Genomic DNA, 72,089 nt, shown 5'->3' with positions numbered 1-72,089 from the left:
AGCATTTCTGTATAATTTAACATTAATAAGATCGATTGTGTATTCTCTTATTTTTGGGGGCAATTATTGGTCCAATTAAAAAAATAATATAATGTGATTATTAATTCTACCAAAGGGGAGAGGATCATAATTTAACTTAATTCGATATTGAATGGGCAAATTATCGGGTGTTTACATCAATACAGATTTAATCAGGGTGAAAATGCATATTATATCATGCATTGTTAGAAGCATAAGCATAAACACATAACATGCATTTATTAATTTGATATAAACGTGAATACAATAAATAATTCATTGAACATGAAGCTACTTCTTGTTTTGGATTCCCTTGTTTTCCCGTTTAAAAGGAGAATCACTTTTTGTAATGATGGCAACATAAATTAAACACAGACAATAGGGATAATTTTGAAAGTGATACAAGAGGAAGAAAATAAAAGATTATAAAATCAAAAGGCTTTTTAATTGTTCAATTTTTATGGAGGAACATACCGAAGAGTATAGTATATGCCTGCTTTTTAACTAAAATTTATTATTGTTAAGGTGGAGTTTGAACATTTCTTTAACTAAAACAATAATTTAAATGAAACTTTTGTGATACTTTTTGGTAGGAAAATTGATTGAGAGAATTTTTGCACAACATTTTATTTTTACTATTTCCTTTATTTAATAAGATTAGTTATTTTTTTCAAATTACTTTTTTTTAAAATTATTTTATTTGATAAGAATTATTTTATTTATTTATTTATTCTTTTTGCAAGTGTGTGAGGTAGGTGGGAAAGCAAGCAAAGACCTTAGTGATAGGTGGTCCATAAATTTAACGAAATAAATCAAAAGAACAATAATTGCTACTTCACGTGATATATAATTAAAATAGTTCGACAAGAAGGACAATAATTGCTGTTCCACATAGTACTGTAACTACTTTATAGTAACAAAAAGTAGAAATAGATTCACATTTTCACGTGTGGTAAAACTAAAATTGACTTCTTGACAAATGAGTAATGAAATGGAATAAGAAGAAGGAAAATAGAAGGGAGTTTCACATTATACATTTCACATTTCACATCTCCGAAAACTATGAAAATGTTAGCTAGTGAGTTTAATGCGTTGACGAGAGTTATTTTTCTTGTTACTATTTCAATGTTTAGATGGATAAATATTATTAGGAGAATGCAGAATTGACCAGTTAAAGATGAAAGCTAAATTCCGGGAAGCTCTAAAAGTAAGTTCGAGTCGCAAATATTGTATTAAGAGTCATGAGATGAAGATCTTTTGTATGTAAATGCTTTATCCTCCTTAGTAAACTTATTTAACGTGAATTAAATTTTGTGACTGAATGAGTTCGAATATGAAATGATTAAAAAAACAGAAAGAAAAAAAAAAAAAAAAAGCGATCGTGTCTTGAACAAATTACATGTGGATGAATCTTTCTTTGACGGGTGAGATTCGAGTAATGTGAAAATAGAAATATTGTTAATTTTTAAAATAAAAGGTAAAAGGAATTTAAGATAAATTCCTGGCATATTTTGGTACGATTTATAATTTTTAGTAATGATGTTGCCTTTGAAGGCCGATGAAGTTAAAAGTTATTGGTTCGTTCGAACTCAATAATTATGATTCAAAGTTTCGAATTTTTATGTGTTTAAAGTACTACTTATTAAATAAGTATAAATAATAAAATTTGAACCAGTAAATCAAATGGGTTATTGACTAGAACCAATAAATCAAATGGGTTCTGGATCGGCTTTGATTATGGTCGAAATGACTTGGATAACCACTCTAAAGGATTGTTATTTAAAAATTAATCAGTGTATCATGAATTTCAGTTTTTCAGTTTAAATTTTTGGGACAAAATAAGTCCTGAATTATCATGAAGTTAAAATTTTTAATTTAAAATTTCATGACAAAATAAGTATTGATTAATCTCTAAATAACATCTCTCGAAATGGTTATACGTGCACTTGCCCCGTGAGGTAAAAACTACTTAACACTTCAATTATATGGTATGTACATATCTTTGACTAGATTTGAATCTTAAATATTATTATGACTTTCATATTAGTATATAAAAATAAGAAAATAATTTAAATAATGATTAATTTTGTGCGAAATTTAAACTTTTACGAATAGATATCACAAAAAATTACAAAATATAAATACCAAACGTTTTTTTTTCCTTTGAAAACGACAAAAACAGGTAAAAAGTGAGTTTGAGTGGAGAGAGAAGTACTCCCAACTTTTTGCTCATGTCAGTGTCTCTCTCATGATTGACCCAATAAATCACATGACTTAATCAAACAAAAAAGATTTAATATATCACAAATAAAGTAAAAGAAAATACTTCCTCCATTCATTTTTAGTTATTCATTTTTTACTTTACCTTCTCTTTAAAAAATAAAAAATAAAATATATATTTTATAATTTTACCCATAATAATAGTATTTCCAAAAATCTTGAAAAATTATTTGGGGAATAAATAATTAATGATAAGGTAAGACATGAAAACAAATTATCTTTTGTTGAAGGTGTCACGTGAGTGGAGTGACAACTCGATCCTTGTTGTTGAAGGATTAGTTAGAAGTAGTTATTAATTAACTAATTAGAAGTGGTTAGGTCGGTTATACAGTGTATAAATACATGTACAGAGTATTATTTCAACATAATACTGAAAGTTCATTTTCTCTCCGTTCTTCTCTGTTTCTTCTCAGTCGTGTGAAGCTTTCACAGAAGCATTCATGGCAGAAGACCAGCATGGTATCAGAGCTTAACACGACAGTCACGCTCATCTGATTTTCCTTTCGATTTCACATAAACGAAGCTTCGTCTCCTTCTTCTCATTCGTCTCCTTCCTTTGGAAATATCGAATCGACAATGGTGACGGAGAAAATCGATCACACTCATCCTTTGTTTGTGCATCCTTCAGATGCTCCAAGCTCCGTGTTAGTTTCAGTTCAACTCACAGGTTCTGAGAACTACGGGATGTGGCGGAGATCGATGAGAATTACAGTTCAGGCAAAACGGAAGCTAGGGTTCGTAACTGGTACCTGTAACAAGAATCAATTTAGGCCAGAATTGCATGAAGATTGGGAAACATGTAACGCAATTGTGCTCTTGTGGATCATGAACACAGTGTCACCAGATTTACTTAGTGGAATTGTGTATGCTTCTAATGCTCACTTAGTCTGGGAAGATCTAAAAGAGAGGTTTGATAAGGTGAATAGGATGAAGATTTTTCAGCTACATCGAGAAATTGCTACGATTTCTCAAGGAACAGATTCAGTATCCATGTATTTTACAAAATTGAAGGAACTCTGGGCTTAGTATGATGCGATGGTACCTTCAACAAACTCGAAGGAGTACGCAGATCACCTTCAGTGGTAGAGGTTGCTACAATTTTTAAGTGGATTAAATGATTCATATACTCAAGCTAGAAGACAGATCTTGATGAAATCAGTAGAACCTACCTTGAATTAGGCGTATGTTCTAGTTTTTGAGGATGAAAGTCAAAGGAATGAACATCACATATTAGATTGAACTCAATAACAGAAGGGAACGACATCATAACATTATGGAGTTCAGCTGCTAGAGGAGGCTCAATGCATAAGAACAAAAGGAACTTCAACATATATTGTGATTTTTACAAGATGAAGGGACATAGCAAGAAAAATTATTATCAACTCATCGGTTATCCAGCTGACTTCAAAGGTAGAAGGAAACCAATACAAGGAGCTACTGGTGGTCATCAACACCAAAGGGAAAATGTTGCACATCATGGAGGTTCCTCTCAGGTTGGAAGAAATTGTAATGCATGACAGACAAGTATGGTTGGAGCTATTTTTGGAACTTCTCTTGCAGGGATAGCAAGTGGAAGCAACAATCATATGCAGATGCAAAGGCAAAGTTCCCACAACTCTATGCAGATGTAAGAGGCACAACCTCAAGGATCCAAAGGGATCACTTTTACTCCTGAGCAGTATAATCAAATCCTACAGATGCTCAACAAAGAAAATGTACCAGAGATATTAGCTAACATAGCAGGTACTATTTGTTCATTCCTGACAAGTAAAACAGGTCACAGCTGGATAGTAGACATAGAAGCCACAAGACCATATGATATCGACTCCTGAAATGTTGTTTGATCTATATGATTACCCTAAGCAGGGTTCACTAGTACATTTGCCAGATGAAAAACAATTGCCAATTAGCCATGTCGGTAAATGTAGGTTAGCACAAGAAGATATTAGTGATGTGCTATGTGTGCCTGAGTTTAAATTTAACTTGTTATCAGTGGCTAAACTAACTAGAGAGCTATAGTGCTTCATGTCATTCTATCCTGATTTCTTCCTGATGCAGGACCTTCACACTGGGAAGGTGAAGGGGACTGGTAGAATGCATAATGACCTATACTACTGGAGAAACATCGTACCTAATAAAATGCCACACTCATTGGCTTCCAGGTTGACACTATTAGCAGGGCTATGGAATAGGAGACTAGGGCATGTCCCTCACAAAATACTACAACAAATGGATATATGTAAGGCTGTCAATATAGCTGACGATAGAACTTGCTCAATATGTCCATTAGCTAAGAAAACTAGATTACCCTTTCCTCAAAGTACTACTAGAGCTGGTAAAGTGTTTGAACTAGTTCATGGAGATGTTTGGGGTCCTTACAAGGTGTCTACTCATGATGGTCATAGATTCTTTCTTATACTAGTTGATGATTGTAGTAGAATGGTTTGGATTTTCCTGTTAAGGTTGAAGAGTGATGTCTCAGTTGTAATGAAAGACTTTATGAAGCTAATAAAGACCCAATTTAATGGTTCAATCAAAGTCTTTAGAAGTGATAATGGTACATAATTCTTTAATTCATATTGCAAAGATCTGTTTAGTAGTGCAGGCATTATACATCAAAGCTCTTGTGTCCATACTCCACAGCAGAATGGAGTTGTTGAAAGAAAGCATAGACAACTCCTTGAAGTGGCAAGGGCCATCAGATTTCAAGCTTCCATACCTTTGACATTCTGGGGAGTATGTGTTCAGAATGCAGCATACTTGATCAATAGGACTCCATCTACTGCTTTAGCAGGTAAATCTCCTTTTAAGGCATTCTATGAAAGAAGTCCCAACTTACAATACCTAAGGGTGTTGGGATGTTTATGCTATGCCACAAATATAGTTGCCAAGAGTGACAAATTTGCCAGTAGAGCAATCCCTGTAGTACATATAGGATATTCTAGTACTCAGAAAGGCTACAGGCTATATAACCTGGCTACAAAATTATTTTTTGTGAGCAGAGATGTGTATTTTAGGGAAGATGTTTTTCCTTTCAAGTCATCTCACTATCAATTGAGGACTCATGTTACTGTTGACTGATGGGATGGTTCCCATGATTCTTTTGAACTTGAAGCAGAGGTCGTCACATATTCATTAGAGCAACCATCTCCTACTGATACTGTCCATAATCATGCTGGCACTCATGCTCCTTTGTCTTTGGAAGGTACAACAGCCAATGACAGTGATGATACTACCACACACATTACCTTTTCCCTTAGATGATGAGATAATGGTGCCAGACACAACTCATGGTGCTGCTTCAGACCTTGTAGGTCTTAGTTTGCCCACAGGACCAAGAAAATCCTACAGAACTTCTAAGCCTCTTGGGTGGCTAAATGATTATATACAGACAGTGTCCAAGCCCACATCTCATGCAGCAGTGGGATCTCCTTACCCCCTGTCAGCTTATATGTCTTATGCTTCACTCTCCAATCCCTACTGTACAGTTTTATGCAACATGTCCACTATCAGAGAACCTGATACTTATGATGAGGCTTTACTCAATCCTCACTGGGTAGAAGTCATGAAACAAGAGTTGCAGGCTCTACAGGACAACTATACTTGGTTACTGGTTGAACTTCCTAGTGACAAAAGGCCAATTGGGTGTAAGTGGGTGTTCAAAGTCAAGTATAATTCCAAAGGAGAGGCAGACAGATTACCAGGAAACTTTTTTCCCAATGGTAAAGATGGTCACTGTGAGAACTGTCTTATCACTAGCTGCTATGTTTGGTTGGAGGTTGCACCAAATGGATGTCTTTAATGCATTCCTTCAGGGTAAACTTATAGAAGATGTTTATATGATTCCCCCATCTGGCCTTTTAGGACAAGGGGAGTGCAGCAAAGTTTGTAAACTTCAGAAATCTCTATATGGATTAAAACAGGCCTCTCGCCAGTAGAATCTCAAGCTTTGTGAAGCTCTTCTATCTTCAGGGTTCACTCAGAGTCATCATGATTATTCTCTTTTCACAAAAAAAATAGGTTCTCATTTGGTCGTTATCCTAGTCTATGTGGATGACCTTCTCATTACAGGTTCCTCGGCATGTATGATCCAAGAGGCCAAACTCATGCTTCATCATCATTTCAAGATCAAGGATCTGGGGGAGATGAGATACTTCCTTGGTCTTGAAATTGCCAGGAGTAAAGATGGAATTTTAGTTTGTCAAAGAAAGTTAGCCTTAGATCTCATTGCAGGTTTTGGACTGGCTGGTTCCAAGCCTGCTGCCACACCCATGGAACTCAATCAGAGACTTACCAGCATAGAATTTGATCAAGGCTGGGAGACTGAATGTACTACTGATGAATTGCTACATGATCCTGCTGGATATCAAAGGCTAGTGTAACGACCCGACCGGTCATTTTGAGCATTTACGCTCCTTTCAACTATTTGAGATCTTGCATAACTTCTTACGAGGTATTATGACTTGTGTGAATTGTCGGTTTTGATTTTAAGGTATTTCAGAGTTTCCTTGGAAAAATGAATTTGGAGTTCATAATAGACTAAAGTTCAAGTGAGTTAGCACAAGACCCAATTTCAATTAGGAATAAATCTCATGATACAAAGTTTTATATGGTGTATTACCTATCAAATGAAATATCTTTGAGTCTAGTTTCTAACGCTTCAAACCGTTCGTCATTTGGACATTCCTACAAGAAGTTATGACCAAATTATCAAAGACTGAAAAAATACAATTCTGCAACCAATTATGCGATCGCAAAATAGTTATGCGATCGCAAAACTGCTTCTGCGACCGCAAATTGGTCACATAATGGACCAGAAGAGCCCAATTATTGGGCACCGATTTTGCGATCAAATTTATGGCCCGCATACCCATTATGCGGTCCATTATGCGACCGCAGACCTGCTTTCGGAGGGTTAATTTTTCTATTTTCATAACCCTATCTCATTTTGATAAATGGGCTTTCGGACTCATTTTGGAGCAAAAATATGGCATTTTTAGAGAGAAGAGAGAGTGTTCTAGAGAGAGGAATAAGCTCAAGTGCTTTGTTCATCAAGATCTTGTTCAAGCTTTGAAATCCACGAGGAAATATCACAAGATCTTCACCCAAGAGGTAAGGTTCTAACCCCTAGTCTTCAATTTCGAGTTTGGATAAAGATGGATGATTAAGAGTATGATTCTTGGGTGTAATAGTATTATTTATACATATCAATAAGGTTTATGGAAAGATTGTTGAGTTCAAATGGGTAAAGATTGGGTTGAAAATGGTAGAAATCTTCAAAGACTTTAATTGAAGATTTGAGGGTCGAGTTGATGTCGGAATTTGGTGAAATTTGTATGGTTGGACTCGTGGTTGGATGGGCATTCATATTTTGTAACTTTTATCGGGTTCCGAAACGTGGACCCCACGGGCAATTTTTGAGTTTATTTCGGATTTTATTGAAAAATTAGTATCTCTTTATGGAATTAATTACAATAATTGATATTGACTGAACCGAATTAATTGTGGCTAGATACGAGGCTTTTGGAAACAAATTCTCATGGTAAGGGCATAGCGGAATAAAGAATTACACGGTTTGAGGTAAGTAACAGTTATAAATCTGGTCCTGAGGATATGAAACCCCGAATTTTGGTATCATGTGATTATTTTGGAGGTGACGCACATGCTAGGTGACGGGCGTGTGGGCGTGCACCGAGGGAATTATGACTTGGTCCATCACGAGAAACTGTAAAGCTGAATAATTTGTTGTTATCTATATGCTCTCTATGTGTTGATAAAATTTGACTGTAAATCATGTTAGAAATCATGCTTAGGCTATGTGATAGTATTGTTGGGACCCATAGAGGTCGCGTACTTGTTGAATTGCTTGCTAAATTCTATATGTACTCAGTCTCAGTTTTTACTTGCACTTTTTATCTCAGTCTCTGTTTTTATTATTGATACATCATATCATTATTGTTTGGGCTGATTTCATGATTATTGAGAGCCCGAGAGACTGGAGAGATTTATGACTGAGTAAGGCCGAGGGCCTGATTGTGAGATATTGATACTATAGCACTTGAGTTGTCCATGCAACACATGAGTTGGCCGTGCAGATCCTTATATTATACTATAGCACGTGAGTTGGCCGTGCAGCACGTGAGTTAGCCGTGCGGATCCTTTTATTATACTATAGCACGTGAGTTGGCCGTGCAGCACATGAGTTGGCCGTGCAACACGTGAGTTGGCCGTGCAGATCCAGATATTTATATTATGGCATGTGAGTTATCCATGTAGATTATAGCGCTTGGACTGTAGGAGCCCCTCCGGAGTCTGTACACCCCCAGTGAGCACGGATACCCATTGAGTGTGAGTGATGAGGGCTGGGAGCCCAACGAGTCATAAGGGCTGGGAGCCATATATGCGTATATAACGCTTTCTGGTCATGGATCAATGTACATGTATAAATGTATGAAATGCAATAGAAATACGTTAATAAGATTTCTCGAATATCATAAAATCAATATGCCTTTCGGATAAACTTTGTCAAATACGTATTTTTCTAAGACCCATGAACAGAGGATATAATAATAATTCACATGGGATCAAGAATATAGACACCTCTAGTATTTCTATGAATAGATTCATTTATGAACGTTGCGTATTTTGCTCGTTTCGTTTGTATCATTTGGATCATGCTAAACAGAAAAAAAAGGATAGCCTTAACATACCTCAAGTCATCAATGCAACTCAACAACAAGCTTATGACAACTAGAGCGCCAACCCTATAGCAAAGAAATACGTGCACAATTTAGATGGCGGTAGTATATTACGTATCTCAAACGATAACTCGATTCTAAAATAAAACGGGCAGCATTTTCCCTGATTTTACTGCTCCCTCAAGACTACTATAGGCGAGATATAAACATAATACAATCAGCAACTCAAAACCAACCTAATTACAATCCGGGACCTTCAATACAACAAAACCCCCAAATATACCATAATACACCCAATCAACAAATTATCAATTAGCCTGTAACTACAACGACGAGTGACCAACCTACTACCATACCACATGTGGCGTTTCTATACACCATTTTTATCCTTCCAAACTCCATAAATCAGCAACATAATAGATAGCCCAAAATCAACACAAAACAGCACACAAAACAGTCCACTACAAATCAAATAACTCGAACTTATGGCTTCCGATCACCGTCCCGTGAGGTCTAACTATTAGGAAACGAATTTATCAACTTTTCTTGATATTTTAAAGGTTAAATATAGAAATTAGGAATTTTAATTAACTATTAAATACATTCCAAAACTCAAACTATAAAGAAAAAGAGATGCGATATAGCGATACTTACGTCGTAGGGATCGTTTTAATGTTATCTGCTTCTTGATTTCGTATTCGAGATGATAGTCTTGTTTGAAGCAATATTAGAGAGCTCAAGGACCGTTTATGGTGTCCTCTGGTCATATGCTATGTAAAAATGGAGAGAGAGAGAGAGAGAGAGTCGAGTTAAAGAAAATATATTAACTTTTGAAAAGTCAAAAGGTGCTAGCTTGGCACCCTCTAATTCGCCCATCTTCCGATGCTTATATCTTTTTATCCGAATATCGTATGAACAAACGGTTAAGAGAGATGGAAACTACATTCCAAGACCTTCAATGTGGTATATAATATGTCCCCAAAATACCTCATATAACATACAAAATTTATTTCTCAAAAAACTCTGTTATAGGGCAAATTCTTAGTCGGTTTTTCCGCAACTTTAATCTGATTTTCCCCAATTTTATGTGTTTTGTCCAACCATCATATATAGTCATAGTATGACTTTAAACTAATTTAAATCATGATTAATAAGTCTTATATTCATTATACGTCACCTTCGGACGTACAGAGTGTAACAATCTTTCCTCGTTAGAAACATTCGTCCTCGACTGTTAAACTCCTAGAGATTTACAGAAATTTTGGTAGAGTCTCCTCTATAATGGTATCGCTACCAACCTGTCAGACAGAAAACCCAACAATACAAAGCCACACAAGTCCACAATCATCAATAACACCAATGGTCTCACACAACTAATGACAATAACTAACATAAGAATCAAGTACCATATACGTACCTAAGGCTGTGATGTCTCAGTCCGATCCTCCTTCGGAAGCGGAAACAAGTGAGGATACCTAGACTTCATGTCTTCTTCAGCTTCCCAAGTCATCTCCTCCACATTATTGTTCCTCCAAAGTACTTTAACCGAAGATACGTCTTTAGTTCTCAATCTCCGAACTTATCTATCTAGTATAGCAATGGAAGCTTCCTCATATGATAGACGTTCTGTGACCTGAATATCGTCAACTGGAACGACTCTAGAAATATCTCCAATACACTTGCAGAGCATAGACACGTGAAAAACTGGATGTACTGACTCTAAGTTGGAAGGCAAGTCTAACTCATATGCTACCTGGCCTACTCTGCGTATGATTTTATAAGGTCCAATGTACCGAGGGCTAAGCTTTCCTTTCTTACCGAATCTCATAACGCCTTTTATCGGTGATACCTTTAGGAATACCCAGTTATCTACCTGAAACTCCAAGTCTCGTCGTCCATTATCTGCATATGACTTCTGACGACTCTGAGCTGCTAATAGCCTTTTCCGTATAAGCTTAATCTTCTCAACTGCCTATTGTACCAACTCTGGTCCTACTAACTTAGTTTCCCCAACCTCGAACCATCCGATAGGTGACCTACATTTTCGTCTGTAAAGAGCTTTGTATGGAGCCATCTGAATGCTGGAATGATAACTATTATTATATGTGAACTCAATAAGTGGAAGATGATCATCCTAGTTACCCCTGAAGTCAATCACACAAGCCCGTAGCATATCCTCCAGTGTCTGAATAGTACGCTCAGCCTGATCGTCTGTTTGGGGATGAAATGTTGTACTAAGACTTATTTGAGTCCCCAATCCTTTTTGGAAGGACCTCCAGAAATTAGCTGTAAATTGAGCACCTCTATCTGAGATAATAGATATAGGGACACCATAAAGTCATACTATCTCCTTAATGTAAATCCTTGCATAATCCTCAGCTGAATAAGTAGTCCTGACAGGCAGAAAATGGGCTGATTTTGTAAGTCTATCAATAATAACCCATATAGAATCGAACTTACGCTGGGTACGAGGTAAGCCTATGATGAAATCCATGTTAATCACTTCCCATTTCTAAGTCGGAATCTCTATAGCATGCAATAATCCACCGGGTTTCTGATGCTCAATCTTAACCTGCTGACAATTTAGGCACTAAGCAACAAACTCTGCTATATCCTTCTTCATTCCTTCCCACCAGTATATTACCCTGATATCATGATACATCTTTGTCTCTCCTGGATGAATGGAATAACGAGAATAGTGAGCTTCTCCCATAACCTGCTGGCGCAACCCTGCTACATTAGGAATACATAATCGACCTCGATATCTGAGGACTCTATCTCCTGTAATCTCCAATGGTGTCTTCTCCTTTTGAGGGGTTGTATATCTGTAGTGAGCTAGCACAGGATCTTTATACTAGCGTTCTTTCACTTTAGTTACTAGAGAGGATGTTGCCGTGTCCTGAATAGTAACTCCGGTACCACCTGAATCTAATAATCGAACTCCAAGATTAGCTAGCTGATGAATCTCATAAGTTATCTCACTCTTCTCTGGCTGTAAATATGATAAGCTACCCATAGATCTACGGCTGAGGGCGTCGGCTACTACATTTGCCTTTCCTGGATGGTATAAAATATCAACATCATAGTCTTTTAGTAGCTCCAACCATCGCCTCTGACTTAAATTCAATTCCTTTTACTTGAATATATACTGAAGGCTCTTATAGTCCGTATAGTTATCAACATAAATGCCATACACATAGTGTCTCCACATCTTTAATGCATGAATCACCGCGGCTAACTCTAAATCGTGGGTGGGGTAATTCTTCTCGTGGTTTCTTAGTTGTCTATAAGTATAAGAGATAACCTTACCATGCTGCATCAATACACAACCCAATCCAACGTCCGAAGCGTCATAATAGATAGCATAACCAGCGGTCCCTTCTGGAAGTGTCAGAACCGGTGCTGAAGTCAATCTGTCCTTCAATGCTTGGAAACTCCGCTCACAAGCATCAATCCATTGAAACTTGGTTGCCTTCTGAGTCAACTTTGTCAATGGTGCTGAAAGGGAAGATAAACCCTCTACAAATCTCCTATAATAACCTGCCAAACTCAGGAAGCTACGAACCTCTGTCGGTGTCGTGGGTCTAGGCCAAGTCTTCACTGCCTCAAGCTTCTATGTATCGACCCGGATACCCTCACCCGAAATAATATGACGAAGGAAAGCTGCAGAATTCAACCCTTACCTTATGATACCCCGACCTCAAGTCTATCTTTGAGAAACACCTGATACCCTGCAACTGATCAAATAAATTATCAATCCTCGGGAGTGGGTACTTATTCTTGATTGTCGCCTTATGCAACTGTCTGTAATCAATACACATCTGCAAGGAACCATCTTTCTTTCTCACAAACAACACAGGTGCTCCCCACGATGATGTACTGGATCTGATAAAGCCTTTTTCAAGCAAATCCCTCAATTGTTCTTTCAACTCTCTCAGCTCTGCAGGTGCCATTTTATAAGGAGGAATAGATATCGGCTGAGTATCTGGTAATGTGTCAATAGCAAACTCAATATCCCGCTCTGGCGGAAGGCCTGGAAGCTCATCGGGAAAAATATCGGGAAACTCATTAACCACCGGAATATATTGAAGGGTCGGTGACTCTGCTTTCACATCTTATACCCGAACTAAGTGATAAATATAGCCCTTTCTTATCATCTTCCCTGCCTTGAGATAGGAATAAACCTACCTCTCAGCGATGCAGTATTACCTTTTCACTCTAGAACTGGCTCCCCTGGAAACTAGAACCGAACCATCTTTGATCTACAATCAACATTAGCATAACAAGAAGCCAACCAATCCATACCCATTATAACATCAAATTCTACCATATCTAGCTCAATCAGGCCCGCTACTGTAGAACGACTAAGAACTCCTACTATACAATCTCTATATACCCGTCTAGCTATCACTGGATCCCCAGCAGGTGTAGATACATCAAAAGGTTTAATCAAATCAAGTTCTATCCCAAACTTGCTAGCAACCAACGAAGTGACATACGATAAGGTGGAACCTGGATCAATCAATGCATATACATCATATGAAGAGACTGATAATATACCTGTAACAACATTAGGTGACGACTCCTGATCTTGTTGACCCGCTAATGCATAAATGCGGTTTTGAGGACTGCTCGAGCTAGATGCTCCACTTCTGCCTCTACCACGACCGACTGGTGCCTGTGATCCTTGCCCAGTGGGGCGTACTGATGATGAGGAACCAGCTATAGATCCCGGTAACTGAACTATACCTGCACCACCTCTCATCAGACAATCTCTCATAACGTGGCCTGGATAACCACAAGTATAACAAACACCCAACCCCACGAGACACTGCCCGACATGATGCTTACCACACTGAGCACATCGTGGCAAGGATGGCCTCATCTGACTTGACTTACCCCTATACTGAGAATGAGAGGCCCCGAAACTCTGACTAGGCCCTGAATATGTGGAACGATCAAATCTCCTACCGAAAAACTGAGGGGGTGCACTAGCTGATGGCTGAGTTGGATACCTCGGGTATTGCTATCTCTGACCACCTCGAAAAAAAAAGGACCTGAAGCTCTCGCTCTCTTACTCTGGCCCCTATCATGCTCAGGATCGGCCCTCTGCTTCTGCTTACGCTCCTCTACACCCTGAGCGTATGCCTGAATACGAGAAATATCAATGCCTGGATGAAGTAAGACCGACATACAGTCATTGAGCAGGTGCAACTCCAACCCCATCACGAACCGGTGAACCCGATCCTCTATCTTAGCTACAATAGTGGGAGCTACCTCGCCAAAGAATCAAACTGAAGGCTGTACTCCCGAACACTCATATTACCCTGTCAAAGGGTTAAGAACCTATCAACTCTGGCCCGTCTAAGCTCTGGTGGCAAGTAATGATGAAGAAAAGCCTCTGTAAAATCCTATCATACTGCTGGAAGGGCATCCTCACCTCTGGACAACTCCCAAGACTCGTACCAATTAATTGCAATATCCCGAAGTCTATAGGAAGCTAGCTCAATTGACTTAGTCGTAGTGGCCTTCATTACCCTCAAAGTCCTCTGCATCCTATTGATAAATACCTGAGGGCCCTCATTTGGATCTGCTACAGTGAATATCGGAGGGTCCAAATTAATGAAATCACAAACCCTCGCACTAATGGCCCTATCTGCATGACCAATACCAACCTCCTGACATCGAGCTTGTGCGGACACTAATCGAGTCAATAACTGAATAACATCTCTCATCTCCTGACCCGGTGCATCTAGATGAGGAGCTGGGGGTACTGGAGCAAGTGCTGGAGCTGGTGCCCCTCGGATCTCCTCTGGAAAGGGCAGGGTATGTGAAGTCTGAGATGGAGTCTCACTATGCAACTCTCTCCGAGACCTGGTAACTCGTGGTGTTCTACTTGTAGTCTCATCATCTACGGACTTGCCCTTCTGGGCGGCTGTAGCCTTCTTGGGCATCGCTGAAAACATAATATGTCGTTAGGAAAATGAATTCTAATATCGCACGATCTAAGATAAGAAAGAAGTGTAACCATCCTAAATATCTTGTAGCCTCATGTCTATAAGTGTGGTGCACAACACACCCATAAACAAGACTCTACTAGACACGGTCTGTAGACAACCCTAGGACAGAACTACTCCGTTACCACTTTTGTCATGACCCAAACCGATGGGCCGTGACGAGTGCCCGAGTTCTACCTATCGAACACCCCTAAGCATTCGTCTAAAATATAAACATGAAATAAGTGCAGGTCATGCATAAAGTCTAGAAATAATCTACTAATTCATATGAACAACCTACGTGAGAAAAATTCCCAAAAGACATATATATATATATATATATATATAGAATACGGTAGGGCTAGCCGACAAGGCCACATACTATCTAACTATACATGATTGTCTACAGACCTCTATTAGAGTGTATAACTGTATAAAGGACGATACTGGGCCCTGTCATATATATATATATATATATATATATATATATATATATATATATATGTAAACACATCATACCAAAACTCAAAGCAGCTCCGGATCAAATGAAGCACACCAACTCTCGCTGATCAAGGATCCTAAGAAGGGGGACCGTCAGCTTGTCTGCCTGCACCTGCGGGCATGAAAGGCAGCGTCCCCAGGAAAAAGGGACGTTAGTACGAATAATGTACTGAGCATGTAAAGCATGAAAATCAGTACATAAAAGACATAGATGAAACATGGGGTGAAGAGTTCTACCTGTGAGTCTAAATAATTTTGTGAATCCTAAAACATTTATAATATCATGCACGTGCGTGTAAATGTCGTATCATGCATAGGTATAGGTGCACATATCATCATCAAGCCTCTGAGGGCATCCCATTATATCATCTCGGCCACTGTGGACAAAATCATCAACATATACCAGCTGATCAGGTGGTGGTGCGTATATAACGCCTTAACTTTTTTTCATATCCCATATACATATAATATACGCGTATATAACGCCTTCTGGTCATGGGTCAATGTACATGTATAAATGCATGAAATGCAATAGAAATATGTTAATAAGATTTCTCGAATATCATAAAATCAATATGCCTTTCGGACGAACTTTATCAAATACATATTTTTCTGAGACCCATGAATGGAGGATATAATAATAATTTATATGGGATCAAGAATATAGACACCTCTAGTATTTCTATGAATAGAGTCATTTATGAACGTTGCGTATTTTGCTCGTTTCGTTTGTATCATTTGGATCATGCCAAAAGAAAAAAAAGGATAGCCATAACATACCTCAAGTCATCAATGCAACTCAACAACAAGCTTATGATAACTAGAGCGCCAACCCTATAGCAAAGAAATACGTGTACAATTTAGATGGCGGTAGTATATTACGTATCTCAAACGATAACTCGATTCTAAAATAAAACGGGCAGCATTTCCCCTGATTTTATTGCTCCCTCAAGACTACTATAGGCGAGATACAAACATAATACAATCAGCAACTCAAAACCAACCTAATTACAATCCGGGACCTTCAATACAACAAAACCCCCAAATATACCATAATACACCCAATCAACAAATTATCAATTAGCTTGCAACTACAACGACGAGCGACCAACCTACTACCATACCACATGTGGCATTCTACACACCATTTTTATCCTTCCAAATTCCATAAATCAGCAACACAATAGACAGCCCAAAATCAACACAAAACAGCCCACAAAACAGTCCACTACAAATTAAATAACTCGAACTTCTGGCTTTCGATCACCGTCTTGTGAGGTCTAACTATTAGGAAACGAATTTATCAACTTTTTTTGATATTTTAAAGGTTAAATACAGAAATTAGGAATTTTAATTAACTATTAAATACATTCCAAAACTCAAACTACAAAGAAAAAAGAGGCGATATAGCGATACTTACGTCGTAGGGATCGTTTTAATGTTATCTGCTTCTTGATTTCGTATCCAGATGATAGTCTTGTTTGAAGTAATATTAGAGAGCTCAAGGACCGTTTATGGTGTCCTCTGGTCATATGCTATGTAAAAATGAAGAGAGAGAGAGAGAGAGAGTTGAGTTAAAGAAAATGTATTAACTTTTGAAAAGTCAAAAGGTGCTAGCTTGGCACCCTCTGATTCGCCCATCTTCCGATACTTATATCATTTTATCCGGATATCGTATAAATAAATGGTTAAAAACATTGGAAACTAAATTCCAAGACCTTCAATTTGGTATATAATATGTCCTAAAAAGACCTCATATAGCATACGAAATTTATTTCTCAAAAAGCTCTATTATAGGGCAAATTCTTAGTCGGTTTTTTTGCAACTTTAATCCAATTTTTCCAAACTTTATGTATTTTGTCCAACCATCATATATAATCATATTATGATATTAAACGCATTTAAATTAAGATTAACAAGTCTCATATTCATTATACGTCACCTTCGGACGTACAGGGTGTAACATACGCATACTACACCCTGCACTTCGTGTGCAGATCCAGGTATTCCCGGTTATAGCGGGTGTTGATTCTCTCGCACAGCTGATTTTAAGGAGATTCTGAGGTAGCTGCCGTATTTCACAGATCTTGCCTCTCCTTCCTTATCTCCTTATTTACAGTATTTGGTCTCAGACTGTTATGGACCGTATTTTCTAGATTTGTATTCATATTAGATGCTCATGTACTCAGTGACACCAGATTTTGGGAGTGGTTGTATCGGTAATTATAAGATTTGTGGATTTTATTGAAATATTATATTTTCAAACTTAAGAGAAATTGTGGTTTATTGAGATTTTCGGCTTGCCTAGTATTGAGATAGGCACCATCACGACGGGTGAGATTTTGGGTCGTGATAGCTAGTGGAAAAGTTGCTTTATCTAACTATGACTCGACCGGATATAAGCTACACAGTATAGAACTTGAGTCAATTTATGCACAGGCCAAAGAAGTCACACATAGAAGGGGCTCTAAGGGTGGTGAGGTGTCTGAAAAATGCACCTGGATTGGGAATACTATTGTCATCCAACCCATCATCAGAGCTTACAGTTTATTGTGATGCAGATTGGGCAACTTGCTCTATGACAAGGAGATCAGTAGGTGGTTTTATGGTCAAGATAGGAGACTTCTTGATTTTCTGGTAATCGAAGAAGCAAAACACAGTATCTAGGAGCTCTGCAGAGGCTGAATATAGGAGCATGGCAAATGCAATTATAGAAATAGTATGGCTTACTGGACTATATGAAGAACTGGGAATGTAACTGAAGCTGCCAGTGAAACTGTTTTGTGATAGCAAGGCAACACTTCAAATTGCTGCTAATCCTATATACCATGAGCGAACGAAACACATAGAGGTTGTTTGTCATTTCACTAGGGAGAAGATTCAAGAAGACCTTATATGTACAGAACATGTGCCCACAAACTTGCAGCTGGCTGATATCTTAACCAAAGGGCTAGGGAAGGCACAACATGAAGTTGTTATCCAAGCTGGAAATGTTCAACCTGTTTACATTACATAGCTTGAGGGGGAGTGTTGAAGGTGTCACGCGAGTAGAGTGACAACTGAATCCTTGCCGTTGAAGGATTAGTTAGAAGTAGTTGTTAATTAACTAATTAGAAATGGTTAGGTCGGTTATACAGTATATAAATACATGTACAGTGTATTATTTCAACATAATACTGAAAGTTCATTTCCTCTCCTTTCTTCTCTGTTTCTTCTCAGTCGTGTGAAGCTTTCACAGAAGCATTCATGGCAGAAGCTCAACATCTTTCTCTTTATTTAATATAGTGACAAATAAAAGTAAAAATGCATTTTTAGTATAGTGGACAAGTAAAAGTAAACGGAAGGGGTATAACTAATTGCTCATAATAAGTAAAATTAGTTACTGAAAATAAGATATACTAGTACTTATTAAACAGAAATAAATTATATTACTACAAAAACAAAAAAATCTTTACACTATCTATATATTTAAGTTCAATTTAATTAATTAGAGGCGCTAAATGAAAAAAATGCAAACTATTAGAATGAAATATACTCGTACTTATCTGCGTATGGAATGTGATTAGTTGAGTATCCTAGTTAAGTAGTTATGCTCAATAGGGAAGCAGAGAATGTTTAAATTATTAGATATTTAAGTGAAGCAAATAGTAACGTCAAATTTCTTTATAACCTCATAATGATTAAACTATTAAATATTTATTTTAATACTACTTAATAAACAATGCAATTTATTCTTATTTGAATTTTGTTGTTTTGTTGTTTGAAAAGTTGAGAAAAACAACTTTTTCATGGTATCCGTTTTATTTTACGAGCTAGTTTAATTTTTACTGACTTCGTTAGGATAATTTAATTAGCTCATGGTGTCCATTTTACGTTATACATAAATCTTTTCATTTCAAATTTGTCTAAACTATTTGACATTATTTTATTTGTATATAACTTCTACAACTAAAGAGCACAAATTCAAATGTGACTAAAATTTCAATTATTATTTTTATATTTTCTAATATATTCAAACTTCATGCAAGTAGAATGCAACATAAAAATATAATGGACCCAAATAACCGTCCACCTAATCTGTTAAACTAAAAATAGCTAGCGGATGTATATGTATATATATATTCACGTATAATATATGTATAACTGTGATAATCAATATATAATTTATATATACCGACTAGAAAAAATAAATAATAAATTTGACCGGCTGTAATAATAAAACTATCAAACATTATCCAATTGTACTGGTAACTGGCCCATTTTGAAATGAACGGATGCAACTTGTTTTCATGTGATATATGTCATAATACAGTCACTCATTTACTAACTAAAGGGAGCAGAATATCACAGCTAACTAATTTACTCAAATCCTACTTTCCATAGTAAGTCTAATAATGTCTATATATAGATAGCTCATATCTCTTCACTGTATAATACAAACCATTCAGTGAAAAATGGCAGCCATGAACAATATGCTCATGATGTTAATGGTGGCTGCAATTTTGTTTTGTAGCCACCAACAAGTGGCCACGGCGAGAGAAGTGGTTGTGGCAGATGACAGGAATGAGTTACAACTGCTTTGGCCATGGGAAATTCCCTGTTATCTGACATGGCCATTTCCGTGGCCACCACCACCGCCATGGCCATGCCCTCCTCCACGACCACGTCCACGTCCACGTCCACGTCCACGACCATGCCCTAGCCCTCCTCCACCACCACGGCCACGACCATGCCCTAGCCCTCCTCCGCCACCACAACCACGACCACGACCATCTCCTCCACCACCTCCACCACCATCCCCACCCCCTCCCGCCCCGAGTTCGAGCTGCTCGGCTAGTGACCAAGCAAAGGTTAAGAAGTGCATGTTCAACACACCTAAAATTGATGAATGCTGCCCAACATTCAAGAGCATACTTGGAACTAGTTGCCCTTGCTATAAATATGCAGAGGATTTGGATAATCAAGTGTTAATCACTCTTGAAGCTTATTGTGATGTTGATAGCCCTTGCAAGGGTGTTCAAGTAAGTTAAAAAACCCTTCTATCATTTTTATATTTTTATATGTCGTTTAAGATTTTGACACATTTTTAATAGCATTAATCATGAAGTGAATTTGACTAAATTACCCTTACTTTTTCCATAAATGAGTGATAAATGATTGTACGTCTTCTTCGAACATTAATTGGGATAAAAAACTAGTTTTCTAAAACACATACACAAATTGTGAGCTTTTGCATTTCAAACAGTTCATTGTTTTCTTTTATTTTTCTAATTGGTGAAGTAGTTCTTAGTTTAAGAATATATACAGTGCCTAATGCAGCATTATGTTAATTAATTTCAGGTGATTAAGATGTCCAAGGAGGAGGAGGAGGAAAAGTAAAAATAAAGTTTTAATGTTTAATTCCAGATCATGTATTAGTAGATGATTTGCTATTAATTATCCTTTATGTTGAAAGTCTCTATGTAATGTTTCAAGTCTTCCTTGGGTTTCAGCAATAATTTGGCATATCTGTCAAAAATCCTAATTAGTACTAATGATAAAAATATTATAATACATAAAATCTCTCATCTTGTAGTGTCCGTTCGTCAAATCTTGTTTATTTTTTCCTGATTCCTTAGAATGTTGATCTAATTCTATTTGGAAAAATCATGATTTACAGTCAAATTTGGAATATATCTTACTATATTTTATTTTTTTGAATATTAATTCTTTTTTCGGTAAAAGTTAATTATAAGCATCGGCTAACTCTGTGCTAGCTGCCGCGGATTTAGAGCAGTTTTTGTGTTCAACTGAATATATTGCATTTGCCTTAAACTATGTTACATATGAAAAAAAAAACATAAACATATAATAATAAGATCAAACTGAGCATGTTGAACTAATTCTAAATTCTAAATTCACTTCGATTTAGCACCAAAATCGCGACGATTCAAGTTGAATTTAAGCCCATCCTTCATGGATAGAATTAATGGTGACAAAATGATAAAAATTAAGTTCCATCAGTTTTATCAACTAAAAAATGAGTTAGATAGTGAACTTTAAAAAATGGGTGAAATATGGCTAGGATCCATATTATCCACTTAATAAATAAATATATAATGAATAATTAATTGGTTTAATTTTTACATTTGCAAAACTCAAAATAGGATTCCTTAAATTTGAGATGCTAGAAATTATAGAAAAAGTAATCACATCCAAAATAAAATCATACTTATATTATTCATCGGTTAACTCATTTGACCGTCCATATCCGAACCGCCCCAACCGTTTGGATTTAGCGGGCTGCTATCAGAAGAATGATGACTATTTTGATAAAGCATATGGTCATGAATCCAACTGTTGATGTCATTTATTCGAATTTAAAAGCTAGCCCACTTTTAAAAATAGCCCCATTCTTATTAAACTACCCAGTTTGTACATATTGTCAATTTTTTAAAAAAACAAGCCCACTAGAAATGTCTATTAGCATTGTCATATAACCAAATACTAATGGAAGATCATAGATCTTTTCAACCTGTTATAATCCCATTGCACATTTTGAAATACTAGTAAAATATGAAATTGCAGAATTCTGTTTCAAAGTTCAAACTGAGAAAAGAAAAAAAAAAACTTTACTAAATATAGACACACACAAAAATTCAGTACCATTTAGACAGCTCATTTTAGTCTTCACAAAGACATAATTTAGAACTGGTAGTTCATTACATAAAGGTTACACACTAAAGGGAGATGGAGGATGCATTTTGTTCCTCTATTTTTTATCCCAGTTTCATCAAACATAAACCTCCCTTACTAACAAGTACAAAACACTAGCTAATATTAACTTAAATTCAGAATACTTACTTAGACAGAGACCAAACATTACCAAAGACCAATTCCAAATTCAAAGCAAGCAGTTCTTTTCTCAAGTTCAGAGTTTGTTTTTGTACCAGAAAACACCTTTGCCTTGAGATGCTTCATCTTTCTCCACATAGATACACTCTTTAGCTTCTCTCCACATTGCTTTGAAAACTGGGGTTCCATCAAATTGGTAGTAGTCTCCGAGTAATGGCTTGACTGCCTTCGTTGCCTCCACCGCGTTGTAGTGTGGCATTGTCGAGAACAGATGGTGCACGACGTGAGTATCGGTGATGTTGTGGAAGACCTTGTTTAGAATGCCATAGTCTCTGTCGACGGTTGCCAAAGCTCCCCTTAGCCAATCCCACTCGGATGAATCGTAGTGAGGCAATGACGGGTGAGTGTGCTGCAAGTAAGTGATCAAGACAAGGAAGCCGTTCACGATTAGGAGGGGTACGCCATACATACACACAAGCCAAGCTAGCCCTTTTACCAAAGCAATACGATATAGCAGATAACCTGCTCCAAGAACTCCAGCATCAGAAAGGAAGATCTGTAGCCTCTCGCGGTCATTGTAGATTGGGCCGTAAGGGTCATAATGACATGCGAAGCGATCATAATGTCGGCCAGAGACATTGAAAGCCAAGTACAATGGCCAGCCAAGAGTGAGGGTGACTGTAAGTGACATAACCCGGCCTGGTGGATTGTTCAAGTACTTCGAATACCATCCGAGTTGTGATTTCGGCTTAGGCACAAAGACCTCATCACGCTCGAGCGAGCCAGTGTTGGAGTGGTGGCGACGATGACTATATTTCCAAGAGAAGTAAGGCACCATCAGAGCAGAGTGGAGGATAAGCCCGACAGTGTCATCGACCCACTGGTAGTCACTAAAGGCATGGTGGCCACATTCGTGCGCAATGACCCAAATACCAGTGCAAACGCATCCCTGACAAATCCAGTAAATAGGCCATGCAAGGTAGCAATACGGGGACGGGAGGAGGTGGAAGTAAGTGATGGCAATGTAGTAGAAGACGGACACCAGTATAAGGTCATACACAACATAGGAGAATGAACGAACGAGAGACCGCTGAAAGCAGTGAGGTGGGATGGCCTTCTTGATATCACCAACTGTGAAAGGTGGCTTTGAGGTTGGTACCTTTTCAAGAGGATTCTTCTTTTCGCCAGTCTTGCCGGTTACAACAGACATATTACCACCAGCTCCCATTTTCGCTTCCTTGCCTCGTCAATCCCAAACCTGTAAAAATGTACATTACTCTTGCTTCACTTGAGAGTTCGTCGACTATTATCTTGATATAAGAAAATCAATAAGTAAACAGAAAAATGAATCAAAGAATAATTAAACATCTGAAAAAACTAGACTAAAACATCACTGACCAAAAGAAGTGTGGTCCCTTAATCTATCCACCCCACAATCAATAAAGTCAAGAACCAAATCAGACATGAAAGGTCTTAATTTAGAGATCAAACTATCATTGGCAGAGAAGAAGTACCAAATCAACAATTCAATCTTCTGACAGAAACATGAGGTCTATAGCAGCTAGGGTCCACATAAAATTCCAAAACAGAAATGTGAGGCCAGAAATTGCCACTCATTATAACTCAAATACAGAAATATAAAGAAGGCTAATACATCAAAAGAGTCACATTATGCACAGACACACAATCCTAATACAGCACATTACAGCTATTCCTAATAAATGCCCAAATCAAAGTCATTATCACCACAAATTTTCATGGACCATATAACTAAGGTTGCAAAGATCAGCAAATATGTAGATTATAGCCAAGTGCAGAGTGCCTAAACCAAAGGGCAGCCCGGTGCACAAGTCATCCCGCATTCATGCGGGATCCAAGGGGAGTGATGTAGACGCACCACTGCTCGAACACGAAGGTACAACAAAATATTGAATAACTGATAATCAGACAGCAAACCACTTATACCGGATGGGGAAAACCTGAATGAATTGAAACTTTTTCATGGGAAAGGAATGTTTCATCATTTGTATATTAGGTAATGTGTGTGCATATACACACATACACAAGAAAATTGACAACAAAAAGATGGAGTCAACCATTCATTTTTCATCACTTGAACTAGAAGTAGATTGTACCTAATGCCTAAAGGATATAAGCCAGTGTCCACATCTAAACAACTTGACAAGAAGTAGATTAGTAAGAGTTTCCTCCAAAAAAAAAAAAAAAAAAAAATCCTCACATGCATAAACTCAGTTGACATCTCACCAAACTTTCTCACTAGCTGTAGGCCAATAATTGCTATTTTTATCAAATTCAACATATCATTAGATTACGCAATTTCTAAAACATACTCAGATCTCTCAACCAGTCAAAATACAACAACTAGCGACTATTTAGTAACTTGATTAAGTATCTATAATTACAATTAGAGTTTGCTTTTTCTGAAATAACTTCTATATGTAACTTCCATTACTACACGTTATTGTACTCATTCCAGTTCCTTCAAATTCAAAACAATGCAACAGTGATGTGATAACATCTACTATACAACTAATTAAAGAAGAAAAAATAGGCTGGTGCAACTCAACAATAATGACGGTTATTGACTTTAAGCTAGGACCATTGGACCTTCATTCTATTAATTAAAAGGTAAACCATTAATAACATCCGCCAACCAGCCAATTAAACTAGACAGCAACAGCAATTAAAAAGTACAGCACTACTGCAGAGCATTAATTTTCTAGTTATAAATCACTTCTCACATCCACCTCTAGAGGAAATCATATCACAGACCACCACAAAAACAACATATCCAGTAATATCGATAGAGAGGCTGTTTCCAATAGAAACTCGGCTCAGGAGTAAATCATATCACAGAAGATTTTATTAAAATCTGTGCCACATATGGTTGTTATACACTCGTGTATATGCCTTTACAGAGCTGAAGAGAGAGAATAGATAAGTCTTTTGTGGCAAGTAGAAATAGAGTTACTCAAAGAAGATCTCAAAGAGTACAAAATTAACATTTTTATTCCGTGTCTCTCGTTTGTTTGAGTGTAGTGTGCACGCAGACCTTACCCCTTACTTTAGGAAAGTAGAGAAGTTATTTCCGATAGTCCCGGTGTGCACACATACCTTATCCCACCCCTACCTTAGGAAAGTACCTATGTGCACATATACTTACCCCGCCCCTATCTTAGAAAAGTTGAGAAACTGTTTTCGATAGATCCTCGTCTCGATGAACAAATACCTTTATACCAATTAACCAAAAATGGTACTATCTAGCCTAGAATTCCTTCTTCTTTTTCAAAGAGAGAATGTAAAATTGCCAACTCACAAATCCGAGGAGAGACAAAATACACTGTACCGGAGCATCTGCGCCGCGACACCGGGAGATAGCAGTACCAAGTGGAATAGTATAGGTCCATGCAAGCTAACCCAACCCCCACCTTGAATAAAAAGTGAAGGAAAAAAAAAACTAACTAGCAAAAAAAATCTCCCAACCATTCAACTTAGGGGCCGTTTGGCCATAAAAAAAATTCACTTTTCTAGAAAAATTCACTTCACTTTTTTCGAAAAATTCAGTATTTGGCCATAAAATTTTTAATTTTTTCACTTGAAGATGAATTTTTGAAATTTTTTGAAATTATAAAAAAACTCCAAAAAACTGTTTTTCAAAACTTTCAATTCAGTTCACTCACAAAAATTCAAAAACAGCTCAAAATTGTATTCATGTCCAAACACAATTCTAATTTTCAAACACCATTTTCACTTGGAATTTTTGTTCTTTTTTTTTTCCGAAAATTTTACAATTCTTATGTACAACCGCCCACTTAGAGAACCACTCAATAGTAGATCTTGACTATTCAACGGAGTAGTACTTGACAATTCCTATTTACTCTCAATAGTCATGTCCCCATCTGACATATAAGATCAGTACAGAATCTCTAAAAACTTTGGGTGGCTGTACATCTATGTTAGGCAATCATGTGAACTGATTACTGAAAATGGGTACATTGAATCTAATCAAGTACAATTTTATTTCTCAATTTTTTTTTTAAATGTATAATTATTTTCCAGATTATACGCATTAATAATAACAATGATTTTCATAAAAGTTACTCCCTCTATTTCAATTTCAAATAGTTAGTTTGATACGACACGGAGTTTAAGGGGAAAAAAAAAGGGCTTTTGAAACTAGTGATTTTAAAAGTTTAATGGTTGAAAGCTTTTTGAGGCCATGACATTTGTGTGGTTATAAAAGCTTCTCGTTAAGGGTAAAATGGGTAAAATGAAGAACTTAAAGTTAAATTATTTTCAATTATAGAAATGTGTATTTTTTTTGAACGGACGAATTAGGAAAGCGTTTCATCTACATTAAAACATGGGAAGTAATGTTTTTAGAAAAATTGATAATCCAAAGTAGAAAATCAAAACCATTTTTCAATCCTCTTTAGAAAAAGAAATTCAAAATCTTAAAGGAAAAGACTTGTGAGGTCAGCAAAAGTATAGCCCGTTTGGCCAAGCTTCTCACGAGAAAAAAAAATACTTTTTTTCCCTAACTTGAGGTGTTTGATCAAGTTTTTTTGAAAAAAAAAAGTATTTTTGGAGAAGCAGAAAAAAATAATTTTTTTTCAAAAGCAGAAGCAGAAACAGTTTTGATATTTCTTCTTACCAAAAATACCTTTAACAAAATATAGTATATACCAAAATAACCGTTAAACCTAATACTTAGGATATTAATATATAAATATTTCTTATTATTTTTAGGATAGCTTTCTAATTATAGTGACTTTAGAGGTGAATACTTTTATATTTGCTGAATAATTTTTAATATATTTAACTTATATTAAAAGAATTAAGTACTTTTAAATTTTATTTTTATATTTTACTTAAATAAAATAAAAAGATTTAATTATTGCATGTAGTAACAAATTTTTAAGACTATTTATTTACTTATAATATTAAGTATTAAGCAAATCTATTCACGTTTTTATTTATAATTTAATACTTAAAAACAATTTCTAAAAAGCTTGGTCAAACACAAATTATTGCTCAAAAGTATTTTTTAGAGTGATTAGCGAAACACAAACTATTCCTGTCCAAAAAGTATTTTTTTCAAAATAAGTCGTTTTCTCCTGTTATAAGAATCACTTTTTTTTGTCATGATGGAAAAGTAGAATTGTCAAAATCAGAAAGCCCCACATAATGATTTGAACAAATCAAATCGAAATTAAAAAAAATGACAAACACAACAATAAAAAAAGACTGATATAAACAAAGATTGATTTGGCCGGTAGCCGCTACCTAAAAAGATTAAAAAATTCATCTTTTTACACCACTTTTCAAATTCTCACATTAAACATGCTCCGAAATATCAAAGTTTGAGAAAAATCTGTACTTACCGCTCTCAAGCAAAAACAAAACCCATAAAAATACAAATCATCCAAAAATCATGCATGCAAATTCTATAGTTCTGGATTAAAAAAACTAAAATAAACCCAGAAAATTACCTACCACAAAAAGGTTTTTAAAAAAAAAAACTTTTTCTCTAAAGATGGCTCATGCATGCAAAAATTCACCCACAAAAACAGAAATCAAAGGCTTTTGTGACAAATTTAAATATGTGACTCTGTTCCTGTAAAGTCTAAAAAGAAACCTCAACTCTTAATTAGAAGTCTCGGGTTCAAAAGTCTCTCCTTTAACAAGCCTTACGTAGCGCAAATCTAAATTAATCAGAGGAATCCAGATTTAGCTCGAATACAGATTAATCAGAGTCCACGCAGGTACCAAACATGGGAAATCAAGGGAAAACTAAAGAGAAACCCATTACAGATCTGGCCAAGAAAAACTCAATGCAGCTAAAATCAATCAAAAAACTCATAACAAATCAAGAATCATCAAATTTAAAAAAGGAAGAAAGAATGCAGGTGAAAACAATGGAGATAATTGGAGGAAAAAATTACCTCTTTAGCCTTCACCCACCCCCACTCTCTCTCTCTCTCTCTCTCTCTCTCTCTCTCTCTCTTTTTCTCTCAGTGAAAGAGAAGAGGCTAATTTTTTTTTGGGTATTTGAGAAAAAATGGGATTCACAAAAAGGGAGTTGTGTATATATATAGTAGGCGATATAAGGGGAGGATCCTGCGACGGTCCTTCTTCCTTACATGCATGCTTAAACGTAACAAGCTCTCGAGGTGTCTACGTGTCATTATTTCATTGGTAGTCCGACACGTCATTTGGTATATTGGTCTTCAAAGTACAACAAAGATGGCATATTTGGAGATCTGATTTTTTTATTTGTTCTTGATACCCTTATATATATTCAACTATTGCACTTCGACTCACATCGTTTTGTCTTGTTATTAATTAGCCCCCTAATTTTTCTCAATATTAGTTCTATTTTTTTTACAATATGAATTAATTGACCCGATTAAATCATATTTGCGTTACGTAAAACCCCTTTTATTCTTTCGCAAATCATTGCAAAAAGAAAGGAGTTCGGACTATGAAAGTTAAATTACCTAATTTTCTAGCTTAATTCAAGCATCAATTTTTAAAATTAATTTTACATATTTATTACATAAAAAGCATTACTCCATAAGTTACGACTTAAAATGACTAAAAATATATGAAAACATATAATAAAAAATATTCAAACTCTCGAATAGTAATAATGTCATAAAATGAAGAAATAAAATATGACCATGTATAACCACATCATTTGAATATCTCTTTATTATGAAATGAATTCCTCCTTGCTCTTAACTTTTTGATAGCAAATATTTGGTAGGACAAGTTAATCCGAAAATCTTGTTGCACGAATATATAGCAACATGGAAGGAAGCATAGTTATATTTGTAAAGCTATGAGTTTAATCTACAGTTTGTTATAATTATAATAAATTTTTATTTACATAAATTTATGTTATCGTCGAAAGTTATTGGTTCAATTGAATCCATAGTGATGAAGATATCATTGTCGTTTCACCACATCATATGTAGATAACAATCGTAATTGTTTTGGAATTAAAAAGATCAAGGCACAAGTCACAATCCTAAGATTTAAAACAATAAGGTCACAAATTGAGCAAATTTCCATAAGTTAAGGGGGTACAAAAGCAACTAATTCAGACTTTTAGATGGAAAAAGAAATGTAGTGTGTGACAAAGAGAGTTTGCATGTGAGTAAGAAAAGGCCAAAAGTTCTTTGGGGATGAAAATGGCCATTAGTGGGAAAGAAGTGTCCACCTGACTGCCTTGTAATACGTGAAGCACTGAGAAAAGAGTTTGAATATTAGTTAGAATATTTTGTCTCCAGCTAAGTATCTTCTCTTTGGATTTGTCTCCTCCACACATAAGTTAAAAGGAAATGAAAATTTCGGGGAATTATTTTAGTATTATGTAACACTTATCTAATTTGGCAAGTTGTTTGATTCCTCTAATCTCAAATATTTTATTACTGATTTAGAAAAAAAAAAAATTATTTTCTTATATATAAAAAATAAAAATAAAAATAAAAAGCAGTCTGATAGGTAGGCTCGGAATCACTGGACGAGTAACAACTTGTTTGGATGATTGTTACCTGTTGTATTGTATCGTATTGTTACTTTAAATACGATGTTTGTTTTGGTTGTTACTTAAATTTTATTGTATTGTATTGTTAAATCCGTCGTTATGTAACGATGAAATGTGCCACTTTATGTAACGATCGATTTGGTGTGGTTGCATCGTTATCCTGTCTTTTTCTCTCATCTCACCCTTCATTATTATTAAATAATTTTATCATTTACCCTACCTTTTTATATAATAAACATAATTTTTCTTTATAATATTGCAAGTTTATTCTTTATATTGCTGGTGTGTGATATCATGAAATAACAACAAACGATACAATCTATCCAAACATTGTATTCATCAAATGATACAGTACAATATAATACGATACATTATGAAACGATGCGTAACAATCATCCAAATTAGCTGTAAGTTGTCCTGGAGAAGTTTTGTCAAAAAATAGCTGGAATGGCTCACACGCGCCGGAAAAGTTACTGTAGCTCGTCGGAACCCTAGTTCTAGCGGCGCGTGGAGGCGCGTGACTTTCTGCCTGAGAGATTGACTGGGGTTTTGTCGTCTTACTTTTCTGAAGAAGATGGTAGTGTTGGTTTTCGCACAACACTTACCGATGAGGAGATAACACAAAGTAATGTTGAGTCGTCAACATGAAAAACGCACGGTGACTGACTTTTCTATTTTGATGGGATTGGAATTTGTGGGGTTTGGTCGCACAAGGGTTTCATATTTTATTTCTTATTTAGCAAATTTTATTATTTTCTTATAATCCATAAGCAGCTCGATGTAGAAATTATCTTGTATTTACGCAAGTCCATGAACAACGGAACGCATATTTGAAGTTTATGGATTATGAATCTGCCAATGAGTTCATAACTCGTTTAGTTATTGGATTCGCAATTAAATATTTATATATATATTTAATGAATTTTTTAATATAATAGGGTTTAATGCAAAAGTTATTGGATTCATCCGAATTCATAAACAGTACACTACCTCCGCCCCCTTCCGTGAAAGGGACACACATTAACGGATGCGATATAGACAACCTATCATAATGCAAGTATTAATAGCTGTCTCCATAGCTCGAACTCGTGACCTTAGGTCACATAGAGACAACTTTATTGTCGTTCCAAGGCTCCCCTTCAATTCTTTTCTTACATGTTTAAAACCAAATGTGTTTAGAAAAAAAAAAATCACTTAAGGGTATGGTTCAGTGGTCAATGAAACGTGTGGAGAATCATAAATTAAGTCTCACGTTCAAGTTCGGGACAAATACACTAGGTGGTTTTTTCTTATTTGTCCAAACTTGCCGGACACATTTACCCGATACTTATTCTAGTAGTAGTGTAAATAATTAAAATAGTTTGGCTAACATTCTGCTTTCTATCTAGGCTGTAAATATAAACTTTGTTTTACAAGAAATTAACCCTTTTCGGAAGCAAATAATTTGGCATCCGTACAAACTTGGCACTTATCTATATCTATATCTATATACTATATTAAAAACTTGAAGCCCTTAACGAAATATCATTCGTCTTTTTTACCTTTTCAAAATAGGTTTCGCACTAGGCAAAATAGTAATTTAGTTCTTTTTCTAATATTTAAGTGTTTGAAATCAACTAAAATATTGACTACTAAATATTTTCCAACTTTAACTTGTACGAGTCCTAATTTGCACATACATTGTATCTTTAATTTATAAAAGCTTTATTATTATTTCCTTATATTAATTAATTTATACTTCTAAGTTTTATACAAGAAAATTAATTGATTTTTATGGAAGTCAAATCTCCTACTCCTAATAGTTGTCTAACGAAGTAAAATCAAGTTATGTAAAGAAAATATATTTCTATGGGACTCATTAATTAATTATTTAATACTTTTTCTAAGTTTTATATGAGGAAATTAATTGATTTTTACGAATGAATCCCATTATGCTACCTCATAACAATAATTACACAATGTTAAAGAGGCACATAAATATTATTAAATAATATATTTGAATTATAAAATAAAAATTTAAAAAGTATAAGTCATTAAAAATAATAAATAATATATCTCGACTCTCATGAGTGACGATTGAAAAATTTATAATTATTCAAGTTCTTCACTTCTATGTTATTCAAGTAGGGTTACACTTATGACCAGTGCCTATTAAAAGAAGGCAATAATTGAGTTTAATTTATATAGATGTTAAGCCATCAAAATATACATGTCAAAACGAAGGTCCTAAAATTTCCTCAGTTTCTGCTACGTACTTTTGGTCTATTAGCAACCAAAAGAAAAAATAAACAAGATTGATATATAATAAACTAAATGTTGCTGCAAGCAAATTCATGTGTATCAAATCATTATCGCCTTATCGCAGTGCAACAAATCATACCAAAAACTATTCATGAACACACAAATACCCTGATAATATTTCATAGACATTTAAAAGTTAGAAGGAAACTATGCTATTAAGAAATGAGATTTAATTCACCTTCTACATAGTGCTGTATCTATAATTCAAAACAAAGAGTACAATAAAAAAAAAAAATTTAAAAAAAAAGACACAAGAAATTTTCCCTAGAAAGGGACGAATGTAAACAACTCGTGGGCATACAAATAGTATCTAATTATGATATTTACACGTGCAAGTTTTAATTTATTTAACACTGGAAACAAGTTTTTAATAGTCTAAACAACCTCATAATTTGGCACTTGACGGATTTTTTTTTTTAATTAAATAATTTTACCGAAAAGTCCGCAGTCATCTCAGTTTGAAATAGTAAAACACGTAATGTATCCTAATTGTATAGATTAACTTTTATCTTTCAATAAAGGCTTGGCATATTATATTAAAAGCACTAAGGCCCTTAGAGAAATGTCGTTCGCCTTTTTTACCCTTGAAAAATAAGTTTCACACTAGACAAAATAGTCATTTAAATTATTTTCCTAACATTTAGGCTTTTCGAATTAATTTAAAGTTTGACTATTAAATCTTTCCTTATTTGAGTTAGGTAAAAACTCCTAATACTAAGTAGGAATTATATATAAGATTCTTTCCTTATTTAAATTACCTTTTTTTAAAAAGAATTAGTAGTTGAGTTTATCGATATCTTCTAAAATAATAGTAACTAAATGACTTTAGAAGTCTCTATTTTTTGCTAATACTTTGGAAGTAGTTATCCAAGTTTTGAGATTTTTTTCTGAATGAGAAACAAGACGCATGGGCCTGTCAAAGAAATATATATATATATATATATATATATATATATAATAGTTATTCTATTTACTTAAACAACATAATAGGTAGCATTTCAAAAATATTGTGAATTTTTGAAAATAATTACGACTCTGTTATTTTGGTTGTACCTTTTTAATTAAGCAAGAAAATAATAACGCTCTAGCCGATTTTTATTGATATGACCCCAAAATAAAAATACATAATTATTCTAGATAGTTATTTGCATCTAAAAAATAACAAATAATACATAATTGGTACTTTATTATTTTAGCTTCGGTGCAAAATTTAGAGGATTTTTTTAACATAAGCTCCATATTTTTGGCTCATAGATTAACATGGTCCTTTTAGAATCCATTAACGGTAATTATTTCATTCCAATCTTAGACTCTTACTTCCATAAAAGAAAATATTCGGTTTTTGGACAAAGAAAGAAAGCTCACACCAAAATGAAGAAATAGTAGATTAATCAAAATGCAGCAGTTAAAGAATACCTTTTGCAATAGTAATTTAGTCTTTTCTAATATGTTGAGAACAATTGATATGATATTTCTTATTGACCGTAGACATTATTCAATTGTCTTTTTGTCTTGAGAGTTTCTTCCTTCGTTGAAGTTAGATAATTCTGATCAATATTTTTAAGAAACTTAAACTTTTGTTAATTTTTATTTTATGCCTCAAACACAAATTCTAATATAATCTTTATGTAATTTTCTAAAATTTTGTATTTGTTGAGATGGGGTACACGCGCGCGTATCCTAAAACTAGTTGGGGAAAGAACTGAACGCTGTTTTGAATTTCTTTTTCAGGTAAATTATAATCACTTTTTCCCATTTACTATGCCTACACAATTTATTGCAATTTGCCAGATATTTATTCCACATTAATGGCAGATTTAAAGTATCTGATTACTCTAGATTTTGAATATAACTTTGGATTTAACGAAAATAAATGTTGTATTAAATGAACAAAAGAGTCCCTCTAGTTACGGTTTCATTCTCTGCTCCTCCGGTCCAAAATAAGTGATTTTTTTGGTTGTTTTCACACAAATTAAAAAATTCACCTTTTAACATTAATTAACAATGAAATTGACCATATTAACCTTTACTATCTCTTCACAAAAACACTTCTAGCACATACTCCAATACTATTTACTCCAAGGGCAATGTAGGAAAAAAACAATTAATTCATTCTTGAAATCTGGAAAAATCACTTATTTTGGACCACAAAAAAAAGATCAAAAAATCACTTATTGTGGACCGGAGTGAGTATTACGTAAATTCTGAATGGTCGGACTAGTAAGCCTCGAATACTATATAATTAAAATAATATTCTTTATTTTTAGTTAATAAAAGAACTCATATAGGTTTAAGCATTTCTTTGTTTGTTTTTTAGGCTCGAGAGAAAAAGTTTTACCATACCTTAAAAATATTCAAGACCTTGTGTAATTTTTGAGAATTCCTAAGTTTTATTATCAAGAAATAAGATAAGAAAAAATTCATCTATTTCATGTGAACGAACCTATAATGTATCAAAAAGTTGTCGTATACACCATAACACCACATATCTTTGAGCTTGATCTTAAACTAGGGGCAAGTGCACTCTTAGTGATGCTATTTAGAAATTAACCACTACTTATTTTATCCTAAAATTTTAAATTAAAAATTTTAATTTGAGGACAACTCAGGACATTTTTTTCCTGAAAAATTGAATTGAATTGAAAAATTAAAATTCAGAATACACTGCATAATTCCTAAATAATAGTCTTTTAGAATGGCTACTGGTGTCATTTCTACGGTTTTATTATTTTATAGGTCTGATGCAAGTTTTAAATGGGTTTGAATATAGCCCAATTGAATTGGCCTTCTCTTCTGGATTCCTCATACTCGGTTCTCGTTCTTTTCTAATTTCATCCCAAAATATGATAGTAAGAAAAAAGGACCAAACTTTTCCATCTTTTTTTTTCTTTCTGTTTTTCCTTTTAATCATTCATATTTAGTAGGTGAAATATACATGTTCGATGAGCTAATTACTCAATATTTGTTTATCTTGAATTTTTAAAAATGTTTGCATTTTAAAGACTTGCATAACTTAAACTGAAAGTTATTTTCCTTTTCTTTTTTGGACCCACTCGGTGTCCGATATCCGTATTAGAGCCCGATTAGATCTGGATTCGCATTGCGTAAGGCTCATTTAAGTTCCATGGCATGATTTTTTATACCCAGACCTTGAACCCGAGAACTCCGGTTAAGGGTGGTATTCACGTGTTTCGATCAAACACTTGTATAAAAATTTTAATCCATAAAATATTTAAAAGTATCATCCAAACACTATTCCAATACCATATGTTTCACCTTGTAACGTAATAAATATCTACAAAAATTCCAATATCGACGAGTTTCACCTTTATGACTTCTTTTATGTTTGAACTTTGAACGACTCTCTCCATTTAATTGAAGGTAATGATGTTTAGACATTCATTTAAATAGGAATTTGCTATACAGGTACATACAAAATGGAATTTGGATTGTCAAAAAGTGTTGCCATTAGCACTACATAATCACAAAGGCAGCTTACAATGGGAATGAACAATGACAGGATTGAAAGATTAATGTTAATGTAGCGATTCATGCCTGTAATTCTAATCCTATTTTACTTTGCCATTTTGGATAGGCGAGCATCCTCATAGAGCGACAGGTAGCAGAAAGACTCGTGTTCTTTAATAGTCATTCCTATAAAGTTGTATTTTAACACAACCAACCAAATGCGAACCCTATAACAACAACAACAACAGCAAATCCAATGGAATCCCACACGTGGGGTCTAGCGAGTGTAGTGTGTACATAGATTTTACCCCTACTCTAGGAAGGTAGAGAAACTGTTTCCGGTAGACCCTCGGCTCAAGAAAGATGACAAATGTGAACCCTATAATGTAATATCAAATGTTATTTATTCTCCTTTTATCAAAATCTTTAGATTTTAATCTCCATAACTCTACTGTGTACACACATATTTGGTTAAAGTTCACAAAAAGAAAAGATTTATAGTTGAAGTTCAAACACAGTATATGGAAGTTGAAGTTGTGAGTGAACGCCATTATAGCACTTGAAATACTCCTCAAACAAGCTTAGTCCAGAATTTTAGTCAAACTGCAGAAAAGTACGCGGAAATTACAGAAATATACACCAAAAAAGCGCATAAACAGTTGCAAGAGTACAAAACTTAGTTCAGAATTTAGATTCATGTATAGACTAAAATTCTCAATCCAAAAAGATATCAATACCTGGTAATGAATTATCAGAGTTCCGAACCACATTTCGCACGTACCAAGCTGCGGAAAACACTAAAAGAATATAAAATTGTATCCAGATTTTAAAATAACATAGGAACCTAAGTTCTCAATCAAAATGATATCCTCATTTTTCATTGGATAACCTTTATATGATGCAAAAAGTGATCAAATAAGGTTCTGAAGTGCTACTGTAAACCATTTCAACTGACAAGGTAATAATTGTATCCTATAATCATGTTTTCAATGATTTTCTCAATCTTATTCTAAATCAAATTTTCTAAGATAACATGTGCGCACATAAAACACATTATGTGCATTTAAATATCATTCAAACTAATCAGGAGGATGTTAGCACCTATAAGCAGGATCTCTAAATGTTAAAGTATAGGCACATATCAGTATTACATATAATATAATACAGGCTTTTAACTCAAGGAAGGTGAATTGATTAGAAGCAACAGTTCCTACACAGGTGCAGTTTGTATCCAAGAGTTTCCAGAGAAAATTTGAGAACTCAAGACTACAAAAGAAGTTCTCCAATTTGGAGATGACAGAAGAGGAGACGAAGTTGTTATTCATTGTAATTACTAATCTTGAGAGAAATGCAAAGGAGGAAAAACGTCAAGCTGTGATTTTAATTACCTTTTGTTCCATGAGTATAGAGGTCAACAAAACATGTATACATACACATGATAAAATATTAAAAGCAAGCTGCAATAGGGACTACCTTTACCTGCAAAACAGCTATTGATATATAGAAAATATAATAGTATTATTTTACATGTTATGGAATCAATTAGGATATTTAGAGAACTGTTACTAAGCCTTCTTTCAGTGTGAGTGGTAACATGATATACCAATATCATAGCATCTCTTGATTTTATACTTGCCTCTAAGAGCATTGCATAAAAGTTGTTGATCATAGACAACTTTCTAGGTCAGCAATTGTAACCCCATTTTCTACTCGGGTGTTGTAGTTCCACACTTCAACAGTCACTGTATTGCATCTAAGATTGGTGAGGGCATCACTTACTTCAGATAGTAGACATAGCCTATCACTTTCAGTTAACTCAATTAAGCTGTGGCTCATCCTTGTAGTAATCCCAACTAATCTTCCCATAGAAGAGGCAACACAACAGACCAAGAGACGACAACAACAACAACAATCCAGTATAATTTCACTAGTGGGGTCTGAGAGGGTAGTTTGTATGCAGACCTTACTGCTACCCTGAGGTAGAGAGGCTGTTTCCGATAGACCCTCGGCTCCCTCCCTCTAAGAACTCCCCACATTTATTCCTGGGGTGACTCGAACTCACAACCTCTTGGTTGGCAACAGAGACCAAGAGCGTGGAAATGGAACAGCCAGAAAAAGTAGATCGGTCCTTATAGATGCAAATAGAAAAGTTTCCAAATTGCACAGACTACAGCTGGCCTTCATGATATAGTCCAAGATTGGTTCGCCGATGATCTTGTTCCCGTCTTGATTTTTGACATTGTATACTATCAACAGAGCACAATTCATCATTTCATGACTCAATTTACAACACCAAAGCACCTGTCAAGTTGCTGAATAACAGATCAGTATGCTGTAGAACAGCTGTAAAAAGATAAAAGTTACTTATTATTGGCGTCGGAATTTCCCAAACTCAGTCCACAGAAAATTTTTGGTAAAGGAGATGGCTTAAACTCAAATGACGATATGTCCAAAGACAGGATCATTTTGTCTTCAGAGATCCAAAGCTAATCACGTCCGTTTGTTTGCTTTAAAAGAGAACATATCTTGGCCGTCCATTTGAGTAAAAGAATGAAATAGAGTATTAGAAATCTAGAAGCTTCTTTTACCGTGTGTAGTGTGTAGTTAAAATATGTACATATTAATTTCTCTATATTCTTTCTTAAGATTCTTTTAGGTAGTTACACATAGACAAATAGTGATAGGACACCTGTACCTAGCATAACAGATTTTTATTCCTTTTGCTTTGTATAAATACTTGTACACAGTTGAATGAAATAGACAACAAAAAGTTCTCCATTACAACTTTCGTTTCGGTTATGGTATCACAGCAAAAGGTCTAGATCCTATCTTCTTGCTCAAGTTTTCTCTTGGACTTCTTCAATGGCGGTCACTGACGATCCCTCTGTTACACTGCCTGCTGGAAGTCCTTCCACAATCCAATCCCCTCAAATCACTATCACAAATGATAGCTCTCATCCCTTTCACCTTCATCCTTCAGATTCACCTGAGATGATTCTTGTCAATTCCATCTTTGATGAAAAGGGATATGGAGGATGGCGTAGGACAGTCCTCATAGCTCCCTCGGCTAAAAATAAGGTTGGCTTCATAGATGCGACGATCACATAGCCACCTGCAGATTCACCCTCTTTCAAGGCATGGAGTCGATGCAATGATATGGTAATATCATGGCCGCTGAACTCTCTTTCAAAGCAGATTGCTGAGAGTGTCCTTTATTCTAAGACTGCTAAAGAAATCTGGAAGGAATTAGAAGATAGATTTGGTCAAAGCAATGGAGCTTTGCTTTATTAGCTGCAGAAGGAACTTAGCAATTTAGTTCAGGGAAGTTCTGATATTGCTGGGTATTACACAAAGTTTAAGAAAATCTGGGATGAGTTGGAAAGTTTTGATACCTGTACTCACTGTAGTTGTGAGTGCTCTTGTGGAGGAAAGAGTAGATCTCTGAGATCTTAGCATGATGGAAGGATTATTCAGTTCCTGATGGGGCTGAACGATACTTATTCATGAGTGAAAAGCAATATTCTCATGACCATACCTTTTCCTAGCATCAATCATGCTTACTCACTCTTGATCCAGGAAGAGAGACAGAAAGAAATCCAGGTTGCACAGCATCCTCTTGACTCTGCTTTCTTGGCCACAAAACAACAATATGGAGGTCAGAAGTATGCTCAAGCAGATAAGAGAGGAAATTTTGAGGGAAAGAGAAACAAAGTGGTATGTTCTTATTGTAAGAAGCCTGGACATTCAGTTGAGAAATGCTTCAGAATCATTGGGTTTCCTGCAGATTTTAAATTTACTAACAAAAGGTCTCAAGGAGGTGTTCAGGAACATGCAGCAACCACAACAGATCCTAATTCTGATCAGTCAATCTATGGTTTGGAGAAAGGACTCACTCAAGAGCAGTATCACAATCTATATCAGGTACTTCAACAAGCTAAGTTTACACCACAAGGAGACATCAACTCAGAAGTGAATATGACTGCAAATTGTGCTGGTATACCTAAATACTCTTTTTCAAAAATAGCTAATACTGTTATTTGGATCTTAGACTCAGGAGCATCTGAACACATGACATGCGATCTTAATCTTCTATTCAATGTTAGAACCTTAGTCAAGCCAGTCTTTGTTAATCTTCCTAACTTACAAAGGGTTAGGGTCACTCAGGCAGGAAATGTACAAGTTCTTCCTGATCTCAGTCTGATTAATGTTCTTTTTGTTCCTACTTTTAAGTATAACCTTCTATCAGTTCACAAACTTTGTCAGCATGTTAATTGTCTACTCATTTTTCACTCTATTGGTGCAATTTTACATGCCCCTTCAATGAAGAGGCCAGTGGTTCTTGGTAAGGAGAAACAAGGGATTTATCTACTTCACACCATCAAGCCTAGTAGAATTTGGTTGATTCCAAGAAGGACTACTGTCCAGTTTTTTCAGCTTCCAAGAAGGACTACTGTCCAGCTTCTTCTAAGTGTATTAGGGATAGTACTAAGTCTTTAGTTTCAGTTTCATGTTGTTCTGCACTTTCAAATGATGTAAGCCTATGGTACTTGAGGTTAGGGCATTTGGCTTATTCTAATATGAGAAATATAAGTGTATTAGGGATAGTACTGTGATGACCCAAAAGGTCATCTTATGTTTTAGAACTCGAATCTGCGCTCTTAAGCCTTAAAAATCTCATTTTTACCCACCTCGATTTGCGCAGTCCGGACAGGTTTCCGGAAAGCTTTTATGTTGAAAACTAATAAAAATAAGAATTTTTGCCTTAAAAGTTGATTTTAGTTGATTTCGGTCAATATTTTTGGGAAATGGGCCCAGATCCGTGTTTTGACGGTCCCGGTAGGTCTGTATCGAATTATGGGACCTGGGCGTATGCCCGAAATCGAATTCGGAGGTCCCTAGCTCAAGTTATGAATTTTTGATGAAAATTAATTGTTTTTAAGAATTGATTAATGTTTGGCATTGTTAGTATCGGGTCCGTATTTTGGTTCCGGAGCCCGGTACAGTTTTATTATGATATTTAAGACTTGTCTGTGAAATTTGGTGAGAAACGGAGTTGATTTGACGTGATTCGGACGTCCAGTTGAGAAGATATGGATTTTAAAGTGTTCTTGAGAATTTCATTTGATTTGGTACTAAATTCGTAGTTCTAGGTGTTATTTTGGCGATTTGATCGCACGAACAAGTTCGAATGATGTTTTTAGTCTTGTGTGCATGTTTGGTTTGGAGCCCCGAGGGCTCGGGTGAGTTTCGGATAGGCTACAGGGTGATTTGCACTTAGAAAATCTGAGATTTTTGCTGCAGCAGCTGTTCTGGTATGCCCTTCTTCGCGTTCGCGTAAGTAGTGTCGCGAAAGGTAAAATGGGGGCAGGGGAAATTTATTCTTCGCGAACGCGAAGGACTGGTCGCGAACGCGAAGCGTTGGGGGTGGTACCCTTCGCGAACGCGATCTGTCCCACGCAAACGCGATAGTTCAAGGGACCTGGGGGAGGGGGTTATGTTCTTCTACGCGAACGCGTCCACTGGGTCGCGAACGCGAAGGCTTGGGGGGAGTTGCCTTACGCGAACGCGTAGAAAGACTCGCGAACGCGAAAGCCTTAGGTCGTTGTGCATCGCGATCGCGACAGGCCTCTCGCGAATGCGATGAAGGCCTGTCCAGTGACTTAAAACAGACTCCAAACACGGGTTTGAGCCATTTCTTCAACATTTTTCAAGAACCAAACGGGTAGAGGCAATTTTCAAGAGTCATTTTCTTCCCCAAATTGTTGGTAAGTGATTCTAAACCATTTCTTTCAATTACCCCTTACATTTCTTGAATTTTCAACCTAAAATCTAGAGTTTTCATGGTAGAATTAGGAGTTAGGGTAGAAACTAGGGATTTCGGGAATTTAGGGATTTAGACCTCAATTTGAGGTCGGATTCCACAACCAATCATATATTCGGGCTCGGGGGTGAATGGATTTTGGTCCGAACCTCGGGTTTTGACCAAGCGGGCCCAGAGTCGATTTTCGACTTTTTGGAGGAAAATTTAAGAAATCTAAATTTATGCAATGTAATTGATTCCTTTAATAATATTTGATATTATTGAGTCATTTTTAAATAGATACGAGTGGTTTGGAGGTGAATTCCAAAGGAAAAGCTGTGATTGAGAATTAAGTGGCCTTCGGAGCGAGGTAAGTGTTGTGTCTAACCCTGATTTGAGGGAATTAGGAACCTTAGATTACTTGCTAAGTGAAATTCATGTAAGCGGCGTATATGTGAGGTGACGAGTACTTATGCACCGCCAATTTATCTGTTTTTCCATGTTTCTCTGTTTTTCTTATATTGTCTCATTCCTATGCCAAATTGCTACGTGTTATACTAGTGTTGTTCAATTTATCGTTCTTATCATGTTTACGGATTTTCTGGTGATAATTGAGTTTTTATTTCAAAGTTAGAGATTGATATTATGGATCCAAATATTGAAGTAAGGTTTGTACTTATTATTCTATCTCCCTGTTGTTATTTATGCATTGCGTTATGGTAAGGGAGTGCCATGATATGAGAGTAAAAGCACGAAGGGTGATGCCGTGCCGTTTCTATTAATCTTATGGTGAGATTGAGAGTAAAAGCACGAAAGGTGATGCCGTGCATTTTTTCTTACTGTATTCACTATTCCTGTTGATTTATGGTATATTGACTGCTCCGGTGATCATTCTGTTGTAGTTCTTTATCTTGTATTCCTCTCAGTATGTTCCCTCCCGACATTTCCTGTTTAGTTCTTCATTTCTGTTATTTGTATATACACTGTTAAATTGTACAGGTTGATTTGTAGGTGCCTTGCCTTAGCCTCGTCACTACTTCGTCGAGGTTAGGCTCGACACTTACTAGTACATGGGGTCGGTTATACTGATACTGCACTCTGTACTTACTGTGCAGATTTTGATACCGGCTCGGGTTGATCGAGATCTTGCTATTGGTCCGCTATCCGGAGACTCAAGGTAGATCTGTCGGCGTTCACAGACCTTGAAGTCCCCGTCTATCTTTTATGTCCTACTGTTTTCTTTCATTTAGATAGTTGTATTTCTTTCAGACTATTACTTGTAATAAATTCTAGAATGCTCGTGAGTGGAGCCTCAGATAGAGCTTGACGAGGAGGTTCCAGCCCAGACTGATCCTGTCGGACCAGCTCAGGTTCCGGAGGGGTTCATTGCTACCCCAGTACTTCAGGACGCTTTGGTCCGTTTGGTGGGCCTTATGGAGAGTGTGGCCCAGACTGGCGCATTTCCCATGGCACCAGCAGTCTCTCAGGCTGGAGGAGGAGCCCAGACTCCTACCACTCCCGCTCCAGAGCAGATAGCTCCCTAGTATCAGGCTCCAGCAGCTCAGCCAATCGGATTAGTTCAGCCGGTTATTGCGGCATAGATCGGAGATGGGACAGCTATGTCTTCTGAGGCTTTGTGGAGATTGGACAGGTTTACCAAGCTCTTTCCTGTCCACTTCAGTGGTGCTCCTTCAGAGGATCCCCAGGAGTATCTTGACAGCTGTCACGAGGTTTTATGGAACATGGGTATAGTGGAGACCAATGGGGTCGATTTTGCTGCATTTTAGATGACTGGTTCCGCCAAGAAATGGTGGAGAGATTACTTGTTGACCAGACCAGCTGGGTCACCTGCTCTTACTTGGGACCAGTTCTCTCAGCTCTTCATAGAGAAGTTTCTGCCTATCACATTGAGGGAGGAGCGTCGCCGTCAGTTTGAGCGTCTCCAGCAGGGCAGCATGACTGTTACTCAGTATGAGACCCGTTTTGTGGATTTGGCCCGTCATGCCATACTTCTGCTTCTCACAGAGAGAGAGGGTGAGGAGGTTTATTGATGGACTTGCTCAGCCTATCAGATTGCAGATGGCTAAGGAGACTGGGAGTGAGATTTCTTTTCAGGGAGGTCAGGGGTCTGACAAGAGATGGTTCTTACTCAGGGAGGTCAGGGGTCTGACAAGAGACCTCGTCATTCCGTTGAGTTCAGCGGTGCCTCACCTAGAGGTAGGAGTACTTTTGGTAGAGGCCATCCTCCCAGGCCGTTTCATTCAGCGCTCCAAGCATCCCACAGTGCCTCAGGTGGTCGTGGCCCTTAGATGCATTATTCCGACCAGCTAGCCTACAGTGCACCACCAGCTCCTATTAGTGCACCTCCACTCCAGAGTTATCACGGTGGTTATTCAGGTAAACAGGGTCAGTTTCAGGGTCGGCAGTCACAGCAGCCGAGGTTATGTTATACTTATGGTGATTCGAGGCACATTGCTAGATTTTGCCGTCGGGCAACGGGCAACTCACAGCATCAGAGTTCTCGTGCCATGGTTCCGGCACCAGTTGCTGCACCACCTGCTCAGCCAGCCAGAGGCAGGGGTCAGGCAGCCAGAGGTAGGGGCCAGACAGTTAGAGGTGGAGGTCAGGCCGTTAGAGGTGGAGACCAGCCAGCTAGAGGCCGTCCCAGGGACGTAGTTCAGGGTGGTGGGGCCCAGCCCCGGTGTTATGCTTTCCCAGCTAGGCCTGAGGCAGAGTTATCTAACGCTGTTATCACAGGTACTGTTTCAGTTTGCAGTAGAGATGCTTCAGTTCTATTTGATCCGGAGTCTACTTACTCCTATGTGTCATCCTATTTTGTTTCCTATTTGGTTGTGCCCCGTGATTCTTTGAGTGTTCCTGTGTATGTGTCCACACCAGTGGGAGATGCTATTGTTGTAGATCGTGTTGATCTTGAGGAAGAAGTTTATATGGAGCAACCACCTGGTTTTGTTGCTCGGGGGGAGTTTAATGGTTGTGTGTGCAGATTGCGCAAGTCACTATATGGTTTGAAACAATCCCCTCGAGCTTGGTTTGGTAAGTTCAGCATAACTATTCAGGAGTTCGGCATGACTCATAGTGAGGCTGATCATTCTGTGTTTTTATCGGCATTCTGCTCCTAATCTGTGTATTTATCTAGTGGTTTATGTTGATGATATTGTTATTACTGGTAATGATCAGGATGGTATTACTAATCTGAAGGAACATCTCTTTCAGCACTTCCAGACTAAGGATCTGGGCAGATTGAAGTATTTTCTAGGTATTGAGGTCGCTCAGTCTAGCTCAGGTATTGTTATTTCACAGCGGAAGTATGCCTTAGACATTCTTGAGGAGACTGGAATGATGGGTTGCAGACCTATTGACTCTCCTATGGATCCGAATGCTAAGCTTCTGCCTGGACAGGGGAGCCTCTTAGAGACCCTACGAGATATAGGAGGTTGGTTGGCAAATTGAATTACCTCACCGTGACTAGACTTGACATTTCTTTTCCGGTGAGTGTTGTAAGTCAGTTTATGGATTCTCCCTGTACTAGTCACTGGGATGCAGTTGTTCGCATTCTTCGGTATATAAAGTCAGCTCCAGGCAAAGGATTACTATTCGAGGATCGAGGCCACGAGCAGATTGTTGGGTACACAGATGCTGATTGGGCAGGATCACCTTTTGATAGACGTTCTACGTCTGGATATTGTGTTCTAGTAGGAGGTAATTTGGTCTCGTGGAAGAGCAAGAAACAGAATGTAGTTGCTCGATCTAGCGCCGAAGCCGAATATCGGGCCATGGCTATGGCGACGTGTGAGTTAGTTTGGGTCAAGCAGTTGCTCAAGGAGTTAAAGTTCGGAGAAATCAGCAAGATGGAACTAGTGTGTGATAACCAAGCTGCTCTTCATATTGCGTCAAATCCGGTGTTCCATGAGAGGACTAAACACATTGAGATCGACTGTCACTTTGTCAGAGAAAAAATACTTTCAGGAGATATTGTTACAAAGTTTGTAAAGTCGAATGATCAACTAGCAGATATTTTCACTAAGTATCTTACTGGTTCTCGTATTAGTTACATGTGTAACAAGCTCGGTACATATGATGTGTATGCACCGGCTTGAGGGGGAGTGTTAGTTTATCGATATGTATAGTGTAGTTTTGTCCCACATTGGAAGAGGAGTAATATCTCCTTGTAGTGTATAGCTATAAATAGGGACCTCTTGTATTGTATTTATCATCCAATATCAATAACATATTTTCTCCCGTGCCTTCTCACACTTATAAATGTACAAATGAGTCAAAAAAACATATACCTGTGACCACCACATCATCAGCATCACAATTTTGTAGTGTGATCTCTCTAGGAATCGATGAACGAAGGGAAAAAGAAAGAGCAGAGCAGCGAGCATATTGGGCAGACAAGTAGACTACCACAGCCAGTATAAACAGTGAAGGAGAATTTGAGTTGTTACCAAACCAATATTTAATGGTTTGGGCAAATGAAGGAGGTATTTTAGGAGAATTTGAGTTGTTACCAAACCAATATTTAATGGTTTGGGCAAATGAAGGAGGTATTTCCCATGTATAAGCATATGTAACAGGTAAAATGACCACCCAAGCAGCTGCAGCTATGACCTTCAATATGTATCGTAGTTTAACATAGAATGACATGCTGTGCCTAGCTTTCCAATTAAGAATCACATAAAGAGTGGCTGCAACAATGTTAATGTAGGTTATCATGTCAAAATAGCGCCGCAACATAAATCTGGAGCACTGCTCACAAAAAAAAATACACATCCACATAAACAAACAACTTCTTGGTAAAACTTTTTACCATTCACAATAGCTGTGTGCAATAAAAACATATTTGTGTCAGTTAATTTCCATTTCACTGGAGGAAGTAACTTTTTGCGGAGCATCAAATGCTAAATAACATTTCAAAGGGATGGAAGCATGAAATGCTAAATAAATTGACAATGCTGGGAAACAGTCAAATGCACATAACATGGTGTTATTAAGATGACTTCTGCAGCTAAAACCTTACCCCATTTCTCTCAGCACGAAGTTCTTCCACAGGGAGGCAAAAGAAATCAGCATCAGCGCGCATGGGCCAACCTAACCTGAAGCAGTCCGCTGACCTACAGTTTTATGCGTAAAGTCAGAAATGAACAAAATATTGATTAACTGAACCAGAAAAAAAAACAGAAAAATGGAAAGGTTGACTACCAAAAGTATTCATTTAAATCATCATAGTTCCTCCACTGGGAATGCTTTGCTTTTCCTCTTCTGCTCCTAGCAGCTTCCTGAAAATGACAGTTATAAGACATGTCCATGGCCATGGCCAGAATTTGGGTCTGAATGTTAGAATAGAGAACTAGAAAGCATGTTTATATAAGACATGTCCATGGCCAGAATTTGGGTCTGAATGTTAGAATAGAGAACTAGAAAGCATGTTTATATAAGACATGTCCATGGCCAGAATTTGGCAACAACAAGATGAATAAGGTCACATTATCCGATTTACTTGAACTATTTTCCACTTTAGTTGTTCGTAATTTATAAATCTATAGGGCGGCACGGTGCACAAAGCATCCCGCGTTCACAGCAAAGGGTGTGATGTAGACAGCCGACTCCAACCAAATATTCTACCTAAGCTGGCAAGATCAGCGCGATTCTTGACATGAAAACTAAAGTTAGCTTGTCATAAATTGATCAATTCCTATGGCGATGTACTTAATACAAACAATAGGTATCATTCATGGCTATATGATTTGTAATATTGGAAACATTTAACCAATAAAAGGGCCTAGTTCAAGACTGATCATGTGGGGTTCATGAATATTGTGTTACGTGTGGGGTTTTGTTATTATTTACACCTATTCTTTTGGTGCTTTTTCTTTCTAATAAAATTATTTACTCATCAAAAAGAATAAAAATACAATTTTAAGCTAGACTGCGGACACACAATTTTAACTTTTAAAATATTTTGTGATTACAAATTTTATCAGAATCCATTATAAGAATATTTTACATGAATGGAAAGAGTGTTATGATCTAAGTGGTGTTGGGCAGATGAGGCTTTGAGATGGCAAGAGAAGCCAGTGATCCATAAACCCATAACTTAGGCCGTCACCTGCAACAAAGAAAGCAATTAGAAACTTCACAATCGCTTTAGGATATAATCAAATTTTATGTTAATATTTTTCTTTGTGCAATTAACAGAAAGCAGTAGTTGATATAACTAACAATAATAGTTTTCTTATGACAAAGAAAAATATTTAAGAGCAAATAAATGAGCTTGCAGAGTTTGAGCTAGGTTTCAGTGGATAACCTAGAGTTAAGCAGAATAAGAGGAGCCTTCGATGCATAGGTTCTTACCGTTTAATTATAACCTCTATTGAAAGGTCAGAATCGCCATAGACTTAACAGAGAAGGAGCGAGACACAGAGAAATTAGTAGAACAAGAAGCCAGGAACAAAGGTGTACAAATAATTACAAACTGAAATAAAGGCGCAAACTTGGATTGTCAATCAATTTCAATAGCAAAATACAGAGTAACTCAACATACACTATAATTTCTTCATTAATTCCTTAGCAACCTTCAGTATTTTGTGTGGGACGAACACAGCAGTAACTTGATGTACAACGATAGTGGGTGTATATATATATATATATATACATATATAAAAGAAAAAAAGAAATGTTGAAAAATGGACTTCTTTTTTCAAGTTTCAGAGGAAACGACATCGTTATGTAACATTAATTAGGACATCCTTAAAAAGAAAATTCATAGTATCACAACACGACCAAGAACCATCCAGTGCATTCCAACATTGATTTCTCCGAAATTCCGCCGCCCGCCGTAACGTCGAACCAGCGACGACGACGTCTGCATCAGACTCAAATCGGCGATCGATTTCCCAGGTAAGTCCTTTTCTGTCACCCCCATCTCTGAACCCAACGGCTTTACCTTTCCGACCGGCGATTTTTCCGGGGTGTACTTCTTTTTCTTAAAATATTAGAATCAGAATTACATTTAAAAAAAAATAAAAATCTAGGATATTCTTTTAAAAAAATTTAACACATAAATTGGAAAGGAAAAGGAAAGGTATAAATTTTTGTTTTCGGAAACAAAGAAGAAAGAAGAATCACAATCACAATACAATTAATAACTCCATCTATTTATTAATTGACCCATAGACTTGGGTTTTAATTAATGGGCCCCTGACCGAAGAGTCCTAAAATTATCCAGTCCTGCTTTGGTTTGGCTATCTATATCTATATATACTCCCCCTATTTACCTATTGATACATTCTAGGTTTGCGGTTTGAAACTGAAAGCTCTGGCCTTTACACAAGTGTCATAGGTTATTCAATCTCTGGAAGAAGTATATTGACAATCAACAACATGCCGCTGTTTGAATTAAGTAAGTCTTTTTGGTGTTCTAATTTCATTATGTAATTAGTATAATTTATGCTTATAACTTCTTGATACTGATGCAACATCTTGCATGAATTTGTGGCCCGAATGCAATGTGATGCTCGGCTGATATATTAATTCGATATTTAAAAGTTCATGACTTCGTGTGATTATCGTTTACTCTTAAAGTTTATGACTTTATGTTATGGCGTGGCTCGGTACATGTGTTGGTGGAAAGTAGCACGTGTTCGATAAAATAGTCGTGGTGTCCGCGAATTGGTTTGGATACCATGGTTATAAGGAAAGAAAGTTATGGTGTGGCCAGCGCCAGTTCATGAATCACTGGTCCAAGCCAGCTAACTGTATCTCTGATTAAGAATCCGACTAGCTTTACTTACCTCTTAGTGACAGTGTCCTAATTAATCCCCTAATTTACAGAACATTGACACTGTCCTAATTAAACCCCAAGTCTGGTGTGAATTTGGAGGGCAGGCCACTGGGGAGAAGATGTTAGACCTAATGCTGTAACTATTTTTGGTATTTATATATAATTATCTTGTTCACCAAAAAAAGAAGGTTGAAAATATTTATGGGTTTAAATTTTAGAATTAATTATTATGAATAATTGGTTGGTTAAACTTTTAAATATATATTTTACATAAATTTTGTTACTTAATTACCTTTCTATTATTTAGGACTTTAAGATTAACAAAAATTCTTCGTGAAATGTTAGATCGGTTTTTTTCTATCCTTTAAGCATAAAATTCTTCTTTTAAAAATATAGTTACACTTAAATATTATTTTAGTTACAGTTATATGTTTAAAACTTGAAATTAGCTAATATTAAGAATTTGCATCATCAAAAATTATTTTCCTTAATATTGAGAATAAATAATTAAGTCTTTGAATCAACTAACTACTTAAAAATCCAATTTAATTCTTTTTCAAATTCATCACATAAGTAGAATTGTTTTTTTAGGTTGACAAAATTCCTAGGATACATAAATTTATTTCCAAAAGAAGAGCATGATGGTAAAATAATTTTAAAAATTGAGCAAAATCGATTATATACTTTATTAAGAGTTAAATTGGTAAAAGTACAAACTTAAAGTAATAAAGATGAAACAATAGAAATAGGAGAGCTTTCATGTGGATAGTTTGGGGGGGAGAGAAATAGGAGAGCTTTTGATGGGATTGAGTCTCCTTTTTCACATCTTAAAAATAGTTTTTTTATCTTTGATCGCTTTTTGGTGCACTCATATAGCCCCTATTTGTTTAGAAGAATGGGCGTCTTTTGTAGAGAATCATGTTTTGATGTAAATTCTCTACTTTTTGGTATACTTCTTGTATACGGGAGTTTTTTCTCCCTTTTGATTAATACAATTTACCTTATCAAAAAAAAAAGGATGAAACAGTAGAAGACAAAGATATAATAAATAAATTTTATTGATTTTATTTTATTTTTGCATTATTCCAACAAATGACATGTTCTATTTTTTCTATATATAAAGTTATTTGGTTTAAAAAATAACTCAATATTTATTTTCAGTATTAAGTCACACAAATAATAATAATTGTCATAAGATATTCCCAAACTAAGGAATCATAATAAGGCATATGCGGACTTCTAAAGGGCAAGATTTCTTCCTTATTGATTAGCTACTTATTAAATATGACCAATATTCATCATTTTCAGGTCTTTTCTTTAATTGATCATAAAAAATAATTATCAACTTTGCATCTCAAAAAATGAACTTCAAAAAGAAAAATATGAGAATGTTATTGAGCCGCCTCTGCTTACAATAACAACATTTGCTAATGCAATTGGTATTCTAAACCCAACGGCTTTACCTTTCCGACCGCAATTTTTCCGGGGTATACTTCCTTTTCTTAAAATATTAGAATTACAGATTTTTTTTTAAAAAGAGCAAAACTAGGATATTCTTTTAAAACGTTTAAACTAATATAAGACATAAATTGGAAAGGAAAAGGAAAGAGTAAAAAATTTTGTTTTCAGTAACGAAGAAAAAACAAGAAAATTAATAATTACTCCATCCATTTGTTAATTGACTGATTGACCCATAGACTTGGGTTTTAAAACTAGAGTCCTAAAATTATCCAAACCTATTTTGGTTTGGCTTTCTTTTATCTTATATATATACGTTCTAGTTGTAAGAGAGATTGTGATTTGAGACTAAAAGCTATTGGCAATCAACAACATGCCGCTGTTTGAATTAAGTGAGTCATTTTGGTGTTCTAATTTCATTATCTGATTAGTATAATTTATTCTTAAAAGCTTATGACTTCTTGTTATAATTGCTGCAAAATCTTGCATGAATGCGACCCGAATGCGATGTGATACTCGCCTGCTATTAGTTCTTATTTAAAAGTTTATGACTTTGTCTGATTATCGTTTATTCTTAAAGTTTATGACTTTATGTTATGGCATGGCTCGGTACATGTGTTGGTAGAAAATAACAAGTGTTCGATAGAATAGTCGTGGTGTCCGCGAATTGGTTTAGATACCACGGTTATAAGTAAAGAAAGTTATGGTGTGGTCAGTTCATGAATCACTGGTCCAGCTAAAAGCCAGCTAACTGCATCTTTGACTAGGAATCCGACTAGCTTTACTTACCTCTTAATGTAATTTACAGGGCAGTGACAGTGTCCTAATTAATCCCCCAATTTACAGAACATTGATATTGTCCTAATTAAACCCCAAGTCTGGTGTGACTTTGGAGAGCAGGCCACTGGGGAGAAGATGTTAGACTAGTAAATTCCTACTATGCATTAGAAAGATCATTGACACATATCGTCTAACGTATATGTGATTCCGATATACCCTGAGCCGAGGGTCTATCGGAAACAACCTCTCTATCTTTATTAGGTAAGGGTCTGCATACGTCCCCAAACCCCATTTATGGGATTACACTGGGTTTGTTGTTGTTATTGGTGGTCCAATGGAGATCCGCAGAGAATTTAAAGGGGAGATGGTTCTGTGATTTTAAGTACCAATAGGGTTTTAAAGGGTGAGAATGAGTCACGATACTGCTTTTAGTCTATGTTGTTTGGACTCCAAAAATGTTGCCGCACCCTGTGCCGGATCCTCGAAGAATACACCAAACGTCATTTTTGAAGAGTCCAAGTAACATAGCTTTTAGTCAAAAAGGGTTTTCACTTACGTTTTCATCCCAATAATAAAAGCTTTCTGCCCTATGTTTAATATGTTCAAAGCCTTTTCACCTCAAAAAAAATGAGCAGCAATATTTTACAATCATTCTTGCTTTTGCACTCATCTTATATTATTATAATTTCTTGTACTCTTCTTTTCATTATTATACCAGTTTATATTTATGGTCGCCTTGCGGTGAGGAGTATAGCAAGGCCTGTAGCTTCTGGCTTGAGAAAAGGTGCTGACATGAATCCCAAATTCCAACAATTCATTGTCCAAAATGCTCAGGTAAACAAGTTTTCTTTTATATATGGAGTTGAAAAGTAATTCTCAAAATTATAGTTTTTAAAATTGGTTTTAGTCAGCAAATCGACTATTAATGGTTTAATCACTTTTTGAAATTCAGAGAACCCAAAAAGACGAGAAGAAAGTTGTAGATGAAGTCGCTCAAACTCTCGTTTTCTCGACGGTATTAATTTAAATTAATTGGCGTTGTTTCTCTATAGTACTTAATTTTATATGGAATTTCTATTTATTTGTGATACTACTATTTTTTTTTCTCATTTTAGATGGCAGGTAGCGCACTTGTCTATTACATGAGAAGAAGTTCAGAGAAAAAGGAAAGACTAGTGGAAGAAGCGCTGAAAAAGGTGCCGCAAAAAGTGCACGATCGGCTGCAACAGATGCAAGAAAAGGTGTCGCAAGAAGTGCGGAATGAGCTTCTCAAAGAGTTGCGGGAAGAACTTCTGAAAGAGCTGCGTGAAGAACTCAGAGGCGGACAGGATTTGAAGGTCGGATTGCACTTTTAGATTCAACAAAAAATCTGTTTTGCATAATAGGTATGGATTTGATTGTTATAGATTAAAAAATAAAAAGTGAAAATTTGAGGTTTTAATTTATTACTTAGTCTCTAGGCATTATTTTGTTTGAATGAAAGCAAGTATAGTTTAATTATGATCTCTATCAGTTAACCTTTAAAGTAGTTAAAATAATTAATCAGTGACGAAGGGAATCATACCTAGATAGAAATGATAGAAATAATCCTTTAAATAATTATATACTCCATAGTCCAGTTTTCCTCTTTATTTTCAGCTAGCTTATAATCCTTATCTATATCTATCTATCTTCTATATTATTATAAAAACATGAATAATTTACATGACAAAAATATCCCAATAGTATTAATAGACTTTTATGCCCTTAAAATTTAAAATATTTGTTAATGAACCAAGTACTTGTAATTTTCAAAATATTATCCACGGATAAACTTCTTATTCGATTTTAACTACACATAAATGTAAAATTCTAATTCGTTTTGGATTGCTATCGTACTCGCTGCCAAATGCATATGGCCTAAAGGATAGTATCATTATACTTTATGGATAGCAATATGCATGTTGTATGCTTGGTTTTTGGTTCTCCAATTTGTATGAAAATTAAATATATTACATCAATTCATATACAAAAAGGATAAGCCAAATACTTTATTAATTAAAACAATTATTATTCCACATTATTCATCACCAATCTTTTTAGGGAGTTTCACGGTAAAGTTCTTGAAGTTATTCTTAGCTCGCTTTTGCCTTTTGTTTTCCTTTTGGAAATTGAGTATAGATTTGGTTTAGGGTCAATGAATTTGACGTTAATGAATAATTTTGATTGTTTCTCAGTTATTGTGTCAGGACTGCTTTCTGGCCTGTATGGTTAGGAAACAAACTAAACAAATAGTTTGTGTAATGCAAGCTTTTAAAATTTACTTCTTTTGAAAAGTACTAGAATCAAATTTTGATAAAGTACTTTTAAAAAAATAATTTATATTTGGTTAGGTAATTTGAAGAGTACCCATAACTTTTTCAATATTAGAGCATCAAATTGTGTTTGGCTAAGTTTCAAAAATGTTTCTAAGGAAAAACTACTTTTTTAACCTTGTAGAACTACTTGAATGCACTCCTGCATAATGAAGGCATTTCAAAAGATACAGAAGGTATTTCAAAAGATTTATGACATCTTGAGGTGATGGTATATTATTGTCATTTCTCACATAGCATACTCCAATTGACTGCACTCCTTCATATTGAAAATAAAAGATAAATAAAGAAAAAAGATATATATATATATATATATATATATATATATATATATATATATATATATATATGTGCGCGCGCGCGTAACGACTTTTGATTAATGTATGGTATAACCAATCTCAACATAAAATGATACAACATTACGTTGGTCACATAAGAAAAATAATGTGCGCGTTATTTGATGCAAAATTCGTTTGGTGGTATCAAATCACACTTAAGTTATGCGAAAAAATTATGTGTTATTTTATGCGGGATAAAATATGTGGAATAAGAAAATATATACATAAAACTCACATCCGAGTTCTGAAAAATCAAATGGAGTTACGCATGCAAGGAGTTGATAAAGGAACCTTCATATAGAAGGAATCTTCGAATTTTAGTTCTTTTCTTGGATTCTAAAATAATAGTTTGTACATATTTATAAGACAAATAAAGAGTTAGTACAAAAGCTATTGAGTTCGGCCGAAGGTGATGTTCGATCAAAAGTACATATATTTACTCATTGTTGCCTCATATTCTAGTACTTTTAATCGTCTTTTGAGTATTAATTATATTACTTTATACTTAATATTATATTTTAATTGTGTAGGAATAAAACAATGTGAAAATAAAGAGATTTGGAGCAAAATTAAATAAAACAAAAAAAACAAAAACAAGGAGACAAACGGGGACACCCTTTAGGTTTTGTTCCCCACAATAAAAAGGGGAAATGCAATTTGAAGTGAATAAGGAACTAGAGTGGAATTCGTGAAACGGCAAAATCGTCACGGCTTTTTGCGCCGACGCTGTGGGCGGAGACTTTTTCCTATTTTGCCCGGAACAAGGTTATTTCGGCTTTACACTATCCCAACTTATATAAAAGTCAACCTAAACTCATTTTGAAGGGGGAGAAGGTGACTTTGAGAGGAGAACAAAAGTGCCAAACACTCGGGAGCACGGATTGGATCAATTCTTCCATCTCTTTCCTAGTACTCATTGATTTTATGTTTGAAAACCTTATTTTTGATGATTGTATGAACATAAGTGGCTAAGAACCCTATTGTTCTAGGGTCATGGGTGATACATGAATGTTGATGTTTGAAGTTTAATTTGACGAAGTTGATATTATCATATTGGGTTATTTTTTAATTCTATTTTTAATTATTTTGCTGAGTAGCTAACAGTAAAATACCATCTACGAATCTAGAGTTGAACTCGAAAGTGAGAATTCTAGATTGCATATAGAATTAAATAGAGCAGGTTCTTGAACCCGGGCATCGGGGAACGAATTCGCGGTTAGGATAGAAATATACCTAATTGCCTTGCTTGGTTGAAATACAGGAAGTGTAAATGCATTCTTGTTAATCTTAATTCCATAGACATATAGGCATTAAGTTAGCTTGAGTAGGCGAGTAAGAACTCGACAGATTCTTATGAGTAATATCAACCTTGTCAATCAACAATTCAGTTAAATCAATTAGTCATTTTAAGCTAAGAACGCAACATGATTGTTAGCTAACCCGTGACCCTGGAATATTATCTCCTATTGATTGTTATTCGAAATTGTTTAAGTGTTGTGGTTGATTTCTAGTATTTCATTACTTGATAGTTTTTTGGTAGTAAATTAGGAAATTATCTATTTGTGAGAAATCACTTGAATCGATAAGTTATTTGAGTTTGAATTAATCAAAAGTTAATCATAAGTCTTTGTGGGAACGATACTCTACTCATTACTCTATTACTTGACGACCACATATACTTGCATGAGTGTGTTTGGTCGCAATAGAAGGGCTAGCTCCGCCTCTGCTCATGGTCTCAAAAAAAGAAGAAACATGCACACAACAACTACTATTACAATATTTCATATTCAACTTAGTTAGTTGGAGTCAGCTATATGAATCCCAAATATTTATTTTGGTCCTCCAAAGTAACAAACACACATCCAAAAATATAAGGGAAACTAAAACTACAAATTTTTAGGTATTTGATCGCTTCTACGGTCACACATCTGCGCCCACCTTGTCCGCATCTGCGATTTTTGGGCTGACTACTCTGGGCCGTTTCTGCGGTTGCTGGCTCGCTTCTGCGGTTGCTGGCTCGCTTCTGCGAGCTCGCACCTACGTCCATAACCCCTCAGGTGCGATTGCACCAGAAACCTAGTGCTTTAGTTGTTGCTCCTAAGTCCAAACTTGGTCCGAGCCTAATCCGATTAACACCCGAGGCCCTCGGGGCCCCGCCCAAACATACCAACAAGTTTGAAATCATAAAAAGAACTCGCTTGAACACTCAGAACGCGTAAAACAATATCAAAACTAAGAATCACACCCCAAACCAAATTAAATCAACTTATGAACTTTAAGTTTTTCCAACTTACTCCGAACGCGCTGAAACATACTTAAACTACTCGGAATGATGCCAAATTTTGCGTGCAAGTCTTAAATTACCGTATGGAACTATTCCCAGACTCAGAATCTCAAACGGACCTCGATAACACCAAATCCTATTTCAAACCAAATTTAAAGAACTCTAAAATCTTTAATGTGCCAACTTTCACTATTAAGCGCCAAAACGCTCCCGGGTCATCCAAAACCCGATCTAAATATACGCCCTAGTCAAAATCATCATAAGAACCTATTGGGACCGTCAAATCCTGATTCCGAGATCGTTTACTCAAAATATTGACCAAAGTCAAATTTAGCCTCTTAAAGCCAAACTAAGAAACCAAGTGTTCCGATTTCAATCTGACCCCTTCCAAATCCCGCACTAACCATTCCCGTAAGTCATAAAACAGTAAAATTACATACAGGGATCCTCATTTAGGGGAATGGGATTCTAGAAACCAAAACGACCAGTCAAGTCGTTACAGTGACCCAAGTGGATGGATCCATATCCACACGCAAGCATGGCTAATTCAACTTGCTACCAGCTCGGCATGGTCATAGGTTCAATATCATAATCCGCCCGGTATGATCACAGGCATAATAGTACAACCCGCTAGGCGTGGTCATATGCATAACAATACAATTTGTCTGGTGTGGTCACAGGCATAACAACACAAGCTGCCCGACATGGTCATAGGCATAACAACATAATTCGTCCGGTGTGGTCACAAGTACCTAGTCCAATCATATCACACAGGAGAAAATAACAAGAAAACATGTATGCGATGAATAATTAACAAATCTCATGCTCCTGGATTGATAAAATGACATGCTAAGTGTAGGCAGGTGCAAAGTGTGCTATCATAGCTCGAATAGGAAATTTCATCATAGCATAACATTTATCAAGTTCATTCATGTATTAAACCTCTATGTAGCCTCAAACATTGCTCAAATAGTTCACAACAATGTTACAAATGTGAGAAACATCATAGCTTAAAGCTTAACAGTTAATTCTAGGCATATCATAGAATAAGCACAACCTGGGCGTGGATAAATACCCCCGGTGTTAGCACATGGGCTCAAAACCCCACACATGTGTGCACCCATAGCACGTAGCTAACATAAATAATCCAGACAACTAGTGCCCTAACCAAGTTTAGATAACATACTTACCTCAAGCAAACCAAATCACTCCGCTAATAAGCTCTTCCCGTGCGTATCAACATCTGAAAGGCCTGAATTTAGCCAAAATAACGTAATACTATCAATAAAAGCCATAGGAAGTGATTCCAAAAGATAAGGCTGGGGTTTTTAACTCAAATAAAAAAGTCAACACAAAAAAGTCAACCTGGGCCCGTACCTCAGAACTCGACAAAATTTATAAATTCTGAACACACATTCAATTACGAGTCCAACCATACAAAAATTATCAAATTGCAACCAAAAATCGCCTCTCAAATCCTCAAATTTCACTCTCCATTAATATAGTCCAAAACTCCCCAAATTATAACTTAGATTCATGAGAAATAGGTGAAATAATCAATGTCTATTAAATATTCATGGAAAAAAGTGATTAAAAGTCACTTACCTCTTCAATCTAGGTGGAAACCTCTCCAAACATCGCCTTAGTCCGTACTCCAAAATTCCTATAACAACCCGACTGGTCATTTTGAGCATTTTTACTTAGCTCGGTGATTTGAGGGCATGAGTAGCTCCATATGATGTATTATGAATTATGTGTATTATCGGTTTCGATTTTCGGGTGATTCAAAATTAGTTTGGAAGAATGAATTTCATGTGTGAAGTTTTAAGTTGGAAGAGTTGACCAAGTTTGACTTTTGAGTATTTGACCTCAGATTGGGATTCTGATGGTTTCATTAGGCCCGCATAGGGATTTGGGACTTAGGTGTATGCCCATATTTGCATTTGGAGATATTTAGAAAGTTTCGGCACTAATTGGCGGAAGTTGGCAATTTGAAGGTTTGGAATGTTCATAAGTTTGACCGGAAGTTGAATTTGATGATATCGAGTTCGGATTGTGGTTATGAGAATTGAAATAGCTTCGTTATTCCATTTGGGACTTGTGTGCAAAATTTGAGGTCATTCCGAATTGATTTGATATGGTTCGACACGAATTTTGGAAGTTGAAGGTTCAAAAGTTCATTAAGTTTGATTTGAGGTACGATTCGTGGTTTTGATGTTGTTATGCATGAATTTAGGCCTCGAGTAAGTCTGTGTTAGGTTTTAGGACATGTTGGCGTGTTTGGACGGGGTCTCGAGGGGCTCGGGTGAGTTTCAGATCATTTCCATGTTCTTTGGCACTGCTGATTTCTGGTGTTTCAGACCTTCTTCACGATCGTAAAGCTTGGGTCGTGATCACGTAGTGTATTATTGGAGTTGGCCTTTTATCCTTCATCACATTCGCGTACCTTTGTGAGGCCATAGCATCACATTCGCGTTCATCAACTCGTGTTCGCATAGAGTTGAGTTGAGAAGCTGGGGACTAGAGGAAATATCTTCGCGTTCGCGAAGTAGCAGCCGCGTTCGTGAAGGTGTGTATCTGTTGTGCATCATGTTCGCGAGTTCTATGCCGCAAACACGTAGGGTCTTTTTGTGGCGGTTTATGGTATGAAGTTGGTTTGGCTAGATTCGAACCGTTCGGAGTTAGATAATCGAGGGAAAGGCCTAATAGTGGATTGAGTTAGCGTGTTTTGAGGTAAGTGTCTTGCCTAACTTAGTGTGGGTGAATAACCCCTTAGGATTGGTGTTGTTTTGTGATAATTGTGATGTGTGGAAGCCGTGTACGCAAGATGACGAGTGTGTACACAGGCTAAATATGGAAGTTTACCGGTTTTAGCTATGTAGATCTCTTTCACGCCTTAATTGAGTTATCTTATCATGTTGTATTCATCATCATTAGTCTATTTTCACATGTTCTACTTGTCTTATCTCTTACTTGTTAATTGCTCTACATGTTTAGTTGAAGTTCTTGTTTTCTTTATTCCTTATTCATTATTTAACCGTTGAATTCTTTACTTGAAGTTGTTATTATTGGAATATCTTGTTGTTGAAAGTGGCATTGAATTATAAAGGTTGTGATTCACATTGAGGCAAAGTGTTAAGTTTTGAAATATTATTCTTGTTGGGTTATTCACTTTCGATTGTCATTGTTGATACTCGTGTACACATTGTGGTTGAACCATGGGCTACTTGTTATAAAAATACTATTGTTGTTGGTTTCTTGGCAAGTTGTGATATTGGGCACTTGAGGTGCGATTTGTGATACATTGTGATATTGATATGCATGTGGTGGTATAAGATTTTGGGGTTGAAACGCATGTGGTGAGATAAGGTGGGCTTGATACGTGTGGCTAGTAAATGTAATGACCCGGCGGGTCGTTTTGAGAGTAATAACACCGATCCCCTATTAACTGCTTCCCCCGTATCTTTTACTACTTATTTGACTTGCTAGGAGGTTTTGTTTTGGTTTCGGAGTGTTTTGCGACACTTAGTCCCTAAATGGAAGTTTAAGCCTTAGCATTTTGACCGTAGTCGGAACTGTGTGAAGTCGACTCTGGAATGGGGTTATGTCAGTTACGTTAGCTCAGTTGGGTGATTTTGGACTTAGGGGCATGTCCGGATTGTGTTTTGGAGGTCTGTAGCTTATTTAGGCTTGAAATGGTGAAAGTCGAATTTTTGGAGATGTTGACCGGAAGTGGACTTTTTGATATCAGGGTCGGATTCCGATTCCGGAAGTTGGAGTAGCTCTGTAATGTTGAATATGACTTGTGTGCAAAATTTGCGGTCAATCGAACGTGGTTTGATAGGTTTCAACATCGATTGTAGAAATTTAAAGTTTCAAGTTCATTAAGTTTGGATTGGAGGGTGATTCGTGTTTTTAGCATTGTTTGAAGTGATTTAAGGGCTCGACTAAGTTCGTATGGTGTTTTAGTAATGGTTGGTATGTTTGGTTGAGGTCCCGGGGGCCTCGGGTGAGTTTTGGATGCTTAACGGATCATTTTGGACTTGTGAAAGATTGCAGATTTTCTGATTTTCCTAGTTGTTGGTTTCCTTCTTCATGTTCGCGAGGGGTGTTCTGTGTTCGCGAAGAGGAGCTGGAGGTAGGAGGAAGATTGTTCTTCGAGTTCGTGAAATGGGGATCGTGTTCGCGAAAGGGGTTTTAGGCAGTGCACTGTAAATGCGAGAAGGGCATCGCGCTCGCGCAGAGAAAGTTGAGCGGCTGGGACCCCAGGCCTTTTTGCCTACGCGTTCGCGATGTTGGTCTCGCGTTCGCGTAGGGTTGAGCTTAGTGGTCTTCGCGTTCGCGATGAAGGGATTCTGGGCCAAAGTAAGTTTGTGCTTCACGAAAACGAGGATCCTTCCGCGTTCGCGAAGAAGGATTTGCCTGAGCAGAATATAAAATTTCAAAAACGAGAGTTAGGCCATTTTTATTTGAGAGCTTGGATTTAGGAGATATTTTGATGGATTTTCAGAGACATAAATTGGGTAACGATTCTTCACTTGATTTTGGTTATATCCCACTAATCTATCACTAATTATATCTTTTAATTTCGGATTTGGGTGGAAAATTTAGGAAAAATGGGAAGAAGTTCTTCAACTAAGATTTTGGGTTTTGACTGAGATTTTTATACCGTATTTGGATAATTTTGGTACGAGTGAACTCGTGAGTGAATGGGTGTTCATATTTTGTGACTTTTACCTGATTCCGAGACGTGGGCCTAGTGAGGCGTTTTAGTGCGATTTTTAAAATTCTTGTTAAAGTCTTGATTTCATTAATTAAATTAGTCTATTGTAGTTGTATATATGGTATGAAATTATTTTTGGCTAGATTTGCGCCATTCGGAGTCGGATAATCGAGGAAAGGGCATTCTTACTGATTGATTGAGCTTGGTTCGAGGTAAGTAGCTTGCCTAACCTTGTGTGGGGGAAATCCCTTTATTATTTGGTACTGTTGTGATATGTGAGCATCATGTACGTGAGGAGACGAGTGCGTACACAGGCCTTTTTTTTTTGTAAAAACTCGATTTATTTTACTGAGTAGTAACTTGTTTTTCCTTTAATTTGAGTTATATTGTTTAAATGAGTATTAGTCTGTTTTCATTTTTAATTGAGCTCTTCCAATATATGTAGTTATCCTGTTTAGTCTAATATCGCATGTCTGCTTTAACTACTTATTTGAACTCTGTGAAGCATGCCTAGTTGATTTCCTACTTTTTCCTTGTTCTTTATTAGTATAACTATAGAAATCTTGTTGTTAACTGTCGTATTTATCGGTTTGAGTTGTGTGTTTACTTTTGAGACTACAAGGCGGTTCCTCAAGAGTTCTCCCTGCATATTTACTTTTGAGATTACGAGGCGGTACCTCGGGAGTTCTCCCTGCACATTTACTTTTGAGACTACGAGGCGGTACCTCGTGAGTTTTCCCTGCATATTTACTTTTGAAACTACGAGGCGGTACCTCGGGAGATCTTTTTGCTTCTTTACTTCGGGACTACGAGACGGTATCTCAGGAGATCTCTTTGTACTGCTATTTTTGCAGTGTTTTCCTTTTGTTAAATTCCAGTCTCTTAATATATTATTACATTTCCCTGCTTTATTTATTATATACCAGTGGGCCTGACCTAACCTCGTCACTATTCGGCCGAGGTTAGGCTTGGCACTAACTGGTACCGTTGTGGTGTACTCATGTTACTCTTCTGCACATGTTTTAGTGTGCAGATCCAGGTACTTATCAGCCCTACTATTAGCTGAGAGTGCTTGCAAGACTTCAAGGTACATCTTCCGCGTCCACAGACCTAGGAGTCCCATCTATTCTCCCATATGTCAAACACTTCATGTATTCCTTTTATTAGACTCTGGTGTATAGAGATCCTATTATTTTCCTGTAGTTTGTGACTTACGATATTTTGGATTTTGAGAAGACTGTGAATTTATATAGTATTGCTTATTGTACATGTCGAGCGGCATTGTTACTAGTTATTCAGTTATCCGATGCTGTTAGTTGCCAAGTTTTACTTTCATTTTGTTATTTTCCGCAATTTATTAGGCTTACCTAGTCGTAGAGACTAGGTGCCGTCACGAAGTTATATGGAGGGAGTTTGGGTCGTGACAAGTTGGTATCAGAGCTCTAGGTTCATAGGTGTCGTAAGTCACAAGCAAGTTTAGTAGAGTCTCGCGGATCAGTACAGAGACGTCTGTATTTATCTTCGGGAGGCTATGAAACTGTTAGGAAAAATTACACTTCTTTGATTTTTTGTCGTGTGAAATTTTTGACTTCGAAATTCTAAACTTATGTATTATATTCTCTCACAGATGGTGAGGACACGTACATGCAGATATGATGACGAGGCACTCACGCCTCCTGCTAGAGCTCGAGAGGCCAGGGCCGGGGTAGAGGCCGAGGACGTCCACGCGGTGTAGCCAGAGCACCCACGCGAGCTGATACAGAGGAGCCCCCAGTAGCTCCAGTTGGAGGGCAGACACCTGAGGTACCTGCTGTTGTACCAGCCCTCCAGGAGACTCTAGCCCATTTTCTGAGCATGTTCAGCACCTTAGCTCAGGCTGGATTGATTCCACTTGCTCCTGCCGCATCTCAGGCCGGGGGAGGAGCACAGACTCCCGTCGTCGGTTCTCCAGAGCAATGGGTTCAGGTCGACCAGGTTCCAGATATTATATCGATGCAGTCGGTAGCTCCAGCTCAGCCCGAGGTTAGGGCAGTAGTTTCTGAGGCGGAGCAGCTCAGACTTGAGAGGTACAAGAAGTACCACCCTCCCACTTTGAGTGGATTGGCGTAAGAGGATTCCCAGGGTTTTCTGGAGGAATGTCACCATATTCTCCGTACTATGGGTGTAGCGGAGTCGAGTGGGGTTTCTTTTACTGCATTCCAGCTTAGAGGAGCAGCCTATCAGTGGTGGCATGCTTATGAGTTGAGTAGTTTGGCTGAGGCGGTTTAACTTACATGGACTCGGTTCTCGGACATATTTTTGAGAGAGCATGTCCCTCAAAGCCTCAGGGACGCATGGAGCGCGGAGTTTGAGCAGTTGAGTAGTCCGGCCTTGGTTGCCACAGTTCGAGAGAGGGTTCGTCGATTTATTAAGGAACTCCACCCCAGTATCAGGATTAGTATGGCTCAGGAGTTGGAGATGGATATTTCTTACCAGCAGGCTGTGAGTATTGCTAGGAGATTGGAGGGCATGCTCGTTCGGGATAGAGAGGAGAGGGAGGCCAAGAGGTCCCGAGAGTCTGGCACTTATAGTGGTACTCGTGGCCTAGCTGCAGTTCGCCATGGTAAGGGCTATGGGAGTCGCCCCGTCCATTCAGCACTTCCAGCCGCCAGTGGTATTCCGGCCCCATCTAGGCCCCATGAGCCTTTTTATGCACTGCCAGTATCTAGTACCCCTCCTGCACGGGGTGCTTTTAGCGGCCAGTCTAGTAGATCTGGCCTGAGCCAGTCACAATAGCCACGCCCTTCGAGAGCTTGTTTTGAGTGTGGCGATACTCGCCATGAGGGACTGCCCCAGACTTAGGAGGGGTGCACCTCCATAGACTTTTCAGGCACAACGTGTTCCATCGGGTCCTCAGGCTATGATTCCAGCACCAGCTACCGCCCCACCTGCTCAGCCATCTCGAGTTGGAGGTCGGGGAGGTCGAGGTCTCCCTAGAAGGGGAGGCTAGGCCAGATACTATGCTCTTCCTGATCGTATAGAGGCAGTTGCTTCCGACTCTGTCATTATAGGTATTGTTCTGGTCTGTCATAGATATATGTCGGTTTTGTTTGATCTAGGCTCCACTTATTCATATGTGTCCTCTTATGTTTCCCTGTATTTGGGCGTATCTAGTGATTCCTTGGGTTCCCCTGTTTATGTGTCTACTCTTGTGGGAGATTCTCTTGTTGTGGACCGCGTGTATCAGTCGTGTTTGATTGCTCTTAGTGGTTTTGAGACCAGAGCTGATTTATAATTGCTCAGTATTATAGACTTTGATGTTATCTTGGGCATAGACTGGTTGCCGCCCCATATGCTATTCTTGATTGTCACGCTAAGTCTATGACACTGGTTATGCCAGGATTACCGCGATTAGAGTGGAGAGGTGCCTTAGAGTATACTCCCAACAGAGTTATTTCATTTCTTAACGCTCAACGAATGGTTGAGAAGGGGTGTGACGCGTATCTAGCTTATGTGAGAGATTTCAGTATTGATACCCCTACAGTTGAGTCAGTCCCAGTAGTGAGGGATTTTTCATTGATACCCCTACAGTTGAGTCAGCCGCCCGACAGAGACATTGATTTTACCATTGATTTATTGTTGGGCACTCAGCCCATCTCTATTCCTCCATATCATATGGCTCATCCTGAGTTGAAGGAGTTGAAGGAGCAGTTACAGGAGTTTCTTGATAAGGACTTCATTCGGCCCAGTATGTCACCTTGGGGTGCTCCTGTCTTATTTGTAAAGAAGAAGGATGGTTCTATGCAGATGTGTATTGATTACCGCCAGTTGAACAAGGTCACAGTGAAGAACATATATACATTGCCTTGTATTGATGGCCTATTTGATCAGTTACAGGGTGCTAGGGTATTTTTCAAGATTTATTTGCGTTCCGTCTATCATCAGTTGAAGATTCGAAAGCCAGATATCCCGAAGACTGCATTTAGGACTCGGTATGGTCAGTACGAGTTTCTTGTGATGTCATTTGGGCTGACCAATGCCCAGCAGCTTTTATGCACAGTCTGTTCCGGCCTTATCTTGACTCTTTCGTCATTGTGTTTATTGACGACATTCTGGTGTACTCTCAGACTTGGGAGGATCATGAGCAGCACCCGATGACTGTGCTTCAGACCTTGAGAGAAAAGAAGTTATATGCAAAATTTTCAAAGTGTGAGTTTTGATTTATTCGGTTTCGGTTTTTCGGTTTATTCGGTCGGTTTGCGGTTTATAGTTTTAAAAAGTTCGATTTTCGATTCGGTGATCGGTTTTAACGGTCGGTTTTTGATTAAACCGAAAAATCAATTTTTTTTACTCTTAGTCCCTTGCCGTGTTACTCTTTGAAAGAATATATAGCTTTTACTAATATGGCTATATATATTTCCCACGATATGAATACATAGCTTTTACTAGTTCAAGACTGTTAAGTAGTAATGGAGTAGCGTGTTGCTGAGGTAGAGATTAAAAGAGGGAGCAGCTATAGAGAGTATGTCAAGTGGAGCTTCGCGTCCACTTCACTTGATTTATTCTGTTATACAACAGTACACCCTTTTTTTCTTTGTTTCCTTCTTTTCTTTAGGTTCCTTCCATATTATGCAAAAAAATACTAAATGCATTTAACTTTTGGGAAGCTTCTTTTTTTTTTTTTCGGGATTTAATTGGGTATTAAGTTTATTAATTAAGGTAAAAACTTACCGGAATTTATACAAAATGCATCAAACTCTTTAGTTAAGTTGCGCTTCCATAACTCTTGCATAAATATTCTTATCTTTTTAGTGTATTTGATGGGATTTCTTATTTCTTTTCTCTTTTTCTGTAACAAGTAATCTATTTTCGTTGTTTCGTACCATTTTTGTCATGGTTTGAAACCGAAAAACCGAACCGATTAAACCGAAATAAAAATTAATAAACGAATCGAACCGAAGTTATTATAGTTCGGTTTTGGTTATTAAAATCACAAATCGAAAACCGAATAAACCGAACCAAAATTCTACAAAACCGAACCGAACCGACTAATGCCCACCCCTATCAGTGGCATTCTTGGGTCATATAGTATCGAGTGAGGGAATATAGGTGGATCCGAAGAAGATTGAAGCAGTGCAGAGTTGACCCAGACCGTCCTCAGCTATGGAGATCCGGAATTATTTTGGTTTGGCGGGGTATTACCGTCGATTTGTAGAGGGTTTCTCATTTATTGCAGCACCTATGACTAGGCTGACCTAGAAGGGTGCTTCGTTCAGGTGGACAGAGGAGTGTGAGGAGAGCTTTCAGAAGCTTAAGACAACTTTGATTATAGCCCTAGTATTGGTATTGCCTACAAGTTTAGGATCTTATATTGTATATTGCGATGCATCGCGGATTAGTCTCGGCGCAGTGTTAATGCAGGACGGTAGGGTGATTGCCTACGCGTCCAGACAACTGAAGGTTCATGAAAAGAACTATCTTGTCCATGACCTTGAGTTAGCAGCTATTGTTCATGCCTTGAAGATTTGGCGGCACTATTTGTACGGTATACCTTGTGAGATTTACACCGATCACCGGAGTTTACAGCATCTGTTCAAGCAATAGGATCTTAACTTGCGTCAGCGAAGGTGGTTGGAGCTGCTTAAAGATTATGATATCACCATTTTGTACCATCCCGAGAAGTCCAATGTGGTGGCCGATGCTTTGAGTCACCGGGCGGAGAGTTTGGGGAGCTTAGCATATTTACCAGCCGCAGAGAGGCCATTGGCGTTGGATGTTCAGGCCTTAGCCAGCCAGTTTGTTAGATTGGATATTTCTTGAGCTGAGTCGAGTATTGGCTTTTGTGGTCTCTCGGCCTTCTCTGTATGATCGCATCAGGGAGCGTCAGTATGATAACCCTCATCTGCTTGTCCTTAAGGACACGGTTCAGCACGGTGATGCTAAAGAGGACACTATTGGGGATGATAGTGCATTGAGGATGTAGGGCAGGCTATGTGTGCCCAATGTAGATGGTTTGTGTGAGTTAATTCTCTAGGAGGCTCACAACTCGCGGTACTCCATTCATCCGGGTGCCGCGAAGATGTACCAGGACTTGAGGAAACATTACTGGTGGAGGAGGATGAAAAAGGACATAGTGAAATTTGTAGCTCGATGTCTAAATTGCCAGCAGGTGAAGTATGCGCATCAGCGGCCAGGTGAGTTACTTCAGAAGTTAGAGATTTCAGAGTGGAAATAGGAGCTGATCACTATGGATTTCTTTGTTGGACTACCACGGACTCAATGGAGGTTTGATGCAGTTTGGGTGATTGTGGATAGGCTGAATAAGTCAGCTCATTTCCTTCCTGTGAAGACTACCTATTCTTCCGAGCAGCTGGCTCGAATTTATATCCACGAGATCGTCAGGCTTCATGGTGTACTGGTATCTATCATCTCTGACCGGGGTACACAGTTTACATCACGGTTCTGGAGGGTCGTATAACATGGGTTGGGTACTCGAGTGGAGCTGAGCACAATATTTCACCCTCAGATGGACAGACAGACTGAGCGCACTATTTAGATATTATAGGATTTGCTCCATGCGTATGTGATAGATTTTGGAGGTTCTTGGGATTAGTTCTTATCACTTGAGGAGTTTGCCTACAATAACTGTTATCAGTCGAGCATGCAGATGGCACCGTATGAGGCTCTGTATGGTAGGCGGTGTCGGTCTCTAGTGGGTTGGTTCGAGCTGGGTGAGGCTAGATTATTCGGTAAAGACTTGGTTCAGGATGCCTTGGATAAGGTGAAGGTGATTCAGGATCGACTTCGCACAGCCCAGTACAGACATAAGAGTTATGTGGATCGGAATGTTCGCAATGTTGCATTCATGGTTGGAGAGCGGGTCTTGCTCCGGGTTTTACCTATGAAGGGCGTTATGAGGTTCGGGAAGAAGGGCAAGATGAGCCCAAGGTTCATTGGTCCATTTGAGCTATTGCAGCGAGTTGGAGAGGTTGCTTATGAGCTCTCCTTACCTCCTAGTCTAGCAGGAGTTTCATTCGGTATTCCACATTTCTATGCTCTGGAAGTATCACGGTGATCAGTCTCACGAGTTGGTTTTCAGCTCGGTCCAGTTGGACAAGTATCTATCTTATGTTGAGGAGCCGGTGGCTATTTTGGACATGCAGGTTTGAAAGCTGAGGTCAAAAGATATTTCTTCAGTGAAGGTTCAGTGGAGGGGTCAGCCGGTCGAGGAGGCGACTTGGGAGACCGAGCAGGATGTGTGCAGCCGTTATCCTCATCTTTTCACCACTTCAGGTATGTCTCTATGCTCGTTCGAGGACGAACGATTGTTTTAAGAGGGGGAGGATGTAACAACCCGCCGGTCGTTTTGAGAGTAATAGCTCTGATCCCCTATTAACTGCTTCCCTCATATCTTTTTCTACTTATGTGACTTGCCGGAAGGTTTTGTTTTTGGTTTAGGAGTGTTTTGGGACACTTAGTCCCTAAACAGAAGTTTAAGCCTTAGAATTTTGACCACAGTCAGAACTGTGTGAAGACAAATCCTGAATGGAGTTATGTCAATTCTGTTAGCTCAGTTGGGTGATTTTGGACTTAGGGGCATGTCCGGATTGTGTTTTGGAGGTCTGTAGCTTATTTAGGCTTGAAATGGCGAAAGTCGAATTTTTGGAGATTTTGACCGGAAGTGAACTTTTTGATATCAGGGTCGGATTACAATTACGGAAGTTGGAGTAGCTCTGTAATGTTGAATATGACCTATGTGCAAATATTTCGGTCAATCGAACGTGGTTTGATAGGTTTAAACATCGATTATAGAAATTTAAAGTTTCAAGTTCATTAAGTTTGGATTGGAGGGTGATTCGTATTTTTAGTATTGTTTGATGTGATTTGAGGGTTCGACTGAGTTCGTATGGTGTTTTAGGTCTGGTTGATATGTTTGGTTGAGGTCCCAGGGGCCTCGTATGAGTTTCGGAGGCTTAATGGATCATTTTGGACTTGTGAAAGATAGCAGATTTTCGGGTTTTCCCAGTTGCTGGTTTCCTTCTTTGCGTTCGCGAGGGGTGTTGTGCATTCGCGAAGAGGAGATGGAGGCAGGAGGAAGATTGTTCTTCGCGTTCGCGAAGTGGGGATCACGTTCGTGAAGGGGTTGTTAGGCAGTGCATCGCGAATGCGAGAAGGGCATCGCGTTCGCGTAGAGAAAGTTGAGTGGCTGGGACCTGAGGCCTTTTTGCCTACGAGTTCGCGATGTTGGTCCCGCATTCGCGTAGGGTTGAGCTGAGTGGTCTTCGCGTTCGCGGAGTGGGTATTGCGGTCGCGATGAAGGGATTCTGGGCCAAAGTAAGTTTGTACTTCGCGAACGCGGGGGGTCCTTCCGCATTCGCGAAGAAGGATATGCCTGGGAAGAATATAAGATTTCAAAAACGAGGGTTTGACCATTTTTATCAAAACTTGAGTTTGAGAGCTCGGATTTGGGTGAGATTTTGAGGGATTTTCAAAGACGTCAGTTGGGTAAAGATTCTTCACTTGATTTTGGTTATATCCCACTAATCTTTCACTATTTCATCTTTTAATTTTGGATTTGGGTGGAAATTTTGGGGAAAATGGGAAGTTCTTCAACTAAGACTTTGGGTTTTGATTGAGATTTTGATATCGGATTTGGATAATTTTGGTACGAGTGAACTCGTGAGTGAATGCGTGTTCGTATTTTGTGACTTTTACCAGATTCCAAGACGTGGGCCCGGGGAGGCCTTTTAGGGCGATTTTCGAAATTCTTGTTAAAGTCTTGATTTCATTAATTCAATTAGTTTATTATAGTTGTATTTATAGTATGAAATTGTTTTTGGTTAGATTTGGGCCATTCAGAGTCAGATAATTGAGGAAAGGGCATTCTTACTAATTGAATGAGCTTGGTTCGAGGTAAGTGGCTTGCCTAACCTTATGGGGGAAATCCCCTCAGGATTTGGTACTATTGTCATATGTGAGCGTCGTGTACGTGAGGTGACGACTACGTACACGAGCTATTTGTTGTAAAAACCCAATTTATTTTACTGAATAGTAACATGTTTTTCCTTTAATTTGAGTTATACCGTTTAAATGAGTATTAGTCTATTTTCATTCTTAATTGAGCTATTCCAATATATGTAGTTATCATGTTTAGTCTAATATCGCATGTCTACGAGCTTTAACTGCTTATTTGAACTATGTGAAGCATGCCTAGTTGATTTCCTGCCTTTCCCTTGTTCTTTATCAGTATAACTGTAGAAATCTTGTTGTTAACTGTCGTATTTATCAGTCTGAGCTGTGTGTTTACTTTTGAGACTACGAGGCGGTTCCTCGGGAGTTCTCCCTGCACATTTACTTTTGAGACTACGAGGCGGTACCTAGGGAGTTCTCCCTACATATTTACTTTTGAGACTACGAGGCGGTATCTCTTGAGTTCTCCCTGCATATTTTCTTTTGAGACTACGAGGCGGTACCTCGGGAGTTCTCCCTGTACATTTACTTTTGAGACTACAAAGCGGTATATCGGGAGATCTCTTTGCTTCTTTACTTCAGGACTACGAGACGGTATCTAGGGAGATCCCCTGCTGTTTGCCCTTGTGTTGTACTGCTATTTTTGCTGTGTTTTCCTTTTGTTAAATTCCAGTCTCTTAATATACTGTTATATTTCCCTGCTTTATTTATTATATACCAGTGGGCCTGACCTGACCTCGTCACTACTCGGCTGAGGTTAGGCTTGGCATTTACTGGTACCGTTGTGGTGTACTCATGCTACTCTTCTGCACATGTTTTTGTGTGCCGATTCAGGTACTTCTTATCAGCCCCGCTATTAGTTGAGAATGCTTGCTGTCGTACGGAGACTTCAAGGTACATTTGTCGCGTCCACAGACCTAGGAGTCCCCATCTATTCTCCCCTATGTCAACCACTTCCTGTATTCCTTTTATTAGACTTTAATGTATAGAGATGCTATTTTCTTTCTATAGCTTGTGACTTACGATGTTTCGGGTTTTGGGAAGACTGTAAATTTATAGAGTATTGGTTATTGTATATGCCGAGTGAAATTATTACTAGTTATTCAGTTATCCACTGCTGTTAGTTGCCAAGTTTTACTTTCGTTTTATTATTTTTTGCAATTTGTTAAGCTTACCTAGTCGTAAAGACTAGGTGCCGTCACAATGTTATACAGAGGGAGTTTGGGTTGTGACAAGTTGGTATCATTGCTCTAGGCCCATAGGTGTCGTGAGTCACAAGCAAGTTTAGTAGAGTCTCGCAGATCGGTACAGAGACGTCTGTATTTATCTTCGGGAGGCTATGGAACTATTAGGAAAAATTACACTTCTTTGATTCCTTGTCGTGCGAAATTGTTGACTTCGAAATTCTAAACTTATGTATTATATTCTCTCACAGATGGTGAGGACACGTACATGCGGATATGATGACCAGGCACTCGCACCCCCTGCTAGAGCCGCGAGAGGCCAAGGCCGGGGTAGAGACCGAGGACGTCCACGTGATGCAGCCAGAGCACCCGCGCGAGCTGCTACAGAGGAGCCCCCAGTAGCCACAGTTGGAGGGCAGACACTTGAGGTACTTGTTGCTGCACCAGCCCTCCAGGAGACTCTAACCTAGTTTCTGAGCATGTTCTGCACCTTAGCTCAGGGTTGGATTGAATCCACTTGCTCATGCCACATCTCAGGCTGGGGGAGGAGCACAAACTCCCGTCGTCGGTACTCCAGAGCAACGAGTTCAGGTCGACCAAGTTCCAGAGATTATATCGATGCAGCCGTTAGCTCCAGCCCAGCCCGAGGTTAGGGCAGCAGTTTCTGAGGCGGAGAAGCCCAGACTTGAGAGGTACAAGAAGTACCACCCTCCTACCTTCAGTGGATTGGCGTCATAGGATTCCTA

The 72,089-nt window shown here is 37.4% G+C and overlaps 4 protein-coding genes across 23 annotated transcripts; 2 read left to right on the top strand and 2 right to left on the bottom strand.

Annotated features, from left to right (window-relative positions):
• Positions 1-19,818: 19,818 nt before the first annotated feature.
• On the top strand, positions 19,819-21,060 carry LOC104106673 (uncharacterized). The gene is made up of 2 exons (XM_009615268.4): positions 19,819-20,514; positions 20,834-21,060. The coding sequence occupies exons 1-2, from the start codon at positions 19,948-19,950 to the stop codon at positions 20,870-20,872; spliced, it is 606 nt and encodes a 201-aa protein (XP_009613563.1). The 5' UTR covers positions 19,819-19,947; the 3' UTR covers positions 20,873-21,060.
• A 1,056-nt stretch (positions 21,061-22,116) lies between these two features.
• On the bottom strand, positions 22,117-28,469 carry LOC104106672 (delta(12)-acyl-lipid-desaturase-like). The gene is made up of 2 exons (XM_009615267.4): positions 28,294-28,469; positions 22,117-23,585 (listed from the first exon to the last, which is right to left on the bottom strand). The coding sequence occupies exon 2, from the start codon at positions 23,553-23,555 to the stop codon at positions 22,404-22,406; it is 1,152 nt and encodes a 383-aa protein (XP_009613562.1). The 5' UTR covers positions 23,556-23,585; positions 28,294-28,469; the 3' UTR covers positions 22,117-22,403.
• Positions 28,470-35,644: 7,175 nt separating this feature from the next.
• On the bottom strand, positions 35,645-48,196 carry LOC104099570 (callose synthase 3-like). Of its 19 annotated transcripts, XM_070188313.1 has the most exons (7): positions 48,035-48,112; positions 47,845-47,887; positions 47,498-47,599; positions 46,693-46,769; positions 46,511-46,604; positions 36,407-36,454; positions 35,645-36,272 (listed from the first exon to the last, which is right to left on the bottom strand). In XM_070188313.1, the coding sequence occupies exons 3-7, from the start codon at positions 47,582-47,584 to the stop codon at positions 36,264-36,266; spliced, it is 315 nt and encodes a 104-aa protein (XP_070044414.1). In that variant the 5' UTR covers positions 47,585-47,599; positions 47,845-47,887; positions 48,035-48,112; the 3' UTR covers positions 35,645-36,263. The 19 variants fall into 19 exon arrangements, 11 of the variants coding, with proteins under 11 accessions (XP_070044414.1, XP_070044412.1, XP_070044413.1 ...); XM_070188311.1 differs by lacking the exon at positions 47,845-47,887 and having other exon boundaries at positions 36,407-36,466; positions 48,035-48,196; XM_070188312.1 differs by lacking the exon at positions 47,845-47,887 and having other exon boundaries at positions 48,035-48,195.
• Positions 48,197-48,266: 70 nt separating this feature from the next.
• LOC104099568 (uncharacterized) lies at positions 48,267-53,011 on the top strand. 2 transcript variants are annotated; one of them, XM_009606602.4, is made up of 5 exons: positions 48,267-48,390; positions 48,825-48,892; positions 52,230-52,345; positions 52,464-52,526; positions 52,627-53,011. In XM_009606602.4, exons 2-5 carry the CDS (start codon positions 48,874-48,876, stop codon positions 52,864-52,866), a joined length of 438 nt encoding a protein of 145 aa, XP_009604897.1. In that variant the 5' UTR covers positions 48,267-48,390; positions 48,825-48,873; the 3' UTR covers positions 52,867-53,011. The 2 variants fall into 2 exon arrangements, with proteins under 2 accessions (XP_009604897.1, XP_009604898.1); XM_009606603.4 differs by lacking the exons at positions 48,267-48,390; positions 48,825-48,892 and adding an exon at positions 51,069-51,123.
• Positions 53,012-72,089: the final 19,078 nt, after the last annotated feature.

This window comes from Nicotiana tomentosiformis, chromosome 11 (genome assembly GCF_000390325.3).
Source record: "Nicotiana tomentosiformis chromosome 11, ASM39032v3, whole genome shotgun sequence".
NCBI lineage: Eukaryota > Viridiplantae > Streptophyta > Magnoliopsida > Solanales > Solanaceae > Nicotiana > Nicotiana tomentosiformis.
The sequence above is the reverse complement of the archived record's forward strand: the minus strand, read 5'-3'. Positions and strand labels throughout refer to the sequence as shown.

Bases quoted from the DNA above. Each gene is read 5' to 3' on its own strand.
- LOC104106673 (XM_009615268.4), top strand. From the start codon at position 19,948: ATGGCAGCCATGAACAATATGCTCATGATGTTAATGGTGGCTGCAATT. The intron at 20,515-20,833 runs GTAAGTTAAAAA...AATTAATTTCAG, and splicing joins GCCCTTGCAAGGGTGTTCAA to GTGATTAAGATGTCCAAGGA.
- LOC104106672 (XM_009615267.4), bottom strand. From the start codon at position 23,555: ATGGGAGCTGGTGGTAATATGTCTGTTGTAACCGGCAAGACTGGCGAA.
- LOC104099570 (XM_070188304.1), bottom strand. From the start codon at position 47,584: ATGGGTTTATGGATCACTGGCTTCTCTTGCCATCTCAAAGCCTCATCT. The intron at 46,605-46,692 runs GTAGTCAACCTT...ATAAAACTGTAG, and splicing joins GATTTAAATGAATACTTTTG to GTCAGCGGACTGCTTCAGGT. The intron at 37,971-46,510 runs GTAAGGTTTTAG...GCAACTTGACAG, and splicing joins TTCGTGCTGAGAGAAATGGG to GTGCTTTGGTGTTGTAAATT.
- LOC104099568 (XM_009606602.4), top strand. The intron at 52,346-52,463 runs GTAAACAAGTTT...TTTGAAATTCAG, and splicing joins TCATTGTCCAAAATGCTCAG to AGAACCCAAAAAGACGAGAA. The intron at 52,527-52,626 runs GTATTAATTTAA...TTCTCATTTTAG, and splicing joins AAACTCTCGTTTTCTCGACG to ATGGCAGGTAGCGCACTTGT.